General features: G+C 42.1%; 1 protein-coding gene across 2 annotated transcripts; it reads right to left on the bottom strand.

The window, feature by feature from the left end:
• Nucleotides 1–22,875: 22,875 nt before the first annotated feature.
• LOC133280349 (serine/threonine-protein kinase Sgk1) lies at nucleotides 22,876–31,272 on the bottom strand. Of its 2 annotated transcripts, none has more exons than XM_061475009.1 (12): nucleotides 30,957–31,272; nucleotides 28,323–28,398; nucleotides 27,815–27,890; nucleotides 27,270–27,374; nucleotides 26,732–26,815; nucleotides 26,497–26,628; nucleotides 26,099–26,211; nucleotides 25,775–25,898; nucleotides 25,339–25,434; nucleotides 25,066–25,221; nucleotides 24,866–24,955; nucleotides 22,876–24,115 (listed from the first exon to the last, which is right to left on the bottom strand). In XM_061475009.1, the coding sequence occupies exons 1-12, from the start codon at nucleotides 31,186–31,188 to the stop codon at nucleotides 23,948–23,950; spliced, it is 1,452 nt and encodes a 483-aa protein (XP_061330993.1). In that variant the 5' UTR covers nucleotides 31,189–31,272; the 3' UTR covers nucleotides 22,876–23,947. The 2 variants fall into 2 exon arrangements, with proteins under 2 accessions (XP_061330993.1, XP_061330994.1); XM_061475010.1 differs by lacking the exon at nucleotides 30,957–31,272 and adding an exon at nucleotides 28,518–28,710.
• Between the last annotated feature and the right edge of the window lie 32,340 nt (nucleotides 31,273–63,612).

Here is a 63,612-nt window from a genome sequence, read left to right as displayed (position 1 = left end):
AAAAGAGAGCTATGTCAAGAAAGTGAACCCTTCAGGATCTGTGAATATAGAGAAGATAATTGTTATTACTGCTGTGGAGCAAGTGAAATGTAATTTAGAATTCAGCTTTGCAAAGATGTTTTATATAAACGTAAGATGAATTTCATAAAATTAATATTTCAGCTATTCTTTTGTGTTACTTTGCAAATGAACAAATGGGTAATACTAAGTAAGTAAATAAATGGTACAATCTGATGACATATAGAAAATTCATGACAGAGCTGAGAACAGAAGTTTCTCCTTTCTGAACTCTGTGATTTCTTATTAAGTCATTCTTTTTTTCTGTTTTGTTCTTACTGTTTGAAAGGCACTGATTTACAGCAATGTATTTTTATCCATCTTTAAAGAATTTTTTTCTAAAAAGTTCTTGACCTGTTTTGATAGAAAAAATAATAGATACAATCCAGAGCTCTTTACATTTCACAATTCCCTCCATGGTCTGGAAAACACCTCCTGACTCGCTGCACAACTATTTATTCTTGCTGCTCTTCTGCTACCATCTTCTTTAAAAGTTCTTTTTAAAAGTATTATGTTGCCAGAGTGGCAACTTTAAGAGTTACGTTTTGCCAAACACTTAACGATCAAACTGAAGGTAAGAACTGGGGGTTGGAAAATACAATACAAAAAGAATTTAGCTGAGAAAAAAAAAACAACAAAAACTCAATTCTACTTCAGGTCTCTACTTTCATGGCAGTGTAGCCTTTTCATCAAATAAAAGGAGAGGTCTTCCAGCTTCTGGACAACCTGAAGGGCCACTTGTAACAGGTACTGAATGATATGTCTGTGGTTTGCCATCATACACTGTTCTTCACTGTTTCCTTCAGATATTTCACACTTACATTTTTATAACAAATGATAGAAACAGCAGCCCCATACATTTGAAATAAAGTTATGCATTTGAAATAAAATGGGGAAGCAGTCATAAACGAAAGCCATAAACTTTAGTAAAATGCCTGTTGAGACAAGGAGGCGCAAAAAATACAAAATGTAATCAGTTCCAATGTTAAGTTTGATGGCTTTGTAATGGAAAATAACTGCGGTGCTTGAAGGTAATTGACATAGTTTCAGGACCTCAGTGCAAAAGGTGTGAGAAAAGCAGAACAGAAGGACAGGACCTGGGGATGGGGAGTATCTGGAACTAGCAGATGTCCAGGGTGGGCACAGATAAACTAACTGATAAGTAAAAGGACAGGATGGTTGCTATGCTTGGGGTGTTAATAAACCCATTAAACTGGTGTAAGTAGGGAGTATCCCGGACTAGCAGATGCCCAGGATGAGAGCAGTTAAACTAACTGATAAGTAGGAGGCCAGGATGATTGCTATGTCTGTAATGTTAATTAAGCTTGTTGGGAAAAGTAAAAGACCTTTAAAGACCACCACATTTTGTATGCCGGAAACGTTTTGGAAAATGATGTAACATGCTCAGTGACCATATAAGGATGACCTGTATAGCAATTCGGGGACACGTTAGGAGGAGCTGTCCCCGTGTCTCCCGGCGCTGCAATAAAGAATACCTGCTTGTCAACTTGAAACTCTGCTGGCGAGTTTGTTCCTGGAGTTTTCTGCGAATCACTGTGCAAATTTTATCCAGTTCACTACCTTGTGGAAAATGGCAAAACAGTTTCTTTGCTCAAACTGAAATTTTTATGGGCTTGATTTCTTTCTCACCTGCTTTTTTGACATAATTTTCTGGAAACAGTGGAGAAAATCCAGTATGAACCAGTAAGAGGTGTATCACAGCTACATTTCAAACGTATTTATTAGTATCCAGTGTACTACTTTGTGTGATCAGAGTCACTTTTATCAGCTACTTCACTGGCAGTGGCTGAGCTTAAACATGAAGTCAAAAGAAGCATCTCAGAAAGATGGAAAAGGATGAACAGTGGGCACATGGCCCTAATTTTCTGCTTTCTTTCCACCATAAGTGTGTTGTCACCTACATGGTTAAGTGCCTGCCAGTGCACAGTCCCAGGGCAAGGGCTGGTCCTGGGGCAGCCAGTTATAAATGCCACTTCCTGCCCGAAATCAGGGACTTTTTAGTAATTTCCAAACCATGTGCCAAAAATGGAAGCCCTTTGGATCACTTCGCAGTGGAAAAAGGTTTTGCTGTTTCCCCATGTGATGAATTGTTGAAAATGTATAAGCTGAAATTCCCTTGCCTGTTCCAATTAAGGAAAGGGATATACATTGCTAAGAAAAATGTGTGCTGATGATTTTTTTTTTTAATTGTTGCTGGGAAACGTTTTCTCCTGCATGGAATATGTCAGTGACACAGGAAATGCAGTCATTTTCATTGTTTTAATTATTTCCATCGAGAAAGTGTTTTGTTTTCTCCTGAAAATCTTACTGCAAAAATAAACAACTAAATGTCATTAATGCTGTGCTTCGACTTCTTGCTGATTTTTGACCACAGCTGGCAATCTGAAAGCAGTTTTACATGTACTTGTTAATGCCAAATGTCTGGCTAAATCTTTCTAATGTTCATCAAAGTTTCCAAATCGGAAGCAGGAAATGAAACCAGCCTGTAATGCACAGGTCATTTCATGTTCACTGAGTGGGCACAAAGAAATAAGCAGTGTACAGTCTTGACATGCGTTGAAAACTTCAAGTTATCTGTTGTCCAGAAAAATTGTTATTTGGGCTTGTTAAAGGGTATCAAAGATGGTCTTCCATCCACTGTATATGTTCAGAGCTGTCCAGGGGAAATCCAGTCTCAGACCATCATTTCCCTTCACAGCACTGAGACACTGAAAGCTCACCAGGTTGAGTCACTGGTCTGATATCACCCAGGACAACACAGGAGAGGTTGTCTGGGAGGGTTTCTGTGCCAGAATCCTTCCCTGCCTCTGCATACACCAAAATTCCCACTTTTTAAATTCACGTAGGAGAAATGCTACAGTGGCAGTGCTTCAATAGGGAGGTGCCAGCAAGGTTTCCTTTACCCAGTGCACTAGCCTGCAAAGCAAGCAGGCACTTTGCCCAAGGTACCTATCACCTCTGGCAGATCTGATTTAGTGATTTCCAGGGGAGAAGCAAACCCTTTCCTGTTTAGTTTGCCAGCATGGTTTTTATGAAGGTCTTCCCCGAGCTGCTGAGGACTGCAGCTTGGGGGCTGGCGCCGCCTCCCTCCCCGCCACTGGCGTAGGCAGACACAGCCTTGTGAGAAGGCAGCTGCAGCCCATCACCAAGATCCCTGCCATCCCAGCATGCCTTCTTGGCTGACTGACTTCTGTGAAACAAGAGCCCTTAGCGTCAGGACTTGGACCCCTATAAAGATTACAGAAGTCCTGGTGCACTCATTTGGCTTCTTCATGGCGTGCACTGCCAGCCTATGAGCAACTTCATTCAGCAAACACCCTCCTCTCTCCCTTCTCATTCAGATTCAGACTCCATGCTGCTGGTTTGGTTTAAACCTCTCTGTTTCAGACTAATTGCTGAAGCATTAATTGTTTAAATTCACACTGATTAAATAGTCATTGGCAAAGGCCAAAAGACTGTCAGTAGTACAGCATGTGCTGTGTAGGAGATTCATGGTCCCCTGAAGAGCCACCACATTGCTCCTGAGAAGGAATGCCCCCAAAGAAGGGATATCTGAGATTAGGCTCACAGCAAACAGGAGCACACAGTGCTCTAGCTTTCCATTACAGCTTTTACCTTCAGCAAGTCTTGTCAAAGAAGCGTGGACAAAGCAGTGTTGTAGTTAGCTGTTACGAAATTTAGCTCTTGGTAAGGATTTTCCTACTGTGGACATAGTCACTAGAAAGTTTTTTGCACATGTGGAGTCAATAGGCAGGAGTTACTGATGTGGCTGAGGTTTATTTTCATACCACAGAAAGTAATCAGAAACTCCAGAGCAGCATGAGGGTGGCTGCTTCGTTGCAGCGACTTTTATGAGAACAAGGGAATTTGCTAGTCTCTTCCCAGCTTCTTTGGGAAAGTGACTCATTTTTCTTCTTCAGCCTCACCACAGAGTGTTCATACCAATCTCACTGACTTTCAGGGAAGCTGGTGAGTTTTGTCACTGCCTTCAACTTCTCCCCTTCCAAATGGGAACTCTGAATATTTCTTCACGCTCCACCTTCTTCTCGAAATCTTACCCTTTCCCAGGTAGTGACCAATATACACTCCACCACACAAAGAAAAGTCTCTTCTTTCCTGTCTGTGTCTCTCCTGAACCTTCACATTGGCTTTTTGCAGTGGTTGTCTGCCCTCTCCTAATGGAAACCTCTGAAATTTCAATTGTACTCGGTGAACATGCTTTCACATATACACGTATGCTTTCTCACTCCTGGCTCTCTGACCATGTTTTCTCCCTCCCTCAGCCCACCTAAGGGGCAGAGCAGTTAAAAAACAAAGAAGGAAACTCAGTCCTTCTGTTCCCTGTTGCAGAAAGCCTCAGTTTGCCGCAAGAAATCTGACTTTGAAACAGCTCTCCCTGTGGTTTAGAGTGTTTTGTGACTAACAACATGTTTAGACATATATATCCATATTTAAAGTTGTTGGGTTTGGCTCCCCGGCCAATTCTGAAAGTGAATACACTTGGGCCAGCTCTTGAACTCTTGGACACATGCCACTGAAATCAGAGGCATTATGTTAGAGCACCTAATTCCTGCAGTCATGTCTACATAAATCAACCTCTCGGTTCTAATAACTTGAAAGGCTGAGTTAGTTGATCTTCATTCATAGAAACTCAGGAATAAGAATATGAATGTAAATAACACAGCATTTTTTATTTTTAAAAGCCGTGCTTTCTAAACCAGTCTTTTTATTTTATGAAAGGTATATGAAGTGTTTAACATTTCATCTTCAGCTTGAACATACACGATGTTAAAATTGAGGAGGAGAAGTAATTGTATGACTAGATTTAATCCGTAAGGATTATGACTGCAGGATACTTGGAACAGTCCAGCACCTGCACCATTTACATGGATGGGGCAGTGATGGGTACTTAGCTCAGGGACAACGCTCAGATGTGCCGTACCTTTGCAACACACTGCTGAAAGTCAGGTTTGCAATTTGCCAGTGAGAGTGCCGGAGTATAACCTGAAACTGCTTCATTCACCTGAAACCCTTCCTGCCCAGTGACACCCATGCCAGTGGCAAGGTAGAGAAATGATGGCTTGGGGACACAGCTGTAATAGCGTTTCCCTGTGCTGATCTCTGCCTATGTCTGAAGGTGCGGGGAGCTCAGGACAAGAGCAGAGACCCTTTCCTCATCAAAATCTCATCCTCTTCTTTGTTAGATCCTGCTTCTTCCCACATAACGGGTTCCATGGAGCAAGTGGGATTTGGAGGGAGCTACCTGGAGAAAAAAGTAGAGGAGTTACACTGAATTGCATTGTTCTCAATGGTAACTGCAGCTGCCTGGGTGCGATGCATGAGCTTGCACCCAGAGCAAGGCTTAGCAGCTTGTTGGAGCTGCACAGGCTGCAGTCGCAGCAGAACAGTGGCAATTTACTCTCAGATTTGGCATGGCTGCTTTTGGATGCTTCCTGTCTCATTCCGTCCCTCCAGCTTTGTTTCCTGGTGGATCAAGTTGAAGTTTGATTGCTCTAGGTTGCTGTGATTTCAGAGGAGAGACCTCTGGGCAGCCTGCTGGGACAGAGACCAGAATGTGGCTCCTGCCGGGGCTGCACCGTTTTGGGAAAGATAAAGGTGGGAGCAGCTCATGACTGTCTCAGCAACAGCTTGTGTTGTGCCTCCCCTCTTCAGCCCCCTTAACTGAGCATGGAAAGGAAGCAAACAGCTTCTCCAGTTCAAGCTGAGTTTCCTGATGACAACACAGATTTGTCTCGATGGCTCTTTACATATATGTGTTCTCCATGTTTGAGTACTGCATAGGTTTATCTCATGCACGAGGTCACATAGAAACACTATTGCAAAGGCAGATATGTGGCAGTTGGGAAACCCCAGAAACAGAGAGTATTCATACTTCTGTAACTCAGCTCATTGATGCATATGCACAATACATTGTTTAACAGATTTATTGCATAGTTTCTTTTGTACACCCTCACTCACCTTGTTCAGTACACAGTGCAGATAATGTTTATTTAATAACCATTTGGAGATCTGTGTTACATCAGAGCTCAGACTGCAAAACCACAGCCAGTGCTGCTGCCCTTATAACCTAAAATGCTACTCAATGTCTTGCTTTTGTTTGGTTTGTTCCAGCCTATGCTCCTAACCTTGGAAATGGAGATAATCTGTTACAGACATATGGTTAACAGTTTCCCAATAAAATGCTAAACTGTACTTGTCCTGGTTTTGTCTGGGATAGAGTTAATTTTCTTCCTAGTAACTGGTACAGTGCTGTGTTTTGGCTTCAGTCTGAGAATAATGCTGATAGCACACTGATGTTTTAGCTGTTGCTAAGTAGTGTCAAGGACTTTTGAGTTTCCCGTGACCTGCCAGCGAGGAGGGGCACAAGGAGCCAGGAGGGAGCACAGCCAGGACAGCTGACCGGAACTAGCCAAAGGCATATTCTATGCTATAGAATGTCATGCTCAGTATATAAACGGGGAGGAGCTGACTAAGAGGAGTCCATCACTGCTTGGGGTTGGGTTGAGCAACAGTCAGAGAGGGGTGAACAAGTGTACTGTGCATCACTTGTTTTTTATCTCAGGGTGGTAGTGTTTATTCCTTTCTCTCTCTCTCCTTTTATTATTATTACTCTTTCTATTCTTATTATATTTTTCTTTTCTTTCAATCATTAAACTGTTCTTATCTCAATCCATGTTTTTCTTTTTTCATTTTCTTCAATTATCCTCCCCATCCCACTTGGGGGGAGTGAGCAAGCAGCTGTGTGATACTTAGTTGTTGGCTGGGCTTAAACCTAGACAGTACTGTGATATATAAAAAAATCATAAGCCTGAATTAATCTACCTTTACAACAAGCCAACAAGATGAACATTATCTCTGTGTTTGGTCTTGAGGAACTGAGGTACCATTTTAAGTCCAAAAACACCCCTTAGATTTAGATGATCAATTTGAGAAACCTAGAATCTGCCTATATTATTTAGTATTAAAGATGTCTTAATACACATAAAACCAGCTACCATTGACTTTGTTCACACCTGCAAGTCTTGAACACAGCTGAAAATCAAGCTTCAGGATCTCAGGTCATGCAAAGAGAAAAAAATAAGTCTGACAGCATCCTCTCTAGACCATCTAGTCCATCTTCCTGCCCTAAGAAAAGGTGAGCTGTCTCATGCTTCCATGGGTATCCCTATTGCTAAATTGTTCTTGTCTGATCTGTTCACAAAAATCCCTAAACCCAGAGATTTCACTGTCTTCTGAGGCAGCACTCTTCCAGTTCTTAATTATGCTTGTTGTTAGACTGCTGTTTAGACTAAACCCTCTATACAGGCATCAGTCCATCTTTCCTTGCTTTGTCCACAGGGGACAAGAAGAACTGCATATTCCTCAGATTTTTGAAGATGTTGGACATCATAAGAAAACCTTTCAGGGGCTACTGGCCCCCCGGAGTCCTCACTGGCGTGCACCTCTCTTTGGGGAATGCTGCCCTTAATGGCACATGAAATACTAGCAGAGGCTGCAAGGTGACGAGTAAGGCAGAAAAAATTCCTTAGGTCTTTTATGTGTTACTTCTCCTGCTCATATGTCCCAGATGTGATCCTTACATTTCTTCATAACAGCATCAATGTTATTGCTCATGAATAACTTGGGGTACACTAGAACAACAGTTCCTTTTCTGCAGAACTATTAGCCAGCCCACCAGGTCCCATTTCATAAATCTGTAATAAATTACTCTTACTTAAATGTAGACCTTTGTGACCTTACTAACAGAATTATTTCCTACATTTTTTCAACTCACTACACTAACTTGTCAGTTTTCTGTCCTCTCATGTGTCTGCAGCTTCCCTCCAACCTGGGTGCTGTTTGTGGTCTCCCACACAAATTTAATACACACACCTGCTAATGATGTGAGTAATGGAGCAGAAAGAGCAAAAGAGAAGCACACCCAGGACAGACAGACCAGTGTGGAAGTGACAGCAGATTTTCTTCCAATTTGAAACGTATTTGTTAAATGTTTGAAATGAATAAAAGTTGAGTTCCTACTGTTATTATTTTCCAAACAAGGCATCTACAAATGAACAAACTACCATAGAAAGTCTGGTGTAAATGATTTCCCCCTCATCAAGTACCAGCTCTGTGTCACAGGCTGGGTTTGGAGCTCAACTTTCATCCACCTCCACCATGGGGCACATTTTTAGCCCCTGTTCAGTTCAGAGTTGCCTGGAGTGTCTGGATGGGGGCAACTTTCTACTCCTAAAGAGAAAGCAGGTCAAACTGCAACCTCTTGGGCACCAGGAACTGGAAGGACATGTTACTGAACATAGTACCTTTAGAAACTTCAGCTTTTAAGCTCTAGCATGCCTGTACATGTCCCAACCCCTGATTTAACAAAACCTATGCAGTTTTTTTTTCTGCAGGAAGAGGAAAGCATACATTCCTGGCACAAAGGTTGCTAAGTTTTAAGCTATTGGTAAGAGGCAGAATGGGCGAGTAATTACAGCAGTAATGTTTTTGAAAGTAAATATGTTTTTGGGTGCTGGCAAAAGCACATTTTCCTCCTAGCATTGTTTCTGAAAAGAATACTGTTTCTACTGAGTTTTGCTGCAATCATATCTTAAATGCAGTGGACCTGCTGATTACAATGGTTGTGGCTGAAGTGAGGTTAAAAGGGCAAAGAGAGGGCAGGGACTTGGCAAGTTGGGTGTTGTACCAGGCTGCCATTCTGTCCAGAAACATGAAAAGGACCTAGGCAGGCAATCAGAGAGCCCAGGATGGGATGCTCAACTAGAAGGAAAGACAGAAGGAATTAGTCAGAACTTGAAGTACCTCAAAAAACCAAGGTGAGGTTGTACAGTTTTAGTCAAGTAGCACATTTTTATAGCCATGGACGACTACTCAGATTACCTCATACACTTACAATGGAAGGGAAAAGGCAACATCTAACTGTTCTGTAAAGTATATTAACCAGGTTGGAGTGTGTTTAGTCATCAGAAGCCCTGCCTGTAGCCAGCTACAGCATGGGTGCTTGCAGCAGCTAGTGACATTCACCTCAGGACAGCTTGTTTACTTTTTCCCCCTTTAATTCAATCAAAGCCTTTGAAGTTAGTAAGACAACAAGCACCACGGAAACATATGACTATCTAGTGCCACTTACTGGGTGTCCGTTGAGGGTCTTACCTTTGAGAGACCAACTGCCCTCACTTTCTCCACCCTCTGGTGACAGAGAAGAACATCAGCAGAATCAGAGTGGGATTGGGTGGAATTCAAGGAGTCATGGAGGCAATCATCCGTTATGGGCTCTTCGCCTTTGCTTGGACTCCATGTACTACACTGATGTCATGTACCTCCTCTACGTTAACAATAACGTCATAATATTCGCCATTACATAAATCCATCAGAATTATGAACTCAATTGAATTGATGATCTGGGTTTCTTGAGCATAGACAAGTAAAATAGCCTCCTGTTTTATGGGGTTCAGATTAATACAGTTTGGGCAAAAAAAGTCCACTGCTTTTAATGTCTTTTCGGGGCCGGGGAGCCATCTTAAAAGACTGAGATGCCCGGTTTTATTCCACTAGAGGTCACCAGCACGACATTTTTACAAAGACAGGAAATTCAGGATTTCAGTTCAAGAAGTTCACTTGGGATTTAACTGTGATTAATTTGGGCAGCCAATCATTCTGGAATAACTGTTTGTACCAGAGTACTTTGGAGAAACTTCTCACACAGATTTTTGTTTTGGGAGCAGATCCTTTTTCTGGGAAAAAAAAAAAAAATCTCTTTAATTCTGTACTACATAGTTCACCCCATAAACGATAGCTTAAAAAAGCTACATCATACAAAAATAAGTACATCAAGCAGTTATTTTTTAAGTGGTCAGGCCACTATTAAAAAGTGGGATATTCACTAATAAGAGAGCATATTAAAATCAGGAGTTAAAATTAGATTTTCTGCCCCTACTTTCCTGTGTCTAGTTCAGTAAATGAAGACCAGAGATGATGTTTTGTGGCAAGATACATTAGCCCTGACTTGTAACCAGCCCTGTGGCTGCCCTTAACACTTGCCAATATGCTGACAGATACCCTTGCCTGATTCTGCTGCCTCCTCACTCAACAGTGTGAGGATCTAGTCTGTGGTCATAACAACAAATTAACTTATTAGGCACAGAATCAGCCAGGCACTACTTTTCCTGCAATGCTGTGACCTCAATTACCCTGCTTCTTCTGTGTGGCTTAGAGGCTGTGCTTAGCAAGTGGTTGTCACACCTCGATTGTGAGTGGTTTTACAGCTGGCTAATATCACATTTGTTGTGATGTGCTATGCAACATATACATAATCAGAGCCAGGGCTGCCAGCAGCAGTTGTTAAACTGGCCCAATGCCTCTCATGCATCTAGCAACCAAAGTATCCCAAAGAGAGCACCGAAATTGCCTTTGTGCTGCAGCAGTTTGAGGTTTCTCTGTTTACCTTTTGTTTCCCCACAGCAAAGTTGCAACCCACTTTCTTCCTCCAGAGCTGCATTGTGTATTTCTCTCTCTCCATGCTGTTGCAGAAGTGTCAGATTGAAGCCTTAGTTAACCTGTTATCCCAGGGACTGAACATGGCCTTGCCACCTCATCCTTTAAAAGGATCAGGCCGCGTAGCACAGCCACAGGCTATGTTATATTCGTTCAGTCGATGGAAGGTTGTATTTTTCCATGAATAATGCAATTGCAGGCCTCAGTGTGCTTTTGCAGAGGGGAGTAGGGCTATCACACATCCTGCTGCTCCAGGAGATAAGGGCACACAATAGCCCAGAGCTGTGGTGCACAGCCGCCTAGCACACCACCCCGAACTTCAGAACTTCACCTTTGCTGACTGAGCAGGTCAGGACTCAGGCAATGGAAAACAGAAAGAGTCTCTTCCCAGAAAGTCATGCATTGTTCATGAATCAACATCAAATGCAGCTGCCAAACACTGTGCAGCTCCATAACCAATGGCTTACATAAACCATTTAATGAGTTTATATGCACCTTTGCAGATATTTTCCTCTTCTGTGCTCTGGCCCCAACTCTTTGCAAAGCCTTTCCCCAGTTATCTCCTTGTTTTCTACCCACTTTTGGATCTACCCACCTTCCTAGCCTCACTCCCTCTATGGGCATTACCCTGCTCCACCAAAGGAGGTCAGGAGACAAGAAATAAACTCAGAGCTGCCTCAGTCTCTGTCAGCTATGGAGCAATTCAGCTTCTGCCTGTGAGGCCTCAGGCAGTCAGCCGTTCATGACAGGTCACCAAATGTGTCGGCTATATTGATGCTGGGCAATCTGAATGTTTGCACCAAATGTCACTCCTTGCGATGCCCAGCTGTCAGGGGAGCATGGCAGAGAGCTAGAAAAGGTGCCTGCAAAACTTCCAAATGTTTCTGGCAGCAAGTAGTGGTTTAGAGGTATCAGAGACAGAAAAAACCCCACCTGCTTATGGGCCGCTCATATCTGGGACAGCTAAAGAAGGGACTGAAGCAGACTCTTACTAGTGTTCTACTACACACACCATGATTTTGGAAGGAGCAACTAAGCTGCTGTATATGTGAACAATTTTATTCCTCACAGCACTTGACAAGCATCAGTTGTCTTTGATCCATGGCATCTAGTGCCTCTCAGCAAGATTATCACTGCAATGAAGTCTGTAGGAAGAGCATAATGCTCCTCCAGCTCTCCCCTCAGCCCTTGCCAGCGTCACTTTTGCCCTTTCATGCTGAGGGTCAAAAACCAATGTGAATAGCTTGAGTAAGACTCTGAGATGGAATAAAATTGGCCTTTCACTAAATCGTGGATGCTCACCCCTTTAATAATTACTTTTACTCTCCTCTAGCTCACTATCTTATAAATCACAGGTAACATGGAGAGATTGAAAAGGGACTAATCATTCAACATCCTCTTAATACAATAATTCTAAGTTATCAAGAAGAGAGATGATAGAAGACAGACCTGGGAGAAGAGATAGTCTGTGGCTATATTCAAGCACCAGTGTTGTCCTCCCACAGCAGGAACTGATAGTCAAGACATGACCTGTGGTGCATGACCTGACACTCTTCTTCATATCAGGAAAGGTGGAAAGTCTATTGTCACCAGGAGATGTGATGACAGGACAGAGAAATGCACTTAGTTGAAACTTAATCTGGTGAGTCTGAATACAAGTGGTAATGAAGAACATCACATTTGTGTGGTTGCTGCACAAGTTTGCTGCTGAAGTAAACACCGTATGTCACCTGTGGGTCTGCCGAGCCTAGACTGGAAGCCTGGATGTCACGACTTGCTTGCTGCTTCTGTCAGAGTTAACTAGGATAACCATCGATCAAGCTAACGATGTCCCTGTGGCAGAACTAAATGCAGATTGTCAAACCCAGCTAAGAAGTACAATACATGTTTTATCAGCCAAGCTCCCTGCTAGCAACCTACGTAGGCCTGGGGATGTTCACATTGACTCCTTTGGGAGAGCAGTCAACAGGTATCTTAAATCTAGTTCCAGGATGCCCATGCATTCATGCAGGCATGCTCTGGTTGCACGGCGTATGTCCTCCCAGGGGAAGATTGGAACAACAGTTTAGGAAACAGGATTTCTTACTGCTGAGATACAATACCATGCCTCCTTCTAAATTGGCAGCATGGCAAACTGGTACATGTCATGTGGTTTTAGATTAATTGAAATGGGAAAAGATTCTTATATCACTTACCTGGAAGGAAGAAAACCTATCCTGTTGTGCTCTCAATGCTGTAGAGGTAAAAAGGCTGAAGACAGAAGTAGCATATGTAGAGTGAGAAAATACCACTGTATACCTCTGCTAATTTCAAGATGCACCTGCTATCAGTGTTTGAGTTTGTGTCTGAAAATTCTCCTTTGTTATATTCAGAGTGTAAATTAGCTTGTCATTCAAGTCATTAAGGAGATATCATTAATTAGCCTATTTTGGTAAAAATCAGTACAGAATATTTTAAACAAGTGGAATTAAAATGCTTTTCTAATGAAGAACTTATAGCATGAAAGATCTGTAACCCTAGCTCTGGAACATATTCGCAAGCTGAAACTATATTCAAAGGCAGGAAGGGGTGTAGGTTTTGTATTTGATGTAACCAGCTAACTTCTCTATTGACTCTTTATTTTAGTAATGGTGAGTTTCCAACTGCCTTTTCATAGTGAGGATTTCAATAATAACAATTTAAAAAAATGGCACATTTATACAGAATTTAGCTTCCTGGAAATCTCACATCTGAACTCAGAAGCTTCTTAACATCCTTTGAATATCCTGATGTTGTACTCAGGGTATTTTTGACCTTACCCAACAAATAATTGACATTTGCACCCTACCATATTTAGGGCTTTTGCAAAAGACTCCTGATTTATAGTGAACATAAGAGGAGAATCTAAACCTGTAAAGACAGTCTAAATTTAGGAAGGGTAATAAAAAGTACTCTACTTAAATCTAAAAAGGAAAATGGATAGCATCATGGGAACTGATTACTGTCAGGTTATTTAGCTCTTTAGCAGGACTTGCTTATTTAATAGTAATAACCATGATGGCCAAATTCTGCTTTCAGCTGTATGTACGAAAACACATATGACTCTCTGGCCTTACTGAAACTTCTGTTGCCATAAATAACAGCAGATTTCCTCCATTCCTTTAATTATTATTATTTTAAATGTTACACTTTTTGAAAACTGGCCAGTTTAAAAAGGACTGAAACAAAGTTTGCAGCCTTTCAAATGAGAATAAATTCCTGTCTGGATTTAAAGCCTCCAGAACATAATTATTCTTCAACAGGTAGTTAAAAGCTTTCCTGGAAATAAAAAGTGGATGATAGATTCAGGAAAAGCTGAGATGTGCAAGTCTTTACTTCTTAGTAAAGACTAAGAAGTCTTAGTCTTAGACATCTTAGTCTAGACAACTTAGGGATGTCTACAGTTTAAAAAATTTGGGTCGGACTGTTGGGGCTTGCTATGCCATGATCAGTGCAGAATCTGGATCAAAAGACTCAAGAAGAAAGCTGTCAAAGGTGCACTTCAGTGCCTTGTATAGGAAATTAAGATACTGTCTATGAAGGGGAAGAGAAGATGTGAAATTTCCTGGTTACAGAGAAAATACTCTTGTCTGAATTCGACAGGGGCACAGACAGGAGTGTGAGAAAGGACTGATAAATAGAGGGGTTCACAGGCAACTGGGGTGACAGGTTTTCAGCCATCATCTTTATGAAACCAAACTGCAGTTACAATTTGCCACTCAGAGATGGATAAAAAGAGAGGTATAATAGATCCTATTTTTAATATGTGGTTACATAGGCAACTGCTGGATTTTAAACTACAAGCAATGTGTATTTTATCTCGACATGTAATGGGTTTGGGTTTTGCATGTGCCTTTATCTGCCTGGCTAAAACTGTATACCCAAGTGTCATCCATCAGCAATGAGCACCATGCCAGGAGTACAAGAACACTGAAAATTGAGTTCTTGATTCTCATCTAGGGAAAGGTATTGATCTTTATTTTTAAAATGGTCTCTCAAAAAGGCAATTCTGGAACCAAAGCAGCATTTTTATTTTTTTACTTGAAGAGGACTTACAGGCTGACAGGACATTACAAAGATGTATTGGCTACAAAAGATGAAAGAGCTTAGCTGAAATGGAAGCGTTGAATAGAGACAACATATTTGGCTACATGTGGGAAAACTAGCCACTGCTTGGTTCCTGTGCGCCCATAAATGCCAGAGGATAGATGCAAGTAAATGGTTTGCAATTCCTCACAATTCATAGATATTTGCAACTTGGCTCATTTGGAATTGCCATATAAAATTCTCCCCAGGAAAAAAAGGTAAGGATATATTGCCAAAAATTATTTTTACTGTAAAAGCCTTCTTGTAATTGTAAAGCAGTTGTGGGACTCCTTTTTTTTTTTTTAATTGAACAGCAGAAGCTCAGACTAATTTCAGCAGAATCAACCTTGCTGTGGCTAAATCAAACTGACAGAAAGAGAGGTGAGAATTAAGCTCACTGTTTTTATTTACTTCACACTCAGTTATCTTTCAAAACTAATTTTAGCAAATTATGTTTATGAAATTTATCAAGTTAAAATGCATGAACTGCATTCAGACACTTTCCAGTTGTTTCCTGTTGTAGCAGGATTTCCAGAGTGACTGGAGACCTTCCACATAATAGGACAAAGAAAAACCCAGACGCATGAACATACTTCAGAGATTATCTGGGTTCAGCTTATGCTTACCTGGAAGTTGACTCTGCTTCTCTCAGATCCTTGACGTGAAGGCTATAGTCAAAACAAAGGAAGCTTTTAAAAACATTGCACAGTTCACAAATATTGCAAGTGCATGCTGGAGCCTTGTTGCTGCAGTTCTTAGCCATGGGCTGTGATATGTGGGTTTATACAAGGGACAAATCAATAACAATCCTGTTGCCTACCACTAACAACACAGCTGCAGTCTTAAATCAGCACTTATATCCTCCAATTGCAATCACATGACAAGATATTGATTTTCCATAGCCCAGCTAAGTCACCATGAGTGGTTCTGACACACATGTGACAGTGCTGAGTCAAATTAAATTTTCACTTTTGTCAAAACAGTGAGGTTCAGCTCCCTCTCACGGTTTTCCACCTCCACCTCAGTGCTGGACACTTAATTCTGTGCCAGCCCCAGGGGAGAACAGAAAGGAGGGAAGTTCTGAGATCTTCTTGTTTTGGTTAAATGAACTGCTGGTTTGGCTCAGTGGTCTGTGAAAGAACACATCAGCTGTGGAGTAAAACATGTCTTAGGTAAGTTTGCCATAAAAGCTGTACTTTGCAGCCACTGTCAGGGACAAAAAGCACCTCAGCTGTTGGGCAGTGGCTCCTTAAGGCACAGGAACTCACAAGTTCGGTTACCAGTCTTTCTCACCAAGTTGATCTGACTAAGTTGACAGAGAAACAAACAGACATCATGTATCTGGCCTGTTGGTTGCAATGGAAGTTGCATAATGGGAGTGAAGGAAAACAGTAAATCACATCACTTCTTCATTGTGGGAGTGGTGAGGCACTGGCAGAGTTGCCCAGAGAAGCTGTGGCTGCCCCATCCCTGGCAGTTATTCAAGGCCAGGTTAGTTGGGGCCTTGAGCAACCTGGTCTAGTAGAAGGGAAGGTGTCCCTGGCCCATGGGAGGGGGTTGGAACTGGGTGATCTCTAAAGTCCCTTCCAACCCAAACCAGTCTATGATTCTATGAAAAAAATACTCCTCTGAATGCATCAGCAAGAGCTGTAGTACATGGATTGGCAGAGCAGGTACCCACTTGTATTAACTTTTATTCATCTAAACAGTCCCACTGAAGGCAAAGGGAGAACTGGAGTGAATAAATTGTGCATGTTATGTGTTGGAAGGCTCTGTAATCTGTCTCAGAGTGATTAACCACAGTATTTTAGCAAGAACAGTTGGTGAATTATTTTTTACCCAGATGGTAACAGGCCTTCATCAAATGTCTGGTTTGATTCACGCTAACTGAATGGCACAGTTAAGAAGCTCTCATGTTGTATGAAAAAATGGTTTGCAGGTTTACATTATTTAATATAGCTCTCTGTAGATTTTGGCACCATTTCACACAAGAACTGCTGGAAATTATTTTCTAATGGAGTATCCCAGGATCTTATCTATTTGCAGTTCTTTGCCATTACCTGTCATAATATTTTACATGATGGCAACATGCCAAGAGATGCAATGTTATGTTAACGATTGTAAATATATCATGTATATTTCGGGGCAGATAGCCAAAGTGATAGGTGCTTCAGAAATAATGAAACAAAACCTTTTCTTTTTCTTTTTCTCTTGTCACATTTCTTGCTCTTCAGCACGTTTTATAGCTGCTTGAACTTCTCTCCTTGTTCTCAGTTGCTGAAATGATTCTTTTTAGTGACCACAAAATAAGGAGCAGTATATCACGAGGCCGCTGTAAAATGTAATTTAAAAATTCCATGCTTTGGAAGTATTTTAATCATCACATCTGTTAAGTCTTCTACTGGCCTGCAGTGATGTTTTAAACAAATAGTTTTTCTTTGCTAAATGTTTTTAATTGCTTGCAGGACTTATCAGCATCTGCAAAGGTAAAATACTTCAATTCTGTGGTGAGCTGCATGATTTTCAGTTAGTTCTACTTCTTTTGATATCAATCCCATGTGCCTATGATGTGATCTGCTAAATACAAATCGATGTTGAGCAAAATATGCACATGCTGAATGATCATGTTGGGGAGGTAGTGGTGAATCTGTTTTAACTGACTGGATTTACCAGTCAATGAAAACTCTCTTTATAAGCAACGGAAAGCAACCATCACCTCCAGAATGCCCACCATCTCTGCTCAAGACAAGTGAGATCAATTGCTGTCCCTGTTTCTCTAAACTTTCAAGTCACTGTAAGGGAGACTAGTTGGCTGGCTCAGGTCTGACCCATACTGATGAAGCAATAGGATTTAATTAACTTAGCCATGGGCTGAATAACTGAAGTGTGGCTCAACCTATCTCAGTGAGATGATATTGCATATTCAGGGTTGAATAATACAGTACTTGGATAATCTCTTATTAAGCAGGAATGGTTCTTACAAGGTTTAGTCCAAGGCTGCAAATACATCATTCAAAACACATCAGTAAATTATAACTTCATAACAAATCTGGTGGTTTGAATTGCATGTACCCACACCATCAACCTCAGTTTCTTGAGTTTCAGGGTGGCATCTAGCCCAGGCTATGACATGATCCCAGCCCTGAAGCTGAGTGATCCTGGAGTGCAGGGAAACTTCAAACCTAAATCTGGAAACACAAGTCATATCTGAGACCCCTTTACCACTGGTTACTACTAAAGCATGTCCCATTTCTTGTTGTATGGTCATCACTGAAAGAAGTATATGGGTTATTTTGTCCCTTTAGAAAAGGTACACATCTCTATTTCCTGTTTCAGTGTGCCTCAGCACAGTCAGTCATTAACAGCAGTTGCTGGCTATCTATTACTTCTGTTCAAATCCATACAAAGGCTATTTTTAGAATATGTAACTGAATTGATACAGCACAGTTCTCAGCAGGAAAATTCTCTGTATGGCATACACTTTGTATGTGGGGAGACATGAGCTGCACAGTTGTCTTCAGAGTAGTGTGTTCATTTAACTTAATTAATGAGTTGATTTCCCCAGGGAAAGCAAAAATGGTATCTTATTACAGTATGTTTCTGAAGCCATATATGAGTCTGTATGAGATCTCTATTCCGTTTTCCAGTATACTATAATGAAGTATTACTCTTCTCAGAAGTAAAGACAGATTTCTATAGATTACAAAAGTAAAGTTAGATTATAATATAGTATATAGTGTGTTTAGTGTATAGTGAGTATGGTATGGTATGGAATAGTATTGTACAGTACAGTACAGCATATCAATACCATACCACTAATGAACAGTCACAAGTATAGACTCTAAAGTGCAGACGGGAGTTTATTTACAAGTACTAAGAAGGGTAAAGCCTAAGAAGGCTTAGGCCTTATCCTATAAACCACTTATTTGCATGCTTCATATATTACATTCATAAAAGATGGCCTGAACTGCGGGCTATCTTCTCCTCATCAACATGCGAGAGAACATTCACAGTGTACCAGGTTCCTCAAATCCTTCCACATGGTGAGGAGATGTGATTCAGTGAACAGACTCTTATGGAATAAATAGGTCAAGGCTGTGGCCCATATCCTAAATAGCTCAGTCTTCGCAGATAGTGAACTCTTGAAGAAGCCCATGGACATGGAGCAATGCTGTTCTTGCCCTGGTGCCTGCTGGAGGATGGGGATGGAGGCAGCACAGAGTGCAGCAATTGGCAGTCTGTGCACCAAAATGATAATCTAGAGAAAGCTGTTGTGTCAGCTGGGTGCATCTCAAAGGCAGATGGATCCAGAGAGGGATGCTGCACAGGAGACTGCATCTGACAGAAGGAAAGGCTACTCTGTGCTTAAGGCCTCTGTCACCAGGAGATGATACTTGTGTGGAAGAGGAACTGGAGCAGTGAGATCCTTCCTGCCTCTCGCTTAAACAGCATCTTAAACCAGTTGCTAATCCGGGTGTAGAAAGGCATCAATTTCCAGCTGCAAGAGCTCCAGTGCCCTAGTGTTTCTGTGTGTTCACGGCCACTTCAAGGCTTTCCATCGACAGACGCGGAGCACTACCCGGCGGTGACCACCGGGTGTCACCCTCGGCCCAGGATGAGACTCATGCGAGCCTCTATGGCGGCGGAGCTGGAGGGGTAGGTTTTGCCGCAAGCAGCTCCAACCGCAGAGCTCCCACAGCCGGGAAGGGGCACTGGTGGTGAAACAGCTCAGGGGGGTTCCTCACCCCGGACAGTGCTTCCACCGCTGCGCTGGGTCAGGGGAACCACGTACAAAGACCGTGTGGGGATGCTGACCCCCTTCTCCTGCCCTGTCATGGCACAGGCTCTTGGGCAGCGCAGCAGAAGGCACCTCGCTGTCGAGGCTCTCTAGGTTTTACCTGCCCTGTCGCCATGCACAGAGGTCTGTCTCTGCTTATTTCTCTTTCCATTTACTCCCAACAGATGGAGCAGGAGGAAACTCCGGAGTAAACAAGGGAGCTGTGCTCAGTCCAGGGCCTACGAACAATCGAAGTTGGAAAACTCACTGCACACAGCTGCAGGTGATCAAGCAGAAACCTATAGTGAAACGCTGACTGTGGTGCCCATACCTGTACAGAAAAGCCACCAACTATTGAATTTCAGTCTCTCAAAGAAGAGACTTTCATTTAGAGCCTTATCTGATGCTAAAGCAATCTGCCGGACATGTTGTCTCTGATTCAGAACATAAATGCAGCACGTATCTGTATTAACTGTTTAAAGTTGCCTTTTCAAATAGCAGAACTTTTTTCTTTTTTTTTTTTTAACCCTCGTTTTTTTGGGGAGTAGTTTTGGAAGCATTTTTGCAGGAACTTTCCACTCACAGTTCCAGCCAGCATAGAAAATGTTATCCTGATCTTTATATGCTGGTCTTCATAGCAGAAACTGTAAATATGGGGAGTGTCAGAAACCATCTTTACTATAAGCCACCTTACTAGCTCTGCTGGGTTAACTATAGCCACATGGTATCACAAAAACATCTGTAGAGTTGATATTACAGTTAAATAGAGTAATGTTGAGGAATATTTTGTTTCACTTAGGAGAGTACAGATGGGCCAGGATTCATCTCGCCCACCCTTAAGTAAGATGCCCAGTTAGGACCCCCACCAAAAGCTCTTTTCTGGGCATTTTTTTCAGCTGTCTGTGGAAATGCTTCTCTGGAGGTACAAGGCTGTATGAGAGGCTTGGTTTTCTTTGTTAATTTCTGCAGGATCTTTGTGAGAAATGTACAGAAAATGGGCATAGACTACTTCTGGAAAACCTTTCAGGGAAGAAACAGGCATCTCCTGCTTCACTTGCTTAAGATCCAGAAATAAGCGCCTGTTGAGTATAGAGGGAGAGCAAGAAAATTACTGTCGCTAAGAAGGTTCACTTATCTTTATAGCGCTCATGAAATGGTAGGTGGCTTATGGTACACAGAGATAAGTCATACAGACTAAACCATGTGAAATTTCTCAATTTATGTATTTGCATGTCTATGTCTGTATACACTCCATCTAAGAAGTGTATGTATGAGAGCCCAGGCATGCTTACTATGCAAAATACAAGATAATGAGTGCTTTAGGTTCATTGGGCCAACTATTCTGCAAGTTAAAACCTGGACAAGCTGATGGCAGTTACAACACTGCCACCAGCAGGAAATTTGTATGATTACTTCCATTTTATAAATGAGTGAAATTAAAAGCACAGATCCAGCTCAGCCAAAATAACACATAGCACCTATGTCAACTGGCATTTCAGGAGTCCTATCCCTTTGTTTCTCAGTCCATAGACTTTTCTCTAAAGGGAATGCAGACCTTACAGACAGGGAATTCTGTAAAACAAACAGAACAACAACCACCCCCAAACAGCTGACTGCCATAGATCCCTCCCTCCCTTCTAGCGTGACTGTAATGCATCACATTCAGGGAGATGAAAAACATGGAAAATTTTTTCACATTTTCTAAACTTAAAACACAACGTGTTGAATATTCACTGCAAGCAGTTGCAGACTTTGGCTCAAAGCAGCAGCAGCCGCATAATGAGACTATGCATGGTAGAACACTTAAAATTACAATCTGACATTGTTTTTTAAAAGTAACCCATTAAAATAATACCCTACATCTTTGCCAAGATGAAAGGCACCCAAGGTACACCTGAAGTTCCATGCTTCATTATTAATGACTCCAGTGGTTTGTTTTTTTTCCTCAAAAATGATAGATATTATTTAATGCTTTGCTACCCTACGGCTGCAGTTCTCTGCTCACATATCTGCACATAGCACCTTGCTAATGCCTGGGAAATGTGAGGCAATGATAGTGCATATCGCAAAACTCCGTTGCTTAGCAAGTGCAGTTACATTTTCTATAGAAGCAAATTAACACTATATTTTAACATCTCTAGTCTACAAGTCATCAACACAAAAGATGTTTCAGGCACATTATAGCACTTGGAAGACTTCGCAAGGCCTGTCAGTACACTATTCAAAGAGTTACTGAAGACATGGATTTGCGATTGTTAGAGTTTCAGAGGGAGGTGGCTGCATCTCTTTCATATACTAACATGATCTAAAAGGAAAGATGATTCTTCGCTGCTGTAAATTAGTCTTTTCAGCTCTGAGTGTGGTCTCCCAGACAGTTTATAGCTGAAGCTGTACAGGTTTTTTTGTTCCTACATCCAATGGATGATAAAACATGGAAAGTTACAGCATGCTTTTATCTTGGAAATATAATGAACAGAAATATTACCCCATGAGAGCTTTGCTTACACTGCTGTTATCACAGTGGCCCAGCCAACAGTTGACTCTGTCCAGGTTTTTCTCAGCAACTATTCATTTTGATTCTCTGAATTGCTAAGACCACCAACTGCAGTAACTAGCGGATAATGGGAGCTGTAAATAAGGTACAGATGCCCAGTCTCTCATAGAAGGAAGCCATCCATCACCATGAAAAAGAAATTGAATTGGATCACCCCAGAAGTGGTTATCTTAATTCTTGGCTGAAAGGCCCTCTTGCAGGCTACCCAGCAGTCCTCAGTAATAAGTACCCGTATTTATGAGTTTTAGATGAATAGTCAGTTTTACCCCATCCAGGCAAGCATATGATCAGTTAGTTGGTGAAATGCACATCCCCAGTACAGATTTTGGCACGCTGCTAAACTCAGGTGGATGACACTGCCCCACGTCATAGCAGCAATGTTCAACAGTCCAGGATGGACTTGTCATCAGCCTTACAACCTTCTTTAAGCATATGCCTGCAGCAGTACTGGAACAGCTAAAGCTTTTGTAATATGACTGACCGCAGGACTTAATTCTTCAAGTGCAGTTATGCTTTGTTCACACCAGGGAGCAGTACCTTCACTTTGCTAGAGAAGCTCATTTTGAAAAATCATGAATGTTTATAACACGTAAGAGCACCCACATTGGTACACACCCACTTGAACACCCACAGTTGGAAGACCCAAATATTTTGCTAAGGCGTATCCATGGTAAGACTCATATGGGTGCAGTTTGACAGAATAACCATCACACACCTTAGCAAAATCACACATGTATCATAGCTGATTAGCAGCTCAGATTTGTTCATTTTCTTTAAAAGCTGGATAAAATATTTCAGAGAGAAAACCTTCGTTTTAAAATAAAAAAAAAAAAGACAGCTAATGCAATTATTTTTCAAGATTTTACTGCAAACCAATGGGTTTGGTCACAAAAAATATGATACATATAACCATGTTAATTACATTACAATGATGGTATACATTACAAGTAAGTCTGTAAGTTTAAATATACATCTAGAGTTACAACTGAATGTACAGATCTTTTTTACAATACATACAATCAGGAATGAAAAACCCCCAAACCATAAATAATGCCCATTTTACAGATGACATCTTTTAAACTAAAAATGAAAAAAAAAAAAAAAAAAAGAAAAAAAGAAAAAAAGAAAAAAGAAACCAACAGCTTTGACTGACTGCAGCTGGGGCATTTTGGTCCATAAAAACCCTTTCTAAAAATAGAAATCTTTTTTCATAGCAGCAATGCTTTCTTCAAGCATTTGGATACAAGTAATTGTGAGCCCATTTCAATAATTTTAGTTGACTGTATAGATTTACAAAAGAAATTTCAAAATTACACTTAATTTATCTTCCAAATATGGAAGAAACAAACAATGCCCCACATTGTGGTATCCTGCAAGTGTCACACTGATGCTTTAGACTAAGTCCATCTGTAGTACGCAGACCACACACATACCATTTGTTCACATAGTAAACCCACATAAAGGAACTGAGAAACACACTCTGCAACAGGGAAAGCTTTGGAGCTCACAAGATCTCATCAGAAAAAGGCACATTTCACAAAATCCTTATCACTTTCAGATAGATCTTCAGGCAAGGCTTTTCAGAGCATGATTTCAAAACAGCTTGTTCTTACTCCTACGATTTGCCGTAGCAGTCTACGGCAGCAGTCACTCTTGTTTTTCTTTCCCAAGGAGACAGCACCACTTTGGGGGAAGAACGAATGGTAATGAAAAGCCTCTAAAGCTCATTTAGAGAGTGATGTGCTCTTCAAAAAAGCTTCCAGCAAACAGTGTAGTTGAAATTAAGGCTGCAAAGCTGCCATGGTGGAAATGTGCAAATTCTCTTTCGAGATGACTGGTCAACTGGCAGTTCCACCAGAAGGCCAAACAAAAATAAAGATAATAGTTATTATTATTAAAAAGGACAGAAAGAAAAATGTTCACAAGAAAGAGTCCACCGGTGGGGCATATGAGAAGCCCAAAAAAGCCTCAGCGGCTTCTTTGACGCTGGCAGTGATGAGGATGCTGTCTGGGGACTGGCCAATGGAGTTGGGGACTGGCTCATCTGTAAACTCTGGATCAAAGTGTCGCAGGTCACTCGGGCCACTCTGCGTAAAGGGCAGAAAAGGAAAGATGCAACATTTAGATCCGAATGTTTTGTGAGTGCACAGTTCAATTCAAAAGGGGGACAAGCACCGTTGTGCAGAGACTCAGTGTTGTCACCTAGGGCCGATTGTTTAACAGCCTTTGTCAGTTTTAATTTTTTGTTTGTTTTTTTTTTTTTTTATTCTGTTGCATACTGTCTCACTGAAACCAAGATGATTCAATTTAATATGCTGCCCTCCAACAACGCTCATGCAACAGAAGCCAAATGCAAACATGCCACTGTTGCACAGCAGCTTGCAGAGGACTTTGATCTCTGGGCTAGTTCTTAAATTTACTTTATAAAAAGCTCAAAAAGCAAAAGAGAACACAACCTCCTCCACAACCAGATCCCTGTCTTTAGATGTTAGTATCTGACAAGTGTATACTTTGCCCCTGGGAAGCCACTTGCTTTCTATACCTTACCTTCCCCTTAGGTAAAATGGGGATGCTAGGGATTATTTTAAAATAGCCATGCAAATGAAGCATGTGAGAGGCCAAAACCAAAATCCACCCAGCTAAATTTAGATTGTCCATCAGCAAGAAGTCAGCTACCACTTATTTTTAACCTTGTCTGGACAGCCAGAAGGGAAGGAAAAAAGCTGTGCTCCCCAAACATAGCCACCTGGCTGATTTCCCCTGGCTCCTGGGCATCCCACAAAGGTGAGAGGGGAAAGACACTCTCTATACATTCTATAATTAGAAGTGGTACGTACCACATTTGGGTTGAAAGGCGGTGTAATCTTCTTATTAATGAGATCATCCCAGTTAATTGGGGAGAAGAAGATGTGACTCTTAATCTCCATCTGTTACAGAAAGAAAAATAGATTAATTAAGACCCAATCTAATGTAAACAGTATGGCTTAGTCATACTCCTGTGCTGCCTTTCCTACAGGCACTCCTGGTTTGCACTTACAAAGTCCTCCTTGGCGCCCAGCCTCTTTGTCCTATCCTTCTGCAAGAGGCCTTCCAGGAGATGCCTAGCTGAGTTGGTAATATTTGGCTTCAGCTGCAAGGGTTTGTTCAAGATGTTGTCATACATTTCTGCCGTGTTCCTGCTGTAGAAGGGTGGCTGTGGGAATGGGAGAGACCTAGGTGAATGAGACTGACAGGCAAGCATGGGTTCTTTTGTGGGAAAAGGACAAGTATGCTTGTTTGATTGATCTCTCACAAAGGATTTGTTGCTTACCAGGCCATAAAGCATCTCATACAGGACTGCTCCAAGGCACCACCAGTCCACAGTCCGGTCATAGGGCTGCTTATGAAGAACTTCAGGAGCAAGATACTGTGAAAGAGAAGAGAGCCACATTAGCCAAGGGGATCTTTACAATTAGGAAAGCCTCCCCATTCTTGAGTGAAAACAGCTTACTGAATCCCACCAGTATCTGAACCACCAGAAAGCTACAAGCGGTTTATAACAAGGAGATGGGTCAAGAGCTGTTCTCTCCTTCTCAACAAGCTCTGCATGCCCTACATGCCCTCACTAAGCAGCCTGGTATCGCAAGGCCTGTAATAGTCCCTGCTTATCTAGACAGCTGTAAATACACATGGGAGATGTCAGTTTTTACTGACAAGGACTGCACTCACTGCTGCTCTAAAAGTGGCAGGCTGAGAGCTGGACATACCTCTGGTGTGCCACAGAAGGTGGAGGTTGTGCCATTGTGCTCTATGTTTTCTTTGCAGAGTCCAAAGTCAGTCAAGACAATGTGCCCCTGCGAATCGAGCAGGATATTCTCTGGCTTCAAGTCACTGTAGAAGATATGAAGGATGACAAGTGTTCATTAGAGGAGATACATTTTAGAACAGTTTAGAACATTTTAGGTTTACAGAACTTAATGAAGTCATGAATAAATATTAAAAGCAATTATGAGCTCATGTTGAGATCAACTTTTCAATGCTTATTTAACACGTGTTTTCTTCAGTCCGACAAACAAAACAAGGCTGCTTACCGATAAACAATGTTCAGGGAGTGCAGGTAGCCCAATGCACTGGCAATTTCAGCAGCATAAAATCGGGCTCTGGGCTCCAGGAAGCAACGCTCCCTCTGGAGATGGTAAAACAACTACAGGAGACAGAAAGTACAAAATTGTGTAAGTGGCGCCAAAGCCTGTTAACAATGCACTTAATTAGACTCAACATATATAGCGAGGGAGAACAATAGCAGGAAGTGGCCTAACGACCCTTTGGTAGTTCAAAATTTGGCAGGCTGGAAACATCCAATCTAGTAACTTTTCCCCCATGACTTTTCCCCTTGCAATTCCTTTTATATTTAAAAGGAAGGGTGAAAAAGTCTACCCTACCACCACGCACATGATAGGAAATACCGTTTCATTTTATTACTGCTTACCTCTCCACCATTGATGTAGTCTAGGACAAAATACAATTTGTCTGCAGTTTGGAAGGAAAAATGAAGCCCAACCAGGAAGGGGTGTTTCACATTTTTCAGCAGGACATTGCGCTCTGACATAATGTGCTTCTCCTAAAAGTGTAAGAAATCATCAGTGTTTAGTATACTTGCTTAATAATAGCAGTAAAAATATATTTGATGGACATTGCAATGGCAACATGAAGAAGCAGCTTACCTCCTTCTTCTTCAGGATTGCTTTTTTCTGCAGAACTTTAACAGCATAGAACTGCTCTTCTGCCTTATGCCGTGCAAGGAGAACCTGAAAGAGGATAAAATCCCAGAACTGAGCAATACTGAAAAAGAGAACAGCTTGTAAACACAACTGGAAACAAGCCTTTAGCTGTTAAAAAATGCTACATCCCCTCTGGTTCAAAGAGCAAGCCCCTTTGCTGTAAATGCCTAACATTATTAGCACTCTGGCAGATTATCCTAGCCCAAAGTTTTTACATCTAGTTTCTTTCCCTTCCAAGAGCAAAGTGTAATATTCTCCCCAGCACCAGTGTACCACACTCCTTGGCTCTTTTATGACTCTTTCAAAGGTAGAGCCCTGCTCCCTCTCCCCACAACTCCACAGGGAGTCAGGCACTTGGCAGCAGGATGTGGTCAGGACTGGTTTAACTGACCACCATTTACCACAGCCAATACAAACCCAACCCTCGGGCATTACATATCAGAACTGAGGAGTTAATAAATTACAACAAAATTAAGTTTACCTTCCCAAAACTGCCTTTTCCAATCACTTTTAAGAAATGGAAGTCTGACGGTTTGGCGTGTGGGTTGGACGATGGGCCAAGATTGATCTGCTGTGAAGGACTGGGCTAGAAAAATAGACAGAAATCACATTTATTAAGAGTTTGATAGTGAGAGTCTTGACAATGTCTCTTATTTTAAAATAAAAATAAAGTGACCTTGAAAGTTAGGATTAGCACTTTTCTTCCTACTAAAAACTTAATATTGACCTTTACCAGATATCATATTAGATACTTCCTAAATACGGTAACAGACATAGCTTACTTAGTTCTTGTTCCGGTCTTAGCCACGTTCCATAATGAAGAAATAACTAATAAAGCTCTTTTTGTTATTATCTTCTCCATGTTGGGAGAAGAGTTTCAGGCCAACTCGATTACTCTAGTTCCCACTTATATCAGTGTGCTATGAGCTTAACTAAAGTAACAACTCATGATGCTAATTTTGCTATGCTTCTATTACCAGCTGATTTGAAGTTCTAGAAATGCTTCACTGAGTAAAACCTACTTACCGGAGGAGAAGGATTAGCATTCATAAGTTCAGGCTCTTGAGGCTGGGAGATTTTCAAGATAGACTGAACTTCAGGGCTGCAAGGGCAAGAGCACGCACGGTCAGAAGAGCCACCCGAAGCACCAGGCAGATCTTGCCGCAAGAGGGCACGCACGTATCGCGAAAGATGTTTTTTTGTTCGGGCTAGTACAGAAGGCAACTGAAACAATCTCTTCGATTTAAGGAGTAGCATTAATCTCAAGAAAGTAAATTCTGTTATACAAGGGCATGTATTTATACTGTAAGCATAGTTCAAAATAAGGACGGGTCACTAGAAATCCCATCCAATTTATTTTTCCCAAACCTGAGTCGCAAAGATTTTTTCCAAGTGAGTAATACCTCAAGAAGATCAATTAACTCTTTTGTAACAGTCGTGCCAGAGGCATTACAGTAAACATTGTTTTTTAACTAGAGCTCGCAATACGGAGTGTTATTTGTGACCGAAATACTGCCAAATTTCTGATACTTACTGCTTGCATGCATAGGAGTTGGTGGCTATCTTCTGGATGAAGTCGTTCAGTCCCATTCTTCTCTGCTTCATGAAAGCTATAAAGTAAAAAGACAGGGAAAAAAAAAAGGAAAAGCAAAATCGTTAAGGCATCCTGCCAGAAAAATCACAGCCCCCAGCCGAGCACCCTCAAAGAAGGAAGCCCCCAGCCGCTCACCGATGAGGATGGCCACCATACCCCTCATCTTCGAGTAAGTTAAGGTAGGACCAGACGCCTCGGCTGCTTTCACAGTCATATTAGAGCGAAGCGGGCGGGAAATAAATAACGAGCGTACGACACGATACCACCGACTCCCAGCACCGCACTGCCTTGTCGAGGAACCCGGAGGTGCTTAAGTGGCGACGGTGATGGGCGGGACCGAGGCGGGGCGGCGACAATCGTCGTCGTTCTTTCCGCCCCCAACCCCCCCCAGTCCTTGGGGGCTGCCGCTGACTTCGGAGAGGACGACGACGGCCGTGGCAGCTTTTGCCATGGCTCCACCTTGAGCGCAAACCCCGGGAGACCTCCGCAGCATCCCCACCGTGCAGAGCATCCACGGACAAACGCATCACCCGCAGTCCCCTCTTTCTTTCCACCCTCCCCTTTCTTTTCCTGACCTTTTTCTCTCTTTTGCTGTTACATAAGTTCAAAACCTGGCTCTATCCCGGCGCACCTCTTCCTAAAAGTGTGTGCCCCCCCACCCCCCCCCCCCCCAACGTCCGCTCTCGGGCCCTGCCGCCCCGGGTGAGCGGCGATAAGGGACGCTGACGTTTCCTTGAAGGAGCCACAGTGACTCAGGAGAACAAGATTTCCTGCCTGGTTTTCAATAAAACAAACAAATGTCCCTTCTGTGCACTGCCCTGATCTCGGCTGGGACATTACTGAAAGGGAAAAGGAAAGGGAAAAAAAAGCCAAATACCAAAGTCTTTTTTTAACGCCAAAAAGGGAAATAAGGGGTGTGGGTGTGTGGGGGTGTGTGTGTGTGTGTGCGCGTAAAACCCCAGTCCTCTGAACATGGAGGCGAGCGGAGAGATCTGTTTCTAGAAAAAGCGGGGAGCTGACCGAAGACGGGGACAAGTGCAATAAAGTAAAAGATTTTAAAGGAGAGAACAGCCCCGCTCCGCAGTTCGTTTCCACTGCACCCTGACACTTGGGAACACCGTGTCTTAATTGCTCACACTCTTCCTTGAGGCTGCACCGGGGGGCACAAAGCACAAGGTGAAACGATGCTGCCGGAGACCACCGCCCAGGGGGTATCACGGCCTCCCCGCAAACCCCTCATCCCACCGGGGCTCACCCCTGATGTGGGCGCTCGCCCTTTGCGGGAAGCAGCCGCGGCAGGCGGGTGGAACTTTCCACACGACGGGGCATTATTCAGGCGCCCATTCAGCCTTGCCGCCTGAGCGAAAGGAGCTGGGCTGCAGCCAGCGGCTCCAGCTGCAACGTGCCCCGTCCTCCCCCCGCCAGGACTACTTTTCTTTCTTTTTTTCTATTTTGCCCTTTTCCGTCCTCTGCGCTCACTGCTGTTGCCTCCCCCCTTAACCACAGACTGCCGCTGGGTGGCATCGCTTGGCAGTTCCCTGTGTCCTCTGTCGGGGAGGTGGCAAGCACCCCAGCACAGCAGCCCTCAAAGGCTGCAGCAGCTCACTCAGCAGCAAGACGGGTGACCTGGAGTGAAGAGATAACCCATCGCGAGGTGGGCACTGGGCTTAAAACGTACTGCAAAGGCTTTACAGGGAAGAAGCGAAGACGGATGCTTGCCAGCTTCCCTCCTCTCTGCACCGAGCCGCCGATACTCCTCCCAGAGCGGAGGGGACCTCCGCGGCCCCACCGCAAGACTCAGGGGGTGCAAGGGAGACGGGGCACGGGAGATGCAAGGAAAAGCTGGCGGAATCTTAACTTCTACTTGTTGATTTCCTCGCTCTGTTTCAGGAACTGCCATTCTCATCAATGGGAAGAGACAAAAAAAAAAACAAACACTAAAAAGTCCCACGAAAATAACCTAAAACCGCAATAGATTGTAATGGGAGTAGCCAGTTTCCTCTGCCCCCTCTGGAGTGCTTTCAGGGTGCTGCTGTTAAAAACTACTTGAGACCCGCCAGTTTTCAGGGTAACCGGAATTCCCATCCCCCGCCCGCTGCCCCCTGGCATCTCCCTCTCTACCGCCGGGAGCAAGAACGTGGCGCCCGGCTGCCCCCGACGCCTCAGGCCAGCTGTGCACAGCTGTGCCAGCGTCTCCAGCCGCCAGGCAGGCTTCAGTGCAGCCTCCTTGGCTCCTATGCACAACCTGACACGGGCTGCAACCCACTTCCCCTTACCCCACTCCGCCGCGGACCTCACGCTGCCCTCAAGCGCCCACGGCACGGCCCCGCTCCAGCCGGCGGCACCGCCGGCCTCGTCCCGCTCTGCACCGGCCCTTTTGCAAGGTCTCTGCTGTTCTTACCAAGTCACCTTTCCCCCTCCAAACACTGTCCCGGCTGTGCCCTGCAAGCAACGCCCCGTACCCTCCGGTGCCCCTTTACGCGGTGGCCCAGCTGCCGAAGGGCTCATTTCTCCCGTGGGGAGCAGTATTCCCAGGACAGAGCAGGGTGTTTGGCTGGCAGAGCGTGAGCCCACCTTTCAGCGACGACTTCTCTTCTTTGCCTCTCATCTTGCACCCCTCCTGTACCCCGGGCGCGGCGCGGCAGCGCTGGGGTTGCGACTGTGCTCCCGGCCGCCGCGGTAATCCCGAATAACTCCCCTTCCTGGCCGAGCGTCCCGGAGGCAGGAGGGAGGCGGCGAGGGCGGCGAAGCCGGCCGCCGCTCCCGCAGACCCGTTTATGGACGCGAGGTCGAGGGCGACTGACATGCAGGAGCGTTATAAAGTTCAGCACGGGCCGCCCCGCATACTCTGCCCCGTTGCAACATCGCTCTCAAAATTACTGTAATCAGCGCGCACACGCACACACACACACGGGCAGCGGCGGGGGAAGGAGCGAAGGGGGGGGGGGGGGGGGGGGGGGGCCGCTCCAGCCCCAGTTGACCTGTCGGCAGCGGCCGTCCCTGCCCCGCGGAGGCAGGCGCTGCACACGCTCCTCCGGATGCGCGCCCACAGCGCGGATACTGCGCCTCCCCCACCCCTAAAGAAAAGGCTCCCCTCCAGGACGCGCAACGGCGGGACGGGGGGTGCCGGTGCCCGCGGGGGGCGGAGGGCTGCGGCTGCCGGCCGGGCTTCCCCGCCGGCCGGATAGCGCCGGGGCGGGACCGGCGTCCCGCTCCGACCTGGCACCCAGAGCCTTCCGCCGGCAGCCCCCCGGCGGCGCCCCCCCGCCCGCGCGCCAGCCCGCCCGCACGGCTCCGCTCCCCGCCGCCCGCCACGGCCCGGCCCGGCGCCGCGGACCCCCGGCCGCGCCCCGCCACGGGAAGCCGGTGTCCATCCATCCGTCCGTCTGGTACCCACCTTCCAGCTCATGCAGCCGGCGGGGCCCTCGACCCTTCCCCGCGCTGGAGGTGCCGCTTCGCCGCACGGGCGGTTTTAATGTGGAAAGGAGGACGAATTATTATTATCTGTAATTCGCGCAATGTTTTGCAGTCATGGCTTAAAAAAGCCTGAATGTCCTAGGTTTGCCTTTTAAAACTTTCCCCTTTTTGAAACGATAGCAACAACAGTGGAGAACACAAGCAAGGAAAAGGTACCCAAAGATCCCCTTATTCAAAAGCCGTGTCTTGCAAAAAAGCATCAGACTTTGTGAAAATCTCATTAAATTGCAAGGGTTTGCATCAAAGATTGTACAGGCAGTGGGTTAGGAGTGCACAGCTGAAAAGTAAATACAGGAGAAAAATCAAATGTCAGTGATGTTTCACACTCACGTTACTTTTCTTCCTCAGGCTAAAATGTTGACAAATTGTCCTTAACTTATAAGTTAATAATTTTTCAAAGCAAAATGAATAAAAACAGAGTAAAAGGTAGGCACTGAAAATAGAAAGGGAGACTCAACACAAGGAATACCAAAAGTTATAGAACTCCTTGTCCCAGGATGTGTGCACACCGGAAGTGTGGCTGGGTTCAAGAATGTCTGGAGAAATCAAGAGGAGGGAGAAAGAAAAAGATTTGACTACAAAGGTGATGTTTTTTACCCAGAATGTTCCTGGACCACAAATTCTTGGGACACTGAACTGTTTTGGGGAAAATCACTGAACAGTTTCCTGCACTTGCCTCTTCCTTACCAGTGCACTGCTAGCTGGTGCTGGTAACTCAGACTAACCTACATGGACTTGGGCCCATACCTTATTCTGATAGTCTTATATTGCGCTTCTGAGTGGCATGATACTGGTTTTCAGTCACAGAGTTTAACCAACTCACAAAATCCCAAGAACTGCTGCTTACTGGCAAGAAGAAAGATAACCTAATGTAAAGCATTTCACTCTGCAAATACACCCATTCCATCTGAAAGCAGCACTAATTAAACATGCTCATCAAGCTCTTCACCATGCCAGCATCCAAACCAGGGCCCTGCAACTGGGCTGTGAGAGATGTAGGAAGACACACGTTCTGGCGGAACCATGGGTGACCTGGGCATAAGGGTAGAGCATGCACGACATGCTGATTTACCAGTGCAGGTAACCCCAGATCCCACTGACATCCCACTGGTACATGCCCAGCATAAGCCAGGAGGGATGTTCATCTTAAAGAAAGAGCACATGCAAGCACATCGCTAGTATGGGCCTGTGCAGTTCAAAGCACCTTCAGCAGTAGCTGGACTGTGAAAATCTGTGTCCCTAAAGAAATCTCACTGTTTGAAGGGTTTTTTCATCTGTGGTAGACAGACTGTTGTTAGTCCTGCCTGACAGTGTTTAAGAGGCACACAGGAACTTTTCCCTCTTGCCCTTTAGGAAGGTCAGAGGCTTCAGCAACCCACATGGTAAATGGAATTTGTGAGCTCTCTTCCTCTTATTCTGTCCTGGTCCTCATTGTCTGCTGCAGAAGAAGATCTAAGATTGCAATTCAGTGCCTCCATGCTTCTGAAATTAGATTTACTGATAGCTTCTGAACTTGAGTTTGGCAATGAATTCAATGCCGAATGAATTCCTGCTTACTGATTCAAGACCTTAGGATGCAGCAGGTTAAACTGTTCCTAGAATTACTTGGCCGACTCTGTAAGGAAGCTTCCCCAAATTCTGCGAATATTTTCAGCAGTATTTGGCTTTGGGTTAATTAAACATAGATGGAATTCAAGCCTTTGACTGCAGGAATGACAGCCCCCGAATACAGAAGGAAACAGCAATCCTAACAGCATCTGTCTTCTGAGGCAAAATCTCAAAAGCTTTTATGTTCCTCCTGTAAATCCCCAACAAACAAGTTCTTGTCTCTGACCTCGTAATTAAGTTTCATGTGCAACAGCCAAAACTTTCAGTCAAGACCTTCAGGCTGCCCCCACAAATGATGACCACAAGTTGCAGCAAATAGATAAGGAACTGAGTAACAGCTTTAATAACAACTCCAACAGAGAAATTCCTATTGATCTGGAAACATCAACTTGATTTCAGTGTCGTATTTTGCCAAACACAAATTTGGAACATCTTTTATTTCCCTTTTCTGATGCTTGTGGAGCACGTTTACTGCATTGTCAATAAGAGGCTTTAGTTCCAAGGGATTATGCTCACAGGATCACGGAGTGATGCAGAGCTGTGCTGAGGAAAAAAGTAATTCCCATCCTTGTAGAAAGCAGTGGAAAATTACAGCATCCTTTAGACGTGCTGAACTCTAGTTGAAATAGTTGATAAACGATGCCCTAACTTCCATTTTAATTCCAGCACACTGATTTGAGTCTAACAGAGTTGTTGTTACTGTGACTTTATGATCAAATGTTGCACATATTTCAGCCTGTAGCAGTCACAGAGAGGTGACTGCAAAAGGAGCACATTTGTATGCATTTCTGTGAGTGTGCCCCCCTGCCCGATTAGTATAAACCCTTGCAATATTCTGTAGCCTCTCTAGCTTACAGTGGTCATAAAACCAGGATGGATGTCAGATACTTGAGCACATTATCGTTGTTATGAACTTAAAATAATATGCTGTTACTGCACAGAGTTTGGTCTATCAGTATTGAATAGTCCTAGTATTGTAAAGGAGGTGAAAACATAAGATGGAAAAACTGATAAACAAAGGCTTGTGAGAAAAAACTGAAGATCCTTGGCAGTGCTATGAATTTGATCTACTGGTCTCCTTTAGTCACAAGGCAGCCTAATGTGAGGAGCTGGTACGTGCTTCAGAATGAATAGTGTAAGCATGCACTGCCTGCCGACCTTGGCACTCAGATTTTCTTTCCAAAACTTTAGCTTTTGAAGGAGAATAGCAAAGATTTAGACATTTTCTATCAAGGACACAATCTGAACAAGTTTCCCGTACTTCTTGCTTGAATATGTGCTAAAATACAAATGGTAGCTTATCTGATCTAGCTATCAGGTCACCTCTCATTCCCTTATGTCTTCATCTAGTGTTCCAGGAGGCTTTTGTTTGTTACTGTGATATCTCAATGCCTTTTATGTGTATACAAAACCCCCATCATCACCATTGTAGTTCTTTTATCTTAAAAGAAAGATCTCCTTAAGCCTGTAAGACCCCCAGTGACCTTGGAGTCAAGGCACCAAATGCTGTAAATAGTGATCAGATTAGTCAAAGAGAGGCATCTTTTTGCTAAAGAAAGAGAGTTTCAGCTGGCTGCTAACTCAAACCAGCAACTTGGATTCTCAGAGATGAATTGGATATGAAAACAGAGGCCTGCTAAAGGGAGGCTCACACTGTCAGGTCTTAATGCTTTTCCTCTTGATAATACCACCCTGTCTTTTGCCGTTATGTCGACTGCTTTAATATTCCTTATTATATCTTGGAGGTTTTCCTTCAGAAAGTGTAAGAGGCTTCCTGGGCAGAAGTATGCAAAACTGGAATGCTTAGCAGGGCTTTATCTTTAGGGATTTCTCCCTAGTAATCTATCATTTTAGGACATATTTGACACAGTTATCTGGGTCCATTGCTTTCAGAGAGGGAATTATTTCAGAAGGTAGACTAATTAGTTTAAACCTGGAAGTGAGAGAAAAAGTGCTATTTTTTTCCCTAGGTAACTAGTCCAAAATTGAGTAAAAATATTTGTATATTCATTCATAATAAGTTTACCCCTGTGTTTTGGTGTTTGAGTTAGGCATACAGTCACCAAAGGCATCCTGGAGGCAACTCAACGTGTCTGATTTAGGCAGAGTCTAATACTTAGTTGAAAAGGTAAAATCATAGGGAAAGTTTAAATACCATACAAGCAATGCAGAGATTCCTGACCTGGCTCAGTCCAATCTAACTATGGACCTGAAAGAATACTTACAACATTGATATAATGCTCCATACTGCTCCTCAAGGATGAGTTACGCATCTTGGCTTCCAGCTAGTAGCACTGTGTGGTTCTGCACTGTGCTGGATATACAAGACATACTGGCTCTCTTGAAATTAGTTGACATTATCTTGCCTTGGACGGTGCCTGATATCATCTCAGACAGATGTGAAAGTATTAGTTCTATTTTATAAAAGTGGGAATTAAACCACAGGGTAGACGATGTGCCTCATCTGGGGCAAGTCTGTGGCAGAACCAAAAATTAAATGCAAACTTAACTTTCTCCCATTCTAATAACTGGACTAAGATTACTGTGCAATAATAAATATCCCATATCTGCCAACCTCATTTGTGTAATTACATACATTGTAAACAGACAACGTGGGACGGCAACAGCAGGCACTGCAGGCATCTGCTGTAACTTGGTGGAATCCTACCTATATATCTGATATTACTATAGCCCTGGTTCCCTTCCTAGCAGGAGCTACCGATCACAGTGAAAAATGGGGGACTTGGAAACACTGACATCTAAAAGTTTTTAATTCAAGAAAGGACCTGAATCCAGATTTGTGGGGAAGGGAAGGAAGTAAAACTGTATCCATATTGAGCTGGCAACTGATAGCGTCACTTGCCACTGTCCAACATGTTGGAAATGCTAGGAAAGTGGTTTTCCCACAGCACATGATCACCCAAAGAATATTACTGCAAGACAAAAAAGTCCCACAGATGTTTTACATGCAGACACAGAAAGGAAAAACTCACAAACATCTGCAGCATTATTTTTTTTTTCACTTCCAGATGCTATTTTCAAACCTGTTCAGTCATTCACTGCAGCTCGAATCTCTTTGTAGTATTCCACTTTGTCCAAATTTTTTTAACACCTTAACACCTAAAGTGAATTAGCAACCTTTGATATGGGTTTCATTTTCTTTGATAGAAACTGCCTTTACTTTTTTTTGTAAATTATTTTTATTGTAAATGCTTTTTTTTCTCTCACAAAGAAGAGCTTAAGTTCAACCAGCCAAGCTCAAATGTTTTGGCCATAGGTTTAATAGACTTCAGGACTAAAAGGAGCTGCTAGAACATCTACCCTGGCTGTCTGTGTAACACAGACTTGCATTTGCTGCTACATTTATCAGGTCCAACAACTTTACCTCTGAGGTTTCTTGTCTCTTCCTCTTAACTCAGGTTTGGCTATCTTAAATTTTCCATCCAATTCAAGGATAAGAATCAGGAGGTTTTGGCAAGCGTAGACACCCACCCATGCATAATCATGCAATAGGCCACAGGCTGTTGCCTATGCGACCTTTCCAGCCTTCAGTGAGTGCTTCCTCACCCCAATGCATCTGCTCATCAGCACCCACATGGTGGGTGTTACCAACCCTTGAATCAGCTGGAAGATCTCCATGTGGGAGCTCCCACTAGCTCACATTAGTCATCCAGGTGATGAGCACATGAGCACAGCCTCATCAGCTGGCAGAGCAGAAGCTGGAGGCAGATGTGTATCCCAGCCTGCCTAGTCAGCATGCAATGCAAACAGTACCACTGGTCTTACATTCATTGGCTGCATTGTCATTTTAACCTCACAAATAAAAGGGTACAGATTTGGAAGTGTGGCACACTCCACGTAGTTGCTGGTACTTCTGTAATGCTTCCCATCGGAACCTTGTAACACTGTTCTTTTTATCATAAAATAGCATATGAGAATGGGGAAGAGCAGTTCTATCATTGGATTACTAGTGAATGCAGTGTGACTTGTACATAATTCTCAATGTGACAGTAATCTCTACACCCGCAGTGAGATGAATGCAACACTTCTCTGCCTAGCTGAATATTGATCTTTCAGCCTGAATAATGATTTAGACTTTTTTTTTTTTTTCCCTTCAGAGAAAACAAAATAAAACAAAATAGGAGAAAGAGAATCAACTGTCCCCATGCATTTTTAATAGGGTATCAGGAAAATGAACTCCTGGAACTCTGCATGTTGCAAACATATCTCAGCCTGCTGCAAACACATCTCAGCCTGCTGCAAACACATCTCAGCCTGCTGCAGTATAGGGAACATTATGTTTTGTTGACAGTGGAGCTCTTTAGCAAAACAGATAAAGTTCCTGATGAACAAATGAAAAGTTAAGGAAGAGGTACTGTCCAGTGAGATAGAAGATTGAAAAAAAGATCTTTAGCCTTTGGTCTTGGAATTATGTTACTAGTACTGTTATTCATGATTTTCACTTAACAGTGATTTTCACTTGTGCATGATTTTATCTTTAAACCCTCACACAGGCAAATATTAACAGTAACATTTTAGAGAACAAAGAGATGAGGAAGTTGGGGAAGTTGGATGACTTGGGTCACTGTCTTATGATGAGCTTGAAATAGAGTAAGCATTTTGGTAGGGCTTGTGACTTTCAATCCCATGCTCAACTCTTTGGACATACAGTCCACCTCCTACAAGGCGAAACTTGACAATGGTTTTGCTCATTTAGTGACTGACTCAGACTGACTCAAAATAGTGGTTTAAATCACAGCTATTGAATCAAAATCAAATACTGTCTTCTCCAAATTCCATGAGGATTGCAAATAACCATACTCTCGTTTTGACCTGCTCTGCAATTTTAAGATTCTTAGCACTTTTACAGAAATGTCACATAGGCAGACAAGAAGCAGAGAAAAAAAGGGAATTTCTCAGAAAGAAATTGAAATCTGCATCGGTGTTTGAGATACGAAAGTATAAAATACACAGTGAGTTGCATATGCTGGATTCAGATGAGTGGTCTGCACAATCCTTTTTTTTGATTTCACTATGCCTGCTTCAGAATGGACAGTACATGGTAGTAAAGTATGCTCAGCTTTGCCAGGAGATAGCACTCTGGAGTATATTTTACCTACCACGTTTTTGTCATATGAAGTATTATGTATCCATATACATTCATTGCTGTGATCGTATTTTTAATTTAATATATATTTATTCTATCTTGCTCAACTTTTCTAATTTGAACAGCATACACAGAACTTGGAACTCTTTCATCTAGTCTAACGTCACACTGATGAAAGATCTGTAACCACTCAAGCTCCTGAGCATTCACCCTCGTTATTTCAAGTATATTTGTCTATAGGTACTGCAACCGCAGCTAGTAAACTTCCAAGTCACTTTGGCTGTGTGAGCTGAGTCATAGAATAATATAAAAGGACTTCTATTCATGCATTTGTGCTCACTGGAACATACGTATATGTGCAGTAATCAGTAATGAACTAGTGAACACATTTGTTAAAGACAGCTTAATAGGAAAATGTGTTTTGTTCTTGGGGAGAAGGCTGTTATGATGTTAGAAACTGTGAGAACCAACATTAATTCATTAATTTAATGAGTATTTTTTCTTTATACACTTTTTATTCTCAGATGTGGTGTTCTTAAATATTTAAGGATAATATGAGACTGAGACATCAGGTCCCACTTTATTGTACAAGCCTATTTGTGGCTGCCAGAACAGGACATAACTTCTCTGAGTGTGTCTGAGTATCTTGTGCCTTCCCCTTTAACAGTGTCTCTCAATTCCTGTTAATTCAGGGATGACTCGGGCTTTTGGAAAACTGTCTATGGACCACCTTGTGCAACGCAGCTAAAAGGTTTAAATTCACAAACACCTATAACGAAGCTAAGCTTTGAGTGTGCTCATTCACTTGCCTTTTTCAAGAACGTTTAAGAATATTATTACTATTATTTTTGTGTTTCTTTTGCTTGACTGATTACTTAGGGGAAAAAAAAAAGTTATTATTTTTCAGGTCACCCTCTGATGTTAACAGACTACCAGTACTGTCACAGGTTGAGAAACACCTCTGCATGGTATCTGACACTGACCATTACTGGAGATTAGATCCTGGGCCAAGTGGACCTTTAGTTGGGCCAAATGGGAAATTCAAATGCTCTTAGAGCAATTTAAGAATGCTAAACTGATTAAAAACTATTTTATTAATATATTATAGCTATTGACTTGTAAAAGGTCTTCTTTCATCACTCACTATCAGTTTCCGAGAAGATTTTTAAATAGATTCCACAATCACATTTTACTTTGAATTGGCTCCGCAGGAAGCCAAACAGGCTTCCAGGCTGTACGCCATCATTCATGAGCATGGCTCAGCATCCTGACACTTCTGCAAGGCCAGCTTAGAAGAAATGTGGAACTGCTGAGATGCTGAATTCTTTTCACAACACGAAATGTTTAGACTGCTAGGAAAGAAAAAAAAAAAGGAACTGGTGTGGGAGTGGGAAACTCCATATAGAAAGAGGAAGTATCGTGTGACTGATCAGGAAATGGGTACAAAGCATCTGTTTTGGTAGTATTTTCACTTGTTTTGGGGGCATTTCCATAGCAAACTGGAATCTGGCCCTGCGCGTAGGTATTACTTCACTCCAGAGTGAAAGGCAGGCACTAACTGGGAGCGAAACACAACAGCTGTCAGCATGAGCACATAGCAACACGGCACAACAGCGGAAGGCAGGTCATGCACAACACAATCTGACACACATCCCACTGAAACAGCAGTGTTTTAGAGCCATTCTGGGCTGCAAGACTCATAAACAATGCTCTGACTTCTATAAAAAGAGAAAGCTATTTTCCGGGCTGTCTTTTCTGATGCCAGTTGGTTCTTTTTTTGCCTCCAAAACCTCTGGGATATAGTCCCATCTGTGCTACAAAAACTCCAAAGAAGTATACAAGGCAGCAAGGTACAAACACAATGGGAGCCCTTTCTGGTCCTGCCTTGAAAGGCACTTCTTTATCATGCACAGATTTGACAGGAGAGAAGCTTAGTCCCTGACTTTCCATAAACATTGGCTGCTCTGGAGTACACTGCCAGTCCTCATGATGTCAGGGCTGTTAGCTCCTTTGGTTTTGTCACATGATTTTTTAGAATCATACATTCTTTTCTAAAAGCTGAGTCAAAAATTATGTCAGTTTTTCGTGTGTAAAGTGAAGTTCTGCTTATGCATTAGCTAGTGAGCAAGTTGTCAGTCATATCTGTGCAGAGTTGTGGGGAGAGGAGGGTACTGGCCTTAATGCAATGAAATTATTTTTAGAGGAAATCCCTATATGGACAATTTATTCATTGTTATCAAAGACTTCAAATAGCATTTCCAGAAGGGATGATTCAAATTCCAGATTTGGTTCTCCTTATCCAGTGATTCCTTAGTCAGCTGGGAGGCAGAGGCGTGCTTGGTTATTCTGGTGCAAGTGGGTAGCACAGAAACCTGAGACAAAATCCCTGACAAAGGGTATTTTGGACCCCCCCCTCCAAGACAGAAATGCAATGATCCTATGGAGGGCTGTTATGGTAAAGCTCCTAAGCAACATACTCGGTGAGATGTAGAGCGAGGCATTTATTTGAGGGCTCTTTCTGATGTTGTCTTTCCCCTCTCCGGAGAATGAAACTTGTTTTCTTAAGTTATTTCAAATATGACCCATCCCTATTTGCTAAGTAGATCATATTAGTCTATATTTATCCTGGATTACAGTGTAATATTGACAAGGCATAATTTACTGCTTCCTTGCTCTTTGTCGTGACAATTTTTCAGCTTTGCTTTTCCTCTTCTTTCTATCCTTTCCACGGCTCCTTGGAATGATCCTTTTTCCTTAATCTGCTTCTGCATTTCACTTTCTTTTTTTCCCTGAGGGCTTTTGTTCTTCTTGGCTACTTCACACTGAATCTAGTACTCTGAAAGCAACATCCTTAGCAACAGTCACCATCAGAGGAAAATCATGAGTTCAAAGTCATCTTCAAAATTATTTCAAGTGAAAGAGACCACTTTCTTGTGTTTTTATTTCATAGGGTCCAGTCAAATAGACTATGGATAACTGTGCACAATTTTGGCCTCTCACTTCAAGGAAGATGTCAAGACACTGGAGAGAGACAGAGTAGAGGGCTGCCAGGGGTAGTCGGGGTCTAATGCACAGGACCACTGAGGAGAGGCTGAAGAGCTGGGCTTGTGTAATCTAATGAAGAGGAGGCCAAAGGCAGTTGAACAGCAGCCTATGACTTCATGATGAGGAACTACAATGACACCAGAGGCAAACTCTTCTCAGTGGTAACAGAAGGAGCGAGAGGGGGCAATGGCAGAAAGATGAGTGTTCAGCTTGGACATTAGGAAACAAAAGGCCCACCAGAAGGGTAGTGCAGCCTGGAACAGGCTTTCGCGAGAGTTGGAGGAACCCCCATCTCCAATGCTGACCATAATCTGTCCACAAGGTGGGATGGGTGACCAATGGGACTCCTCTAAACAGCACGGTAACATTGCAAAGCAGTGTACTTGTCTTCTCAAAATACAGCATAGATTTCACCATGCTGCCCCTCAGTTAACCAGTCCCTCCTGAACTGGAACACGGAGAAATGTATTTATTTATTTCTTTGTTTGTTTATTATCCAGGAAGGATAATGTAAGCCAACCTAAACAGTTATGGTAATTCTGACATACATCTTTTGCAAGTGAAATACTTGTGAATACCTCTAACCCTTTCTTTAAACTGAATGTATTTCATACAGACAGTGTTCCTTCAGTTTTCAATTCCTTTCAAAACTCTATGTTCTTGCAGGTGCTGTAAGATGTGCAGGCAGAGCACTGTGCTGAAAGCCTAGCAAACGTGAGTCCAGTAGAGCAGAACCTATACTTTCTGTGGTTAAAACTGTGTTGAAGTTCTGATACATCTGTGTCGTGTAACAACAGATGTAAGAGGAAAAAGTTTGTGAAACCAGAGAAGCATCTCTACCCTCCTGTCAGGCAGCTCCCGAGCAACAGTCTTATTCTAAAGGAGTCCTGCAGATGATGTTATATTTCATTTTAAATGATATGAAGAGACCCTGGGGGATGGTAGGTCACCCTGTATTAGAACATATACTCCTATTTCTACAAACCAGTGTATTTAGTTTTAGGCAGGCAAATAGCCCCCTTAGGTTTTGTAGGATGATTCACATCCATATGATGATGCATGCATGTGTTTATAGAATAACAATCATCTATTTGTTGTTTTAATATTTATGACTTTTCTCTGAGTTATTTGAATAAAATATTCATTAATTTATTTTTGTTTTCCCTTCAGGGCTGTCCACAGGCATCCAATGCTTTTCGTGGAGAGGCGCTTCTCTACAGTTTTGAATTCCTTCTTATGAATAAATTCACTTACTTTTACTGGGATGCCTAAAACACCTTTTTTTAGGACATAGGCTGTAAGCCACAGTCCTGCATTTGCTACAGTTACTTTCGACATACTCACAAACTTATTTTTTGTGCAACTATATTAAAAGCAACAGCAATTTTCCATCTGTCTTAATTTGCAGTAAATGAGTTTATGCTGCTGTGTTTTAGGCAGACAAGAGCTTGTCTTCTTTAACAATTATCTCCAGACAATGCTGTTTGAATGATGTGATAGGCTAAATGAAAATGATAGCATATCTTGGGTAAACTAAGCAAATTTTGTTCCAACATTTTAAAGTCTGATTATAATAAAAGGTTTTGAATTCATTTCCCTAACCACTGAACTTACATTCACAAATGGCCTGCTGAGATGTACAGTGACAAAGTGGATATAAGTATCTCCTTGAGACTATGGAGGGTATCAAAGAATGATATGATTGGTGACACATTTAAAAGTAATCCCTTTTTGTACCATTGACTAGGATCACACTCCTTACTCCTCTGGGTCCTGAGAAATGGGAATGTTTTTAAGGCTGTAATACAGTCTTAGACATCGGACATTGCTACATTTTAGATGAAAAAGTTTCAAATATAGTTTCTTCTCTGCATCCACATGAACAGAAACCTCCCAGCTCTTGTGGGGGAGCTGAAAAAGCAGTAGGTTTCTCTGACTAAACTTTCACCTCTTTCTTAAGGCAGTCATTCAGTCATTCTGGAGACAGCCTCTCTGCCTAGGGCCTTGAAAGGTATACTGCAAGCAGTCCTTAGTTGGCCCTTCTCTCTCCTAAATCCTATTTACTCCAGCATATTTGCATCAGTGTGAAAAGATTTAAATGTGTCCTCAATCAGGCTGTTCTTTTATGGGATCAATTTCTGCTGTGTGAAGGTAAGGGTTGATGAATCCAGACATGCCACTACACGGTACCCTCCTTTGGTTAGGGTTTCTCCTTCCTGGACAAATCTCACCCTTTGAGGAGTATGGTCACTCAGATTCCTCTTGCAAAATATATTGCAGAAAAATATAATACAAAGAGACCTTGTGCTACCATTGCAAAAAAAAAAGCCCCAAGCAAAACAAGCTGTCTTTTTTTTTTTGTCTTTTTTTCTTTGTAAGGAAGAAACATGGTCACATTGTGATTTCAAGATCACTTTTAGAAAAAGCAAAAAATTCAGAAAATTATAGCAACTGAGTATTTTCCTTTTTCTATGGGTTATCATTCAAAATGGCCTTTTTAATCTTTTTTGGTAGCCACTTCCTTGAATTTATTTCAATGCTTATAAGATACATAGCAATAATACTCCTTGGGCAGCAGCCAGGCAATCCAAATGAGAAACCAGGAGACCCCTGATACCCAGCTTCTCCTCTGTGCTCCAGTTGCCTAGATATTTTCTCTAGCAATCTTGCAACAACCCATGCTTCTGTGTGACTTACTGCTTAGCTGCATAACTGCACAAGAGGGATGCGGACCATGCCCTTTGTACTGCTCTTCAAAAATATAACACTCTCTTATAAGGCCTGGAGTTCTTTTCGCTGGCAAGACTCCAGGTAAAAGGGTGTTCCCTTAGGTCTTGCCAGCCAAGATGTGGATCCCTGCTGGGGAAAAAGAACCTCAGCTGCAGTTTTGATACTGGCTGGAAAAGTAAATGGCGGTGAAGTAAATGTTAGGGCAAGAGAAAATATGCCTCCTCATCACTCTACTCTTTACTGCGGTGTCCTCTTTCTTATCCTCTTGTCCTCCCTTACCTTCGTCCCCATCACTACATCAACATAGCAGTTCCTCTAGAAATCTCATCTACTGCCGCACTGTGGAAGAAAGCCCTCTAGGGCCCTGCCTTGGCTAATTTGGTGCCGGCTTCCTTCACCATATTCCGTGGTATGTCAGGTGCCAAATTTATAACTCAACATCACAAGAAGCAAATTAAAAAAAAAAAAGGGGGGGGGGGGATATGAAAAAATATAAATAGCTCTGTGTTATTTCTGCATGGGCTGTCTAAGAAAATGGGACTCTAAGGACAATAATGTAATTCTTCGACAAAACCAGAAAGGAGTGAAAGGATGCTGAGGAATCCCCACCACTGAAGGTTTTTATGTAGAAGTTAAACTGAGGTCATCTAGCCTTTCTTCATAGTCAGATGAGAGAAAAGGACACAGATAGAAACTGATTCTTCTCTTCCTCAGAGAGGAGTTCTCTTGTAGGTCAGAAAAATCGTGTCTGTTCCTCTCCATTCATTGCCACAAAAACCAGAGTGACAACCTGTGACACCACTGCCCCCTTTGCAGAGCTCTGAAGTCAGGTGAGGTTATGGTTTTGTTTGTATTTGAGGAAAATTCTTCGAAGCTACAAGTACCAGGGACATAATTTTTCCCCCCAAATTTAGATTGTATGGTCACCATGGATCTTCCAAATGGCAGCATCCAAGCTGCCATGGAGCCCTGCTTGCAGCCTGACACTGGTGCCTGCAGAGCGGTGCGAGGCTGTCCTGCAGGTAAATCTGGAATGATTTCACATGCCTTCAACCCAGACTGTTATATTTCTTTTTCAGTGCAAGTTCAGTATGACACATAGAGAGACATTTATATTAACTGCAATTAAGCTCTATTAGACCTTTGATCTGCTACCATGTTGTAGTGTATAAATGAATGCATTAAAAGAAAAATAAAATGTGAAATAATTATCTTCTGTAAGTTGCAAAGCTGAATTTGAAGCTGTGCCTTTAGAGCAGTTTCATCACATCTTTAATTGAGCTAGATTTTGTATCAGGAAAAAGAGCTTTATTGGAAAAGATGAGGGAAAAGTAGAACAAAAGCTGATGTTTCATTAAACTGAGAAATGCCACAGGCTTGAAATTGTAATCTTTGCAATTGGCAGCTGTGTCTTCACACACCTTCAGCTACTCTGGGACTAGGTCCCAGGTTAGTAAACCATGAATAATTTTTCTGCTTCAACTGAAACTAGCCTGGATACCTAATCAGCCCAGGTAAGAGAAAGAACAGCAGCTCCATCCCATCACCACTGCCAAGAAGTGGTTCCTAAATACTGTATTTTTAACTGGGTCATTTCCCAGATCTGGTTTCACGTGTAGCCAGTTTTGGACCTACCTGAGAGGACAACGGCAAATCAGTTAAATCAGTGGAGCTACTCTGTGTGGGCTCCATATTTTAGAAAAAAGTGCATTATGGCTGTTGCTAATGTTCCTTAGGAGTCAGCATAACTTACCACAGTGAGATCTCATGAAGGAGTGAGAGTGTTTAGTTAATTAAATGTATTTCTAAGCTTGTTTCATAAAAGTTTATCATCTAGATCAGCACTTAATCTCTATGCATAGAAGCCAAGACTGGTTATAGGTCAGGGGAATTAGCCAGGAGCATTAAGCATTCAAAATCAAAGCAAGGAAGTGAAAGATTTCCTCCTAATGGGGACAGAGGCTTATGGGATTTTTCCCAGGGGGACAGTTGCAAAAATGGCAAAGAAAGCAGGAAGAAAATCCCCAAACCATTCAAGTGAAATCTGCCTCAGAATCTGACAGCTACTTGTCATGCTAGAAGCAGTTTGTGTTTACTGGGACATTTGCACAGTGTAGCCACAGCATTTTTGGGGCATTTTTTTTTCTTTGGGTTAAATACAATTCTGGCATGTCATCCAACCACAGCACCAGCAGTTTAAGTTAATCTGGTACACTTTTTGTTTAAAAGTAAAATCCAAGCTTATGATAAAGCAAAGAGAAGTAAAGACAAAGCACAAAAAAGCGACCCCATATGCCCCCAAAAGAAAACCCTAACACAGAAAAGACACCGAGTAAGAAGAATACACATGAGTTTGACATATGCAGTGTATTCTGTCTATGCTAAAACTAATGATGCTCCTCATGTCCACAGCTCTCATGTCTTCAATCCCCCTGTGTACAGACCAGGGGTCACCAAGTGGCCAATTTTGCCCTCAAACATATTCACAGGACTCTTGCTGGTAGCTAATGAGAACTCTTCTCACGTAGCAGATCAATGCTGAAATGTGTCTGGCAATTTCTTAAATAGATCTGCTATGATACTTTTATTTATCCTCATTATACCATGGCATAATTCCTCAGGAGCCTTTGTGAAGCACATCGTGCACTACAGCCATCCCATACACAAGTGATTTGTTGTTGTTGTCCAGCAAACACTCAGTGGGTGAGACCCTATGTCTCCTTTTGACATGAAAAGCATCCTTCAGTTGAGCTTGGCTTGGGGACAAAGCACTTCAGCCCTAAATAAAGGTGCATCAGAAGCAGAGAGCTTTGCTCTCTCGGCCCCCTGTGCCACCCTGGCCCCACTGCCCGCCCTGCCACATGCTGCCCATACCTGCCTCCTCCCCGCCCCAGAGTGTCCTGGGCTCCGGCTTGGGTAGCAAGTCTCCTTTGCTGTGGGGCTCCTTTATCTGAAAAACAGAGGGAACACATCAGGTCAGGAGGGCTTCCCATTGTGCTGGGTTATTGCTTTGTAACACTTCAGGCCAAAATCATCTTCCATCCAAAGGAAACGGGTCAGGCAGCAATGCAAGTCCCCTCCCCAGCTGTTCCTATAATCAGGGGCAAACTTATGAGGTGCCAAGTACTGTGATCTTGCAGAAAAGAAAAAGGGTCTATGCTTCACTGTACTTTGAATTGCGTTTTTCCATTCCAAGCGTGTGTGTTGATTTTACACCCATGGACCAGATGGTTAGCCTTGCTCTCCTGCCATGGCCCTGTGAAATAGGGGAAAGAAAAAGAAATGGCAGACTGTCTCAGTGGGGCTGTAGTCTGACATGGGGCTGTTTGAGGAGGCTTACTTTGCCCACTCTTTCACCCAGGGCAGGGATAGCCTTAATGGGATGAGGTTTGGGGTAGGTGAAACACAGATTTAATCCCTTTATATATCCTTGGGTATTGCCAGTCGGGGAGCTACAGATCACTGTTCTCCTCCCTGATTAACACTTCATCCTGATCAATGCCTGATGTTGTTATGTTTTCAGTTTAAGAAATGCTTTAATTCAAAAGATTCCCAACTTCACCAAATGGCAACTTCACCCACTGTTACACACACTCCAAACCTGTGTGAAGCTGGCTGGAGGATGCACAAGGTTGCAAAACAAGGTTGCAAAAAAGATGGCTCGCTTTTCTGACAGCATATTTCTGACTATCTTTGCCTACAAGAAGTCTGGAGAGGAAATTTTTATATGGCATGTAGTGACAGGACAAGGGGAAATAGCTTTAAGCTCAAAGAAGGGAGATTTAGATTAAACATTAGGAAAAATTTCTTCACTATGAAGGTGGTGAGGCCCTGCACAGGTTGCCCAGAGAAGCTGTGGCTGCCCCATCCCTGGCAGGGTTCAAAGCCAGGCTGGATGAGGCTTTAAGCAACTTGGTCTAGCAGGTGTCCTTGCCCATGGCAGGGGGGTTGGAACTGTATGATCTTTAACATCTCTTCCAGCCCAAACCATTCTACGATTCTATGATTATGTGGTTCTCTATTCAGAATATTAAGCACGTGATGAATAACAAGAAAGAAATAGACTTTCAGGACAGCCACTGTTCTAGCTACTGTAAAGTTCTGTATGATTAAAGAGCCAGAGGAACTGTAGGAAGAAGCAGCACAGGAGTAGAAAGTAAGTGTGGGATGAGGGGAGGGAAGAAGAGAAAGTGCTCAGTTTGATGCATTCCAGGGAGAACACTGATTATGCCCAGAGGAATACGAGCTCAGAAAACACAGGGAAAAGCATTTTAAGAAAAAGCAGTGGACATGGATCTGTCCCTGCAGAAAAGCATATCTTTATGTGTGTGCTATGTGCATGGTGGTGAAGCCACCATGTCAGGGTCAGAAGTGTAATATCCACAGCATCCATGAACAACAAAGTCTGAATGCTGAAAGCTTCAAACCCTGAACTCTGTCCTTAATGGAGTCTGGTAAAAAGGGAGACGCTTAACCACCCTACGATGAAACAAAAGGCATTACAGTCAAAGTTCTGCAAAGGTAAGGGTCTGGGAATTTGTAGAGACTGGCCACATGCAGCAAATCCCAAGGAAAGAGACTTATGCTAAAGAGGTATAAAGAGGAACAGAGCAGAAGGGAGGCCACTGTTCCTGAAAGCAGTGGCACTGAGGAGGTTCACACACACACCCCTCTCTCACCTCATGCACACAATGACCTGCATGTGCAAGTAAAGGCAATGGAGGTTTTATCAAGGGGCATGAAATATCAGTTTATCCAACAACCAAGAGTAGCACCGGGTCAGAATGAAGATGCAAATTTGTACCTGCTAACAGCAGGAGGGTCTGCAGCAGGAGCCTGGGGTTGCACTGACACTGCATCATCATCACCCTTGTGTGTCTTATTCCAGGCTAATGCCAGCAAGTCACAGAACTGACAGCCACCTCACTGCATTCCGGGGTGTGCCAGTCTGCAGGACCACAGCTGGTAATGCTGCTATGTCTCACAGCAGGGGTGGGAAGGTAAAAGCACTAAATCTTGTGAAACACAGAGAACACCAATGACACAACCACACAAACAGGTAGGAAATCTAGTCTAAAATAGCTTGTGGAGCTCCTATAGCAGTAAGTATGCCCACTTTAGTTGTACATGATGTTGCTAACAAATTCACCCTTTCCAGTAATTTTGCTTTTCCGCTTCTTTTTCTCTTTTAATTGCTTCACAATTATCTGTGTATATGGTGACACTTCCATCATGCCTTCCATTTTTATATCTATGTTGCTCCTTCAATTGAGTTTCCCAAAAAGTGAGGCATCCTTAAGGAAAGCCCACTTGTTATCGTAAGCAGAATGTTTCTTTCATGTGTTTTTTTTTATTATTTTCACATCCTACCTATTCAACTGAATAATCCATTCTCTGACTGTTGGAATTTCACATGAAGTAGAAGTGTATAGGTGGTGTTGATTCACATGTCTTAACATTCGAAAAAAATATAAGGCCACCATATCTCCACAGAATACAAAGTGGTTTGCAGGTGTTTTTTTTAAAGCTATTTTTCCCCCTTAGAATAGTTGCACTGAAGAAGTTTTGCTTTTTGTTTGAGATGGCAAATATGCTTATCATGATGCTTGTAAAATGCTGGATTAGGTCTGTTTCCTAGCTGACATTGCTCAAGCCTGAAGTTAATGAGAGGAAAGGAGATGAATAGTTTAATGTTAGTTGCCAAGTCTTTGTGCTAGTTGAGTACACTTGAGCCACAGCAGATAAGACCTCAGCAGGTCAAATATTTTAAAACGATATCCATACAATAGTGATTTGGTGTAGAAATCAGCACATTCTTTCATCCTATGAATCACAACTTCTCCCTTCCCACTTTTCTTATACTCCGATAATGTGACCCCAAAAGGCCAGCTGCCCTTGTGAGTAGGACTGCTGACACTAAGCTTTGCCCTAGGAGTCAGCTGTGGAAAACTACAGCCTCCAATCTGCAAGAGGTAAACCAAGTTAGAGGAACTATTTCTGAAGGAGATTTTAAAGGCATTAAAACCATGTTTTGGGATTACTCTGATCTCTGTCCTACTGGGAGAAGATAAAGGGAAGTAAAGGTCAAAAATTCATATGTCAGTGCAAGCAACACTCGACTTGAAATACTGATTTTCCCTAAAACTCAGCACTCTATATATTTTGTGCAAACATGACATTAATTGAATGATCATGCTCTTTCTTGTTTTAGAAACAATAAAATTACAGCAGTCTTTATAAATGATTAATAATGTAGCAGCTACATCACTTCCTTCTCTACCACTTTTGACCTAGTCAAACAGTTCTCTTCAGATGCAACACCTCTTGGTTTGTCCTCAGCCTGGACTGAAGAAAGACTGGAAAAGAGACAAGGTAGGCAGACTGGCTACCTGATCTTGCAGTGGCTGGTATAGGCCAGGGAATGGGAAAGGCTGTTGAGATTCAAGTACTTGATGAGATACCCTCTTCCATCATAGCATCCATAAACGGGGATGGTTGAAGGCATCCAGGCATTCATACAAGTTCCTCTGTTCCATTGTGGAAGCCCCAGAGGAGCTGGTACCTGAGGGAATTTCTTCCTTCATTGCTGTAGTTTGGGTCCCATGTTCCTCCACTGCACACAGCAAGGTGCCGTGGTAGGATGCCTCACCAAAAAGGGAGAAAGAAGGCAGCATAAAGAAGAACTGCTGTTCTTGAGGTTAGTAAGGCGGGTAACACTTCTAGTCTAGAAATGACCCAAGACCCTAATGCATGTTCTTTCAATTGGAGTACTGCTATGTTTAGCATTTAGCCAGTCCTCACCTGCTCTGCTGAACCAGAGCCAGGGAAATGTGACCTACCTCATATGGCAAAGACAATTTAAATTCTGACGCCTAATTTACACATCAACATTGTTAATTAATTCATTGCTGAACATCTTAACAGAAAGAGCTCATTAATGGCTGCATATTCTGTTCACTTGAAAGGACATCAATATCAATGGTGGGAACAGAATACATTATCCAGACTAAATACCACAGCCGCTTTGTATTAAAAAGAAATTATGTTGCTCACAGATACCAAATAATGCTCATTTATTAAATTTATCTGCTTTCAGTGCTGCTTTGTGGAGTCCTAAAGAGGATCCACCTTATTCACCTAGACACTTTGGATAAGGAATATTCTTGTGACTAGGATGACAATGAATATTCTGTTTTCACTTGAGGTTCTCAATTATCCAGACAATTCACTGAATTCCTTATGACACTTAACATATTAAAATTTATGGCTTAATTTCTGTAGACAGTCTCTTCCAATGAAGACAATATCAAGATATGACAAGGCTGAGCATATATTAGCTCTGTGTGTTATGTTAGTGAAATATTCACCCATAGAGAAAAGATTCATAAAGTTGGTGATGTTAAAATGTCTCTAATTAGGCTTTAAAGCTAGTTATCCATTTAAATGAATGGGAGCCATCCACATTTCTCTTGGCGACTGCTTCAGCACTGATGAAGTCTCAGCAGTATTATCTGGGCTAAGTTCCTAAGCAGTTGCCAAACAATCACCACCGTGCTTAGTGCCTAGGAAAGGCTGCCGCCACTTCTGGTGACCAGAGTCATCTGCAGCTTCTGAAATGAAAGTAGACTGGACTGCCCTGTGCTGGTTGGTGTCCATAGGAGGAACCCAGGTGAGTTAGAAATCTGAAGTTGCCTAGACCAGGACATAGCTATTGTAGTTTCTTACTGGCAGGTTCTTCCAGGCTGGCAGTGAAAGAATATTGAAAGGTTTACTTAGGTGGAGCTCCAAAACCTGTGAGGACTCTGAGATCTGCCTTTGAGTGGAAGAAGCACTGATACAGATTTCATAAAACAAGCATGACTTGATTATGCTGCACAAGTCAACTTGAAGGGCCATAATTAAGTGAGCTAAAAAGCTGAGAATGTCATTGTTTGCATTTTGTGTGCTGCAATACTGTTTCTGCAGCCTCTCTGTTTCTCCACTGCACTCTGCATCCTTGCTCAGCATCTCTGCAATGGGCCCTAATCCTAGGCACAATGAACTGCAGGATCTATAGGTGCAGGCACAGCTCTCTAGGCTATTAGTACTGTAAACACACAGCACACATGCTTATTTAAGATGACTTCTTTTCTGAGCCTCAGAAGGATTCAGCCTATGCTATCCCATGTTTGCATTACAAACATCAGAGAGGCATCTCCTTCTGTCCTAGTGGAGATCATCACCATTTGTGAAGAGATATGCAACCAGGATGACTCAAAATATAATCCTCCCTGATACATGCACTTTTCCATGGGTGAAAAGAGTATGCATTTATTTTTTCCACTTCTTTTGGTCAGTAATTTTAATCTCATTTCTTCCCCTCACAACTTCAACCTTTTTCGTACAGCACAGTTTTGCAGATGGGCTGATCTTCCTTTTATGGGAGGTATAAGTTCTAAAGACTTAGAGATAAGACTGTAGGCATCTATATGAGAAAGGGCTCCCTTAGTAAGATGGGAAGAAGTTCGGACTAGAACAGTATGGTCAGGAGGTGGCTTTATTTATCTTTCAGAAGAGCGCTGCCTAGGTTTGCAAAACACTTTTTCTCTAGAACAGACACAATATAGATACCTCTGTGGGATATGAATGGTTTTCTTCTGAGAAGCACCAAGAATGACAAGAACAATGTTCTTCAACTGCATTACTGATTTAATCAAATAATTTCCTATAACATCTTTGCTCTATAACAAACCCTCCCCACCCATTTTGGCATAGATGCTTGTTATTGGAAAAAAAATGTGCTCCCTGCACAAAAGGAATCTTTTTTTTCAGTCTGCAACTTTAATTTGCAGTAAATATTGTGGGTTTGCCTTGGCAATTGTCAAAATGTGGGAGACCTTACTATTTGTGACAGAGTTTTGTTCTACTAAGATTATCAGGGAAGGGAGAACCAGATACTATTGCTGTCCTAAAAACTCAATTAAAACAGAGCACAAAAGGTTGGCTTTGGATCTAATAGGAGGATTAATAACTGCATAAGATTTTGTAAAACTTGCAGCTGATGTGTACTGGTCCAAACTGTTTGTGAGTAGGTCCCCTCTAACTTGCAAAAACATAACCCTCTTCCAGAGCTTCCTTGACCATTGCCAACTGACAGAAAATGCATCTGCCTGCAGAAGGACAGGATTAACCACATTTTCCACGTGTTTTGAAACAAGTGGACCGTATCCCAGCCCAGAGCCAACCTCAAGGACATAACTGAACAACACTTTGTGAATCACAGCTTTTGTGATTCATTGGCTTCAACAGTGTGAACCAGAGCTGCATTTAATGATGTTGGGAAACAGATCTGTTTGAATGGGGTTGCTGATGTAACACGCTGAAGGACTGAGTTGCAGCTCGCAGGACAGACACTCAGGGACAATGAAACTGCAAACCTGCAGTGCAATGTAAATGCTGCATCAGATACCGATTCATTATGGATGTATGGCACACTGTAGCTACGTCACCTGTTCTGTTATTGAAAGAGTCCTTCCTCTTGAATAAACAAAGTCACAGGACAGCAGCAGCAAAAATCAGCAATTTTTTTCCCTACACTTACATGAAATTTCACCTGTGCTTTATCTACAATAAAACTGCACCAATCTACATACATATGAATGTTATTTGTGCAGTAAAGGCATTTTAGAGTGCTCATAATAAAGTAGGCAACAGTTATAGTTATGATCAAGTGGTGAAAATAAGAGAGCATTGCAAAGAAAATAATAATACAAAAAGGCCAATCTTTTCTCTGGCAAGCTCTTAGTTTAAAAATTCAGTAAACCCAAAATATTAGATCCAAGGCTTCTTACCTCAGCTTTTGCAAGAATTTGAATTAGGATTCAGATTCATATTCGTGTTTTGCTTCATGGGGCTAAACAGGAATCCAGAGGCCAAACCACGCTGCATGGAGAGGAATTTCAGGTTGCATGTGTGAATTTGGAGTTACAGTGACAATGACTATAGAATCAGAAGTAGAGAGTACAACAGTCTTGTCTGATATTCTGCAGTGTGTGGCATCCCTGCCCATGGCAGGGGAGTTGGAACTGGATGATCTAAAGGTCCTTTCCGACCCTAACTATTCTATGATTATGTGGCTACAGAATCTTGGCAGGTGTATTGCTACCTCACCCCCTTACCTCTGGCATAATTTCATATCTGGTTTTGAGTTCGGAATTTCCCTTTCTTATAGGAGTTATTTGTTCAACATTTTTTTCACTTTTTTTCTTATTGATTTTTTTTGCTTAATCTTCCAGGCGTACAATACTTTCATGTATTTTCTTTGAAGCACTTTGTGTTACAAGTAGCTGCTCCACCAGGGAGATATTTGTAGGCCACGGTCAAGTTGCCTCTCAGACTCTTTTTTGATGAAGTCATCAGAGCCCTCTCACTGAGGGTTAAACAATCTTGCACTTGGCACAAGGAAAAAACACACACAGTTCCTACAAAACAGCAAACAGAGCTATAGATCTGAGCCTTTGCAGTGACCTCACAATAATATGTACCTACAGCCTAAATCAAGTTCAGAAAAAGAATCATTTAATTGACATTCGCTGTGTTTTGTGAAATGAGGCAAAGTGTTACAGAAATGGAGCTCATGTCTAGGCTATCAAAAATAGGATTTATTCCTATTTTTTTTCTTTTTACGTAGATTTGAGCAGATCAGTCTAAGACTACAATTTAACTATCACAAGCTAATGTATCACATCCTATAATAAAAGTGCTAAATTGCACCTGAGATAATTTTGAGTGTTGAGTTTAACATTCGTAAGAAGCACATTGGAGTAAAAAAGTAGCTGTGTACAGAGGCAATGCAACATTCACAGTGAATGAGGTATGTTGATTGAAGAGGATAGAGCTTCCACGCATTCACAGAGTCCCTTGGAGCTGTGGGTATCTTCCAGGGCTCACAATGGGTTTCTCTTTTTTCCAGGTATTATCCTGAAAGTGTCATAGACTGGACTTTCTGGTCCTTGCTGCCTCTAACTAGAGAAGAATCATTCAGCTGTACATTATCCTGCTCTCATCTACAGGGAGTGCACAGAAATTAATGTTAACTGAATTTACTTCAGGTTTGGTCTAATATTTGGGCAAAGGTTGGGGTCAGTTCTCACTACCTGAACTGGTTCTCTGCCCTTGGTGTTAAAGCCAGGGTGAGAAATAATTGGTGACACTTGTGTGCTCCAGCTTGCTTTGACCAGCTTCTGGCCTGATCAAGGAGCATTTTTCCATGGATGAGCAAGTGAGGTGTCTCAGCAGCAAGCACGTAGCTACGGTGACAGTTGTTCTCTGTCTGTTCAGACACATAGCGCTACTGGGTTTTGCTTCAGATACTAAGTTGCTGTGTCATCAATTTACTGACCCTCTAGACTGTATCCTTACTCTGTCCTAGGCACTGCAACCAGTATAGAAAACTATTTGCAATATTATATTGTTCTCTATTTTTCTGTACATGGGAAAAAAGTTAAAAAAGTGACCACTTGTGCAGTGGTGAATGCCTTCCACAAGCCAGAGAAAATTACTAACACATAACATCTTGAAGAACCAAGCCTGAGGATTAATTGGGTAATTATTATCTCCATTTTACAGATGGAAAACCTAAATAACAAAGATTTTGGAGACTTGTTCAAACAAATCTCAGTTCAAAGAATCTGGAATAGACTCTTGTTCCCAATCCTTCAATTAATTTTCATGATGAAGTGATATCCCCTAATACATTCTTATGTAAGTATGACAATCAGTTTACACATAAAGTGGGTTTTACATCAGTGGAGAAGACCTTTTTTTCTGCATATTTATCTATTATCAAGCACTTAGGGATCCTTTTTTCAGTGCTAGTGGTTCTGTCACGTATTCAGATACAAAGAGACAGAATAGAGTTAACAGAGGCAGCGGATCTCAAATCCTGCCAACAGGACCAACAAGCACTCAAAACATCATGGATATGTGGTTTGCTCAGAAACAAGGGTGAATTACTCTGAAACAGGAGTGAATTTGTTTCAAAATGATTACTTCTGTTGTATCACAGCTCCAAGTCTTTACAACTTGGTGAGAAGAGGTGAAGTATAATTGTTCCAATTGTGTGCGGAGCTCATGCTGAGCCAGCTGTCATTTACAGCTATAGAAAGAAACAGGACCAAGTTATCTGGGGAGTGCTGTGAGTCCTATAGTTCTTCCTTGGACTGGTAGTGGCCAGGTTTCCAGTTCTGGTCCCAAATGCCTCAAGAGCCTAATCCCTTTTACAGCCCTAGCTCTGTGCAGTGTCTGAGCTAACAGTGGTGGGGAGCTCTCTGCAGAGACCTCAGTCCCTATACACAAGGACACTGGCTAGCACATCCTTTAATCTTCTGTGAAACACAGACATATTTATATAGGAAGAGGAGAAGACATGCTTGACTGAAGAACAGAAGGTAAGGATGATGAAGAAGCAGACAAGTACCTTGACCCACCAACATCATGGTGCACCCGTCAACTGTCCCCCTGCATCAAGACTTCCATTTACATTGCCTGAGGTGTACATATCCTGAGGAAGCCAAATGGATTTGCTATATGGATAGCTTCAGCATTCTCCTAACTTTAAAGTGTTGATATTTTCATAATGCTGCAGTTCAGTGTCATGACAGCAAAGTAAAAGACATATTATTATGAGAAAAATATTATCTATTGTGCATGAATTAATGTACTTAGGTTTGAACCTTTTTTTTTTTCTTACTACCTATTTGTTCTTCATTTTATTTTCCCTGCTAAGGAATTATTTGACCTGAAAATAAAAAGGAAATGAGGCTGGTTAGAAGCAAAGAGGTTTTTGAGAATCACTGTCTAGCTGTGCTATACTTTAAATCATATTTCTATTCATTTCTGAGAGTTCAATGACATAGTACGGAACTGATCCTTTTCTCTGTTTAAGACAACAGAAAATCTCACTCTGTCTTTATGGTTCACCTCTTGCCAAGAAGCAAAATGAAAGGACACATTTTAGCTGGCACAAGCAGTAGCTTCATTCACAGAGAATGTGAAAAATCAATCGACATTTTAACTTCCTGACATCTGTTACAAACATCTGCAGAGAAAGAAAGCAAATTAGCAAAATGTGTCCTTTTTTACTTAGGTTCATTTAAGGTTGCAATGTTAGTTGCGTACATGGTCAGAGAAAGAAATAAAGCAAAGCCTTACTTCTGTCATTACAGTTGAGCTTTATGGGGGGGATACAATATATAAATGGATGGATACATAAATGGATGTGTACATAATACCATTGCTGTTTGGTGTGCATGTGCAAAACTTGAAATAGTATTGCATGCAACTATCACAAGTCCATATTATTCTACACCCACATTTTGCAAGAGGTGGTAGAGGTGGAGTGATACTGGCCTGATTATTAGGGCAGTAATTGTTGTTTGTCATTTAGGAACAGGAACAGACACTAAAATGACTTGAACAAATAAGCTATGGCTACATCAGGGATGTGATTAGCTCTTATCAGTGAGTTTCTCCTGACTCTCATGACAGAAGAGACAAAAGTGACTGGATCACTCACGTAGGTTAGATGAACTCGGTATGCAATGTATATCCACTGCATCAGAGAGAGAGTCAAGCAGATATTCCCTCAATAAATGGAGGGACGTAAGCTACAAAGTCCTATACAAAGTTCTATAGTTCTTATCTGGATTGATGTTGTTTACACTGGTTGGCCATGCAACAATATCCAGTTTGGCTGGAACCTTGTTTGAATCAGATTTAAATCAAATTTCTTTGCTCCAATTTCTACGTACAAGACAAGCTTTAAGGGAGGAATGACTAGGACCTGTGTGGTCCTTGCAGTCTGGCTTTGAATTTGCAAAGGTACTTATTTCTGAACATTTCATAGCTTGATATTTGATGGTACGATTCTTAACAAGACTTGATCTTGCACAAGATAGCTAGGACATGGTGGCCAAAGGTTCAACATATAGGTTCAGTATTGTTTAATATGCAACTACTTTCATGTCTATTGAGAGTATATGTTTGTCCTTAGCCTCTGATGCTGTGAACTGCCTCTAGCAATGATTTTTAAGGAGTAGGGAAAATAACAAGCGACTGCTTATTGCCAGTCATGAAAGCAGCAAAACAGGTCTTTTGGATGTGTTTGTCTTCCAACTCTCTTCATCTCTAGTCATAGCACCAAGAAAAACTGGAAAATATTTAACATACTAATAAGTGTAAACAGCTATTGCAACCCTGGCAGGCAGCTGCTCCTTTTTTCATAGTAGAATTCACTTGCATGTATTGTTACCTAATCAGAAATGGGAATGCTGGTTGGTTGCATGTGTTTTCATAGTATGTATCTCTCTGATGAAAGTTCCCAGCTGTGCTTAGAATGTGAAAGATTAAGTTTTCCCGTTCCTTCAAGAAATATGTACAGCACGCAGGTGGTCTTCTTTCCAGCTATCCCCAAAACTTTAGAGCAGATGTAACATAACCAGTCTTCCATCATTATTACTGTGGCCATCAGCAGAATGAATTGATTTATGAATTGTGGCTTTGGTCCAAGAAAAGCCTGTGTTTCTCCTCCAAAGTAACTAAAACAGCATTCTCAGTGAAATGATAGAATATGATCCTAACCAAACTGAACTTGGCAACAATCAAGCTGGAGCCAAACAGATTTTGAGGTTGTGACAGAATTGAACAAATTGAACATCAGCCTCACCACAATGCTGCCTGCCAAGACACAGAAGATTCAAAACTAGGTACACACAGCAGGCTCACTGAAGGAAAAAAAAATATTGACTAATGTTCTATGAAGACTCTGACACTTTTCCCCCAGCCTTGAAGTTCTTTGCAAAATTTAGGGACAAAACCTTCTAAAGATCTGCTGACAGCTGGTTATGGAAACTGGTATAGACTTTTATATCTGCAAATATTCCTATGGATCTTATTTCCGCACTTTTTAGTATTGCTGAAATGAAACCTGAGGAAGAATGAGGCTGCTAATGGGATGCATGGCACTGATACAATCTGAATTTCAAGCAAGAGACTTGGAAAGTGTCCAAATTGCCTTTTTCCTGTGCTCCTTCAGTTATAGGCTGTGGCAAGTGGTAGGTTCAGCATAGTCTTCAGCATGTGCTAATGTGGAAAAACACAGATTCACAGCCTACAGTAGCAATCCTGTAGCTGTAAGAGGACAAAGGAGGCAAAGATTGCAAAGGCTACCACCAAGGCAAGCCTGAAAAGACAAGGAGGAGCCAGATCTGTCGGTAAAGTATCTTCTAAAGTGGGTGTGAAATGCCCCTCCAAACGCAGAGGCAAAGCCCTAGCCTGAAACCACGGGAGTGGGCTGTAACTAGCTCAGGAAATGGCCAGTTTGCAGTTGAGTTTTATGTTCCAGTTGTTCCTGTGCTGCAAGATCCCACAAAAGGCACTTTGTGAAGGTTAAACTACCTGAGAATAACAACCTTCTATGGTGTATCCATGTCTTCCAGGGATTAATGCCCAATATTTATTTTCAAAGAGCCCTCCCAAAACTGTAGAGGTTGGAAGTATTAAGTAGTGTTTATCAGGGTGGAAAGCTACTTTGCAGTTCATATGTGAAGTGATATCCTGGCTCTGCAATGTATCAACAGACATACAACCTGTGGCAAGAACTTTGCTTCCTGCAACTGTTATGTCAGCCCCATTTCACGCGGCTTTCAGAAGCTGATGTGGTCACAAAACTCTGGTCTGCTGGCACATAGGCTATGCATGTGGCTTCTGCTCTGCAGATTAACACTGATTGACGCAGTGCTGGCAGAAATGTTTCTATTTCCTCTTGAGGACAAACTTGCAGTGATCAAATTTGGAGAATTTGAAAATCCTGCCCTCCCTGCAGCTGCTGTATTTTCCAAAGGGAATATGAACCAAAAGAAGACAGTGAAAACTAGTTATAATTAAATAATTTAAGTATAGAACATATGTTCCCTTTTCATAGTATTGCTTTGTGTCCTTATATATAGGGGGTGATACAGAGAGCCTTTCCTTTTCAAATTTGCCATCCCTGAAGGTCACAGCTGAATATCTTCAATTATGAGACTTAATGAGCAGGAGCTCCTAGAGGCACTGTGAGCTCCGAGTGTCCAGTGTCTGAGATCCTGGATTGATGTCCCACACAGATCCCTGGCACGATGAGGAGTCTTTCTTACCTCTGCAAGGTTTTTAAACAATAACTCGGTGTGTGTGGATCCAAGAGGCAAAGTGTCTCAAATTGCTGGTCACTTCTGATTACTTGAGCAGTATCAATACGCACAATCAACTCAAATATTTGTATAAAATATTACTGTGACACATTAGTAATATAATAAGCATAGTTTCTTGGTACACTGAATTTAAAAAAAAGAAAGGCACCTTCAGAGACAGATGGAACTGAAAACTTTGTAGCATTTCAGTGATGTATGGCAATATGAAAGCAAAGCTAAACAGAAAAATTCTGGACTGTCAATTCTGACAAAAACAATTGGTGATTGAAGTAAGGTACACAGATTTCTGAAATAATTCCAGTTATAGTAATCGGATTTTAAAGATACTTTTCTTTTGAGATATATGATATTTATCTTGAATCTTACTCAACAGTTTCATTGTTTCATGCATTTCCCTTTGGTGCTTTGAAAAGAAAGCAAGTTTGTTCTTTTCATCTGTAGCCATTCCCTCAGTAGCTGTCATTTGTTATGCAGAAAAAAAAGGATTGTGTTGTATTTCTGTATTCATTTGGCTTTGCATGCAACTGTATTTTTCTTTCAGTAGATGTATCTTGGGGCTTGAGGAATTCTTTTGATGAAAGGGCCGCTTCTTAAGCCAAAATGTCTTCATCTCTCAGAAAGCATCAGTTCCTGTAGGCTAGATTAAAAAAAACAAACAAACCAAAACACACAAACAAAAAAAAACACCAAACAACCACCCCAAAACCCCCAACTCTTAAGAAACTAAACATCATTGTCATCTTAATAATGCTAATAATGTACCTAGGGTGTAACCGGTAACACTAGGTGCATAGGTACCTCTGCAGGTACCTCTTCAGCAGTGCTATATGCTTCATGATAAGAGTAATAACAGCCAGTACTCTGACAGTAGAGGGGGAAATCTGCTAGCACCAGCTGTGTAGCTCCTTCCTTTTTAGAGAGGTTTTGAAAAGCATCTCAAGGATATCAATCCTTGGCTTTATCTGATATCTCAGGCCTGAAAACAAATGCTCCAGTTGTGACAGGTCTTGTTTTAGCCCCTTTCCAACCTAGAGAAATCAAATATGTTTCTCCTGCTTTCCATGGGGCTGCCTGAAATAGAGTTGCATGTCTAATGGTAAAACCTGGTCACACTCACAAATCAGGCCCTTGGGAAGCAGACAAGATTCCTTTTCATCTACAACAGTGCTTCATCCCACAGCTCCTTACACACAAATAATTACTGCAGTGATGAACATAGCCAAGGAATCATCTATTCCAGAAGGTGTTCAGGCAGGCTACCCAGGATTCAAGTAGACTACTAGGTTTTGTGTGCTCTTACAGAGTAATGCAGCTGAAGAAGGAAGCATTCATAATATCCTCCACTTTTACCTGAAAAACTTATTACTGAGTAGTGGTTAGAAGATGCATTGGGAATGGGGAGGTGTTTTTTTTCTTTACCTACCAGATTTTAAAAGGTACCTAAATTGCAGACTGTTTTCCTCAGACTTCCACTTCAGGCTTTCAGAAGTATTATGTGGGAGGTACCTCCTCTTAACAGCTCTTCATCTTATCTTCCAAGGGCAAGCATGGATGCTACTGCATTCTTTTGAAGACCATTCTTGCAAGTTAACCCTTCTCTATGGTTTAGGAAAATAGATCTATCCCTTTGTATTTTCTGCTTGCTTGCTCTTCACTATTCTAAAGCAATGTATTTAACTATAGGCAATAGATTCTGCTCCAGAAAACAGGTGTTATCACCAGGTGATAAAATGTTTATTGGAATTAACACACTTGTGGGGGTTTTGTTGTTGTGGTGGTGGGTTTTTTGTTTTGTTTTGTTTTGTTTTTTTTTCTTTTCTGTTTGTTTGCTTGTTTTGATGTTGTTTTATTTATATTTTTCTTTTAATTCTGTCTATAAATCCACTTATCTGCAAAAAAAGAAGAAAATTCTTAGCTGCACAAAAGCTAAACCCCACATGGTTTCACATGACAGTTCACTGCTAAAGGATTTCTTAATTAGAAGGGTTTGGATTCATTTTCAGTTCCTTAAAACTGATCATTTCCACTCTGTAGAAGTCCCATGGGCCTGACTCTGTCTTCCAGACTCAAGTGATTCTTGCAGACTTCAGATGCAATGACACCTCCCCTCATGAGGAAAATGTGACTATTTCTCCCTCCAAAATTAATTCCCCAATTTATGCAGAGCTATCAAGGGATGTTAAAACCAGTGCTGGCTCTGCTAAGAAAGCTCCAAAAATAATTTTGAAATGGTGCAATTGTTATGAGTATGAGCAGGGTTTTCTGGTTTAATGGTAACGTCAATATGGTGTGATACAATATAGGCCATACTATCTCTTTGCACAGCTGCACTGCTGCTTTGGAAATAATTATCTTTCCATTAATGCAAATGGTCAAAAAAGTCAACTTATCATTCATCTCTCAAATCCAGAGAGTGCATTACAGAAACTCTTTTAGAACTTCCTGTGCTGACTCTTCAGAGGTGGGGAGAGATTCCACAAAGTGGAAAGGGTATAATTGGATACAGAGCAAGTACACTGTATTAAGATAGGAGACACTGAGGAGTCCTGGGATCTGCGAATTGCATTAAATTACCTTAAATGAGCAGCATGCACTGTATTAGCTAATATTATAATAGGATTTACAGAATGCATGACTTTACTACAGAGGTTTTAGCCAATTATAACCTCTGTGCAAAGAGGAAAATTCTACATAAAAGGTTATCTGGAAGTTCTAGACAGAAAAATAGTGATACTTATTTATAAACTGCAAAGGAATGCAACAGCTACAATGCCAAGACTTGAACAAAATTACTTGCTAAGTTACTTATACTGACCAAGACTCTGGGGATGTCTTGTGATATCTGTGGCTTCTCGGGATAGACAGACCAGTGAGTACAGAGTGTCTGGAGGAAGAGAAGCTTTTCTTTATAGAACATGTTTGTGGGTCAGAGATGTGTTTCTTTAGAGAAGAATGACATGCAAGCCTAATCCCTGCTGATCCTCAAAAGCACAGTCCAGGCAGGCCATGAAGTGACCTTGGATGGGAAGGAGGGAAC

This window comes from Pezoporus flaviventris, unplaced genomic scaffold, assembly GCF_033815535.1.
Source record: "Pezoporus flaviventris isolate CSIRO_AGI_PZ_B2104156 unplaced genomic scaffold, CSIRO_AGI_Pfla_v1 ptg000081l, whole genome shotgun sequence".
NCBI classification, from domain to species: Eukaryota; Metazoa; Chordata; class Aves; order Psittaciformes; family Psittacidae; genus Pezoporus; species Pezoporus flaviventris.
This window is presented reverse-complemented; position numbering and strand designations above follow the sequence as displayed.

Coding starts and splice junctions, on each gene's coding strand:
- LOC133280349 (XM_061475009.1), bottom strand. CDS start 31,188: ATGTCAGTCGCCCTCGACCTCGCGTCCATAAACGGGTCTGCGGGAGCG. Junction 28,399..30,956: donor AGAGAAGTCGTCGCTGAAAG/GTGGGCTCACGC, acceptor TTTACTTTATAG/CTTTCATGAAGCAGAGAAGA. Junction 25,222..25,338: donor ATGAGATGCTTTATGGCCTG/GTAAGCAACAAA, acceptor CCATTCCCACAG/CCACCCTTCTACAGCAGGAA.